General features: G+C 47.9%; 1 protein-coding gene and 5 long non-coding RNA genes across 17 annotated transcripts in view; 5 read left to right on the top strand and 1 right to left on the bottom strand.

Annotated features, from left to right (window-relative positions):
- Nucleotides 1-3,682, top strand: part of LOC111923202 (protein Mis18-alpha-like) — a 5,286-nt gene extending 1,604 nt beyond the window's left edge. Inside the window, exons 3-5 of the mRNA XM_023918884.2 lie at nt 1-121; nt 1,981-2,074; nt 2,786-3,682. The exon at nt 1-121 is cut by the window's left edge and continues 2 nt beyond it. Of these exons, the coding sequence (XP_023774652.1) occupies nt 1-121; nt 1,981-2,074; nt 2,786-2,866 (296 nt within the window). The 3' untranslated portion in view covers nt 2,867-3,682. The remainder of the gene's footprint in view (nt 122-1,980; nt 2,075-2,785) is intronic.
- Nucleotides 3,683-7,924: 4,242 nt separating this feature from the next.
- Nucleotides 7,925-20,426, top strand: LOC147653351 (uncharacterized). Of its 3 annotated transcripts, XR_015285995.1 has the most exons (11): nt 7,925-7,988; nt 10,463-10,559; nt 14,219-16,690; nt 16,772-16,813; nt 16,908-17,072; nt 17,160-17,238; nt 17,316-18,407; nt 18,489-18,530; nt 18,625-18,793; nt 18,881-18,959; nt 19,037-20,426. It is a non-coding gene; the product is annotated as an uncharacterized LOC147653351 (long non-coding RNA). The 3 variants fall into 3 exon arrangements; XR_015285996.1 differs by lacking the exon at nt 7,925-7,988 and having other exon boundaries at nt 10,375-10,514; XR_015285994.1 differs by lacking the exon at nt 7,925-7,988 and having other exon boundaries at nt 10,375-10,559.
- Nucleotides 20,427-39,561: 19,135 nt separating this feature from the next.
- LOC147653350 (uncharacterized) lies at nt 39,562-43,018 on the top strand. Of its 2 annotated transcripts, XR_015285986.1 has the most exons (3): nt 39,562-39,686; nt 41,495-41,591; nt 42,550-43,018. It is a non-coding gene; the product is annotated as an uncharacterized LOC147653350 (long non-coding RNA). The 2 variants fall into 2 exon arrangements; XR_015285985.1 differs by lacking the exon at nt 39,562-39,686 and having other exon boundaries at nt 41,101-41,591.
- A 1,990-nt stretch (nt 43,019-45,008) lies between these two features.
- Nucleotides 45,009-51,153, top strand: LOC147653349 (uncharacterized). The gene is made up of 2 exons (XR_015285984.1): nt 45,009-45,900; nt 50,680-51,153. It is a non-coding gene; the product is annotated as an uncharacterized LOC147653349 (long non-coding RNA).
- LOC147653348 (uncharacterized) lies at nt 50,002-57,713 on the bottom strand. 4 transcript variants are annotated; one of them, XR_015285983.1, is made up of 4 exons: nt 57,553-57,713; nt 55,014-55,175; nt 52,321-54,631; nt 50,002-50,881 (listed from the first exon to the last, which is right to left on the bottom strand). It is a non-coding gene; the product is annotated as an uncharacterized LOC147653348 (long non-coding RNA). The 4 variants fall into 4 exon arrangements; XR_015285980.1 differs by lacking the exon at nt 57,553-57,713 and having other exon boundaries at nt 50,796-50,881; nt 52,321-52,422; nt 54,556-54,709; nt 55,014-55,404; XR_015285981.1 differs by lacking the exon at nt 57,553-57,713 and having other exon boundaries at nt 50,796-50,881; nt 52,321-52,422; nt 54,556-54,631; nt 55,014-55,404.
- Nucleotides 56,496-64,671, top strand: LOC111945039 (uncharacterized). 6 transcript variants are annotated; one of them, XR_015285975.1, is made up of 11 exons: nt 56,496-56,934; nt 57,232-57,316; nt 58,060-59,194; nt 59,274-59,317; nt 59,412-59,477; nt 59,661-59,740; nt 59,827-60,931; nt 61,010-61,053; nt 61,143-61,187; nt 62,057-62,100; nt 63,016-64,671. It is a non-coding gene; the product is annotated as an uncharacterized LOC111945039 (long non-coding RNA). The 6 variants fall into 6 exon arrangements; XR_015285978.1 differs by having other exon boundaries at nt 56,496-57,316; nt 58,060-58,251; nt 59,137-59,194; XR_015285976.1 differs by having other exon boundaries at nt 56,496-57,316; nt 58,060-58,251; nt 58,461-59,194.
- Nucleotides 64,672-68,900: the final 4,229 nt, after the last annotated feature.

Below are 68,900 nucleotides of genomic sequence, written 5' to 3'. Positions count from 1 at the left end.
TGGTAGAAACATTGTTCTGCTCTGGCTGCTCGAGGACACTTGGCAGCATCTACAGGTGCACCCCAAGGCATCTCGACTACAAAAGAGATTTGTTTTGTTTCAGTATCGACTCTATTGAAAGGTAAATGCGGAATGTTTATGGGTCAGCCTGCCAGCTTCACTTCATGCACCAGGCATCGAACTCAGGCCACTCCTCAAAGTCTAGAGGTGTTTTTTTTCCGCTGTTCTGTCCCAGAGTGGTTTTCTGTATTGCTGCTGTTGTTATCATAGTGCTCACTTGTGAGGAAAATCACCTGTGTAAGGCAAATCCTAGGAAAAAAAAGCAAAGCAAAACAAAACAACCGGGTCTGCCTTTTGTATGAGAAATTGCATTCCAGCCACGAAAATATCACCGGGTCCAGGGCACAGGAGGATTCCTTCTCATTTGATTGGAAGAGCAGAGAAACCAAGTTCCAAGTAGGCCTGGAACTTGGAGTTAGCAGTTAGTTAGTTAGGAGTCAGCATTATCAGCAGGAAGTGTGGCCAGAGGGGCTCGGGCAGAACTTGGCGTGGCTCTGACCTGTACTGGCCACATCTGCTCTGTCCTTGCTAAGGTGGGTGAAGGCAAATCTGAGAACTGAGTCTGTGCTTGAGACTCTCACTCAGCTGTCTTAAAATCTGCCTAGAAAATGAAAGCATGCTTGGGTTTAGTTGGCTTATAGCACTTTAAAGTGGTCTTAAAGTATTCTTCAGTAACTATATCCTGAATTAAGGCCCCATGCCAGAGTTCTTTTATGCAAGCATTGTTCTAATAGACAGTGATTGTTCATCTGGACTAGTTTTACTGTCTCTTTTTTTAATGTCTTCTGGTTTTTTTTGAAGTTCCCATTCATTTTGCTGTATTGCTGTAAATGTGCACCCTTGCACTCTGTGCAACTTTTCTTTAAAAACACTTTTTTCTGTTTCTCTGTTTCTGCTGTATCGCTTCTGTATTTTTCTGTCTCTTCCCAGATGTCTTAGCCTCCTTTGGACTGAATTCTTTTGAGATCCTCCCTCGTGGGGAGCCCTGCTTATCTCAGTTCTTTTGATTTGAAGAAAATTCTCAAGCTCGTTAGAATCTTGTTTCTCGTGTTTATTAAAAGGTCATCACAAAACTTGACAGGTCTCTCCAGGCTGGCTGCACAAGGTTAATCTTTGCAATCTGGTACATTTATTTCTTCTGATGGTACAAACAAGGCCTTGTGGCACACTTTGTGTCTGATGCACAAAATGGCCCCGAAATACACAGTTCTTTTATCTTTATACCTATTTTTACCCAATTAACAACAGACACGTGTATTATTTTTCTTAATGCCCCAATGACCCATCACCTCTGTGCTGCACTGTGGCATTCTCTATCTAATCACTCACTACTACCCAAAAACCTCTATGAGAAGAACATGAAGAAGAAAGAAGAAGGGACAAGAGACAGCACCGTAAATCCTCCATCCTGTCTCCTGTTCTCTAAACTAACTTTTTCACCCAGTGATTTAAGAAAACTCTCTAATCTACACACTTACACCTTTAGCTTTTTCCATCTAACTTTAACATTTGTTCTCATATATCACCATGAAAACATGCTCATGAATTTCATATTATATGAAATTCAGTGTTTTTCTGGATCTTATAACTAAGTATCAGGAACAAGGGCACATGCTCTGTATTTCAGACTCCAACACTCTGGACAGTGGTTTTGGGGTATTTTCTTCATTCCACAGCTATGATACTTTGTTTTTTCCATGGTAGTAAAATTCTCTAAAGCACTAACCTGGTTGCAGCCTATAGCACTTTCTTGGAGAGTAATGCTGGTTCTCCCAGCCAGCACTGCAGTGTTCTTGGTGTCTGTGCAATTTTTCACTGTATCCTGTAGCCCCAGAATCCATGGCTGTCTCTCAGGGTTCTGGAGGAGTGCCATGTTTGGATTTTTGTGGGAAGTGCATGATCTGAACTGTGGCATCTCAGCTATATTTTAGGAAGCCCAGAGAAGCAAGCTGATCTTCACGAGGAACCGCTTTCTCTTGAAAGTCGAGCTGTCTTGCAAGAGGTGCTGCAAAAGGTGAGATTTAACCTTATATCATTCTTTGTTTAAATTACCTCTGTAAAACCTTAATATGCTTCAATAGTTTCTGCAGAACAGCTTATTTCACCCATAGCAATTCAGTGCATTGTAACATGTCCTGGACTGCTTCATGTCACTGGTATCTTGTGTTACACAAGATTTTCAGTAACTTTCCCTTCAATTTTCATGGTAATTAGCATTTTCTGTTTATCAAGCACAACATTAGGTTCCTATTTATGTCTCAGTAATTTGATATATTGTTTCTAGCTAGTTCTGATTCACTTCTCCGCATCTTCAGTTCACTTTTAGTCATGTTTCTTCTGCCTTTTATGGAAATGGACTAAATGCTTTTGCTGTAATTTTGTCTTGAAATACTACATCATAAATCAGGTTGATGTTTTGCTCTCCTAAAATCTTGAGACTGCAGGTAGGAAGAGTTGGGACAAAATAGGGTAAGGAAGCTGAAGGCTGTCCAGCAAACGCTGAGAGTGTGGCTTTGACGCTTACCAAGGCTGGCAAAAGTTATTGTGTGGACAGTGAATGTTAGAGCTGGGTAAGCTTTCAAAGGATGAAAGTAGCAGGGAAAGAATCATATGAAAAGAATTGGTGATGTGAGATCAGATTTGAGCCCTTTCTGACGTCCACACATGCTCTTTGTGTTGTCAAATTCTGTGTGTAACCAAGTGCCTTTCCCTGGTTCTTTTGCAGGTAGATATGATACTGAATGCTCTGGAGACAAGACTGACCACGATTGAGTCCCGTGTGGCTACTCTGCACAGGCAGGTCTGAGAGGAAATACATCTTGAACTATGGGAGAAAGGCAAACGTGAAACTTGGCCCTGTAATCCTCTGGGATCTGTGGGAACATTTCAAAGGCTGTGAGAGAGCTGAAAGCCGTGGGTGGCCTGTCCTGTGGGGGAGCAGTGCTGACTGAGGCTGTCTCCCAGCCAAGGAGATCCTCTTCTGTCCCTGAAGATGATACAACAGGGGTTTTCTTCTTAATAAAGTCTTCTGACCAGTCCTGTAGACTTGTGGTTTAATAGAAAGGTTTATTTAAATTTTTGTCTCTGAAACCAAAGCATTTATCTCCTGCCTTCCCTGCTATTCAGTATCTACTAAACTGGGTATGCATTTTCCTAAGCAAATCAAAAACCTCCCTGTGATTCCGTAATTTCCAAAAGAACAGCATGAAGTCACTTTTCTTTTTCTTGTCTCCATAGCTTTAGCTTGATTTGTGCTCAAAGACAGGAACGACTCAATAACCATATGTGGTGAATTGTTAGTTTGGTGGGGGGTTGTTGCAAGTTCAGGGCTAAAATATGTAAGAAAAGGCTTTTTTTGTGCTGGTGTTGAAGGTCAGTTGTTTTACAGCTCCAAAGGGAGGAAACTAAACCAGGCTGATGGCGACACTCCTTTAAGCAAGGCTTGCTATATATTTGAGCAATTAATTCAGCAGTTTTGTTGTGTTAATGCTGGTATTTCAGTTGTGTTTGGTTTTCTGGGCATTTGACTAATTCAGTGTTTCTCATACAGTATGAGTGTTGCACCTAGTGTTTTTCAATAAAAGCAAGCAGTTGTGGTATAAAGCAAGAATAATCTCCAAAAGTGATTCAGGTTTTGGTTTTGTTTTGTTTTTTTTCCTTTGTTACCCAACACTACTTGGCTTTACTACTGTGAGCTTTAAAAAGTTTTCTCCAAAAACTCTGAATTAATTTCCTCATTCTACCCCATTGGTAGGCACTGCTTCTCTTGGAAAAGCTTCTGCCCTCCACCTTCACTGCCCTGTTTTGAAGTAGTGCTCCAGTTCAGCCTGTTGTCATGGGTCTTACATCCTTTTCTGTACAGGTAACTGAAACATTTTGTTATTGACAGACCTGCCAGAGGAGCTTCCATTACTGCAGTGTCATTTGTGGGGCAGTTTCTGCTCTAACAAGTTTTTGAATGCTGCTTAAGAGCAATAGACCTCATTCTGGATGTCTGAAGGTGAGAGAAAAGATGGTTGCATCCTGGGAGCCTGATTTTGGAATGTTTTATGGAATTGGATGAATAGCTTTTTCTTCTAAGGTTTCTGTAGTCTGTCCATGGCAGGTCCAGCCTGTGCTTCAACTTGGAGCCCTTAGTCTGCAGGGAAATTAACCTTTGGGGAAGTTCTTACAGCTCTGCTTAATGATTTATGAATTATGCTGATTTTCTGGAAGTAGGCTGTCCGTTCCGACCCATTTTCTTCTCTCTCCCTGAAGACTGTACCTGCTGAAAGGCTGAGGTGAGACCAAGATATCTGACTGTGTCTTCCTGAGGCTGAAGCCTCAGTGTTTACAGTCAATGATGAAATAGTGGAAGATGCTAAAGACTGAAAACTTTGGGATTTTTGCCTTGAATCCCCAGATTCTCTCTGCAGCTGTGCCCTGTATATCTCTTAAAAGAGTTTCTGGGTTTAGAAAGGTTTTTACATTCTGCAATATTTACCTATAACTCAATTAAAAAGAATCCTACTATATCAACGTGGTGTTAATGACTTTGTTGGAGTTGGTTAATTAAAGCAAATCATTGATAAAGGGTTTGAGCATCCCTTGGTTGGAGCTGGCAGCTCTTATTTAATTTCTCCTCATTCCTTTTATTTCTTTCAATTGTTTCTTCAGCAATCACTGCAATTGGGATAGCCAATAAGGACAACAGCATTTCTGCCCAGCTCTACTGGCAAATCCAAGCCCAGTTCCTTGGAGAGATTGAGGGGATGGGGAGCTGAGCCTTGGGCTGGGTTTTCACAGTGGGAGTTTGGTGAAGAAGAGATCCCACCAAAAGTGGTTGAGGCCAGTTCTGCTGGCTTTGGGTGCTTGTACCCCCCCCAAAAATAATCCTGCTTAAAGGGGACTTGAAGAAGCAGTGGGATCTGCCAGGGGGCCTGTGCTGAGACTCCCAAAGCCTGGTCGGGGATGCTGGGAAGTGTCAGCTCTAGAGGAACAACACAGAGAGGCTGTGCTGGGACCCCTCAAATTCCATCCATCCCTGCTAGACCTTTGGGACACTACTGAGAGGCTCCACTGCCTGATGCAGAGAATTTTCCCTTTCTTTTCTGTCATGCTTAGCACTTGGCAGGTCATTATAACCCCGCAGGTTGAAAACTTCATCGGAGCAGCTGCAGTCACAGACGATCACACAGAAGCCAGTCTGGGAGAGGAAATGAGCTGTTCCATAGATTTATTTTTCCCAGTGCGTTTTGAATTTATACCAGAATCTCTCCACTCCCCTCAGATCCTGTATCCTTGAGTTCTGAGTTTTCTCATAAAGAATTTTCTGCCTACGCTGGAACAATGATGAAATCAAATGTAAAGAAAAAATCGAAATGTATAAAATGATGGACGTTAGTGCACACGGATACAGAGTTTCTGCTTTTGAGCTCCGCAGATATTTTTTTTCTTTCCTCTTTCCCGTCTCGTGTGAGCTGCCTTTGAGTCAGTTATGTTATGTTGAGCTCTTGTGGGCACAGAGCGGTACTGCCGCTGTGCCCCGACCGGGGCCCTGCCCCGCTCCTCTGGGTGACGGGGGGGGGGGGAGGCGGCAGCGGGAGCTACGGCAGTTCCGCGGCTGCCGAGCCTGGGGAGGGAGTGAGCGGGGTGGTGTCTGTAAATAGCAGGGAGGGGTGAAATAGCGTTAAGTGTGTCAAGTGACACGGCCGGGAGCTGGGACACGGCGCTAAAAGGAGCAGCGGCCGTGCAGGCCGGCGGCTAAGAATAGCAGCAGTGGCGGGCGGCAGATCAGTTTCAGCTTCACGGACGGACTGCGGGAAGAAGGACGGTGAGCAGCGGACCCGCAGCAGGAGAGGGGCGGGCACTTAGGTATTTTGCTAAGGTGTTTACCTCGGCCAGCACCTAATCGGGCAGTCCAAGTCCCCGCAGAAGAGGAACGCTGCGAGGGAAGAGGCGCTCAGAGCCCGCAGCGAGCTGTGCACGCCTTCCCCACCGCCGCTCCCTGCTCCGCGCTGCCATCGCAGCTTTGCGAGCTGGCACCACACCCGGGCGAGCTGGTGGCTACGCCCCTCCCCGCCCCCTGCCCCGAGTGCCGCTGGGGCGCTCCGATAGAGGCTCTGCGGGGGCCTTTTAGGCGGGACCAGGGCAATAGAGAGGGCTGGAGAAGGGGACGGGAGTCTGGCGAGCGGGGCCCAGGGCGACCGCGGACCCTGCGAGCACCCCTGGCTCCGCCCAACTGAGCACCTCGCGCTCCCATGGGCCGCAGCCTCAAAGCTTCCGCCAATCCCGGCCCGCCTTGCTCCGCTCTGGCCAATCACAGCCGCCCTTTGAATCCAGGCGCGGTCCCGCCAAGCTCAGCCCGCTCAGTCGCGGCCCGGTCCCGCTCCCCCGTTCTGCTGGGGTGCCGCTCCGGCCGCTGTTGCTTTGGGAGCCGGCGGAGCCGAGCTGCCGCAGCCCCGAGAGGTGCTGCTGGGTCCCGGGAAGGGTGGGCGGGGGCTCCCCGTTCAGGTCCCGGCCGTAACTTCTCCCAAAGAAACGGGGAGAAGCGGGGGAGCGGGCAGGATCGCGGGAGCGGGGCCTGAGGGGACAGCGGGGGGTCGCGGAGGCGAGCGCGGCGGGAACGGGCGGGCTGGGATTGGCGGGCCCGGCGCTGCCTCGGGCTGTGATTGGCTGGGCTGGCCGGCCGTGGGCTATAAATAGCGTGAGCTGGAGGGGTGCGGGCATTAGTTCGGCGGCGGACAGGCGGCGAGTGGCTGCGGGAGCTGCACGGGCGCGATCCAGGGAGCGCCGGTGCGCCAGGACGGGAGCCCTGCTCTCGCTGATCCGGGGAGCGCCAGTGAGCTCAGGCGCGATGCCCGCGTCTGCCGGGGCCAGCATCTGGGGGCCGGTGGTGTCCTGGGGCGGCGGGGCCGGTCGTGCCCAGTTCTTTCTGCCACGTCCTGGGCTTTTCGGGCGGCCGGAGGCGGGTGCGGGGTCTGGAGTGGCACAGGGGGGCGGGCTGCTGCTTCTGCGGGACAGAGAGGAGCTGTTTTGTAGTTTCTGGATTGAAGATAATGCTTAAAATATCGAGAATAAAGCTGGGGTTTTTTTTCGTTTTTATTATTTTAGTTTGATTTTATTTAAAATAATAACGATTTTCTTTATTACATTGTTTTCCTCGTTTTATTAAAATAAAATTATTATAATTACTTTAAACAATATATATTTTAATCTTTATATTTATTAATATTTTAACTACACATTATTAATAATGATTGTGTTATTTTTTAATTACTTTAGGGGCTTTTTTGCTGGATAGCTGATGTTAATTCAGTAGAGATTGTGGGGCTGGGGCTGAAACACCCGTTGTGGGGCCAGTGGAGACATAAAGCCCCAGGGTGTGGAATAAAGACCTTGGCACTGGAGTCACACCTAAACCAATGTGGGGCAATGGAAATACTGAGGCTGGAGCTGGATAAATGTCATGGGGGAAGGGGATGGAGCTGCAGCTCAGGGCCTGCAGAAGGTGCCTGGGGGATTAGCAGCCCCTGCCTGCTGGTACCAAGAAAAGGCTGAGAGTCTGGGGGCTGGGAGGGCTCCAGGGCCCGAGAACCAGCCCAAGGGCACCTTTTGGGATGGGGGAGCAGGGGCCCAATGGCTATTCCCAGCCCCTGGTAATGCCTGGGGGGGGGTGAGGGGGGGCCTTTGGGCAAGTGCTGGGCTGAGACCCAGGGGGAGGGGGAAGGTACCTGTTGGGCTAGAGGCCTCAAGTGTCCCCAAAGTTGGGCTCCCATTAGGGTGGGTAGGACAATATCTAGAGACATTGAAGTGATAATAATAACTGACTTGTGGCCTTATCAACAGCCCCGGATTTTAGTGAGAAGCAGGAGTAGCTTTCAGCCACCAGTAGTGGGAAGCAGAGGAGCAGGAACTGAGGAAGCAGAGCTGGAGCAGACAGAAACATGGTAGGGTTTAGGGTAAAACTGTTGTGGGGCTGGGATAAGGAATATGGAGCTGGGATGCGAACTGCATGGCTGGAGCTGAAATCAGTGTAAGGGCGGGGATAGGGCCTTGCAGAGCTGTTCCTCCAGTAAGGATGGTTAGGTTGGGGCTGGAATGTGGGTTCAAGAGCTAAGCTCAAACCACAGAGAGCTAGAGCTAAAAATGAGATCGTGCCTGGAGCACCAGAAAGCAGCATGATGTGGCACTGCTAGGAAGATGAGGGGCAGAAGCACAGCACAAGAGCTGGCAGTCAAATAAAGCTTGTGAGACTGAAGCTGAAGTCACTGGGGCTGGGATGGGGACTGCTGCAAACACTGTTCTAAGGGGATAGTGACTGTAGATATGGGAAGCAAGCATAGAATGGTACACAATGGGATGGGCTGCAAATACAGTAAAGATTGCTTTGGGGTTGGCATGGGGTTAGAGTGGCATTTCTCAGCCTAGAGGTGAAACCTCAGAGCTGGAACCAAGAAAAAACACCCTTTTATCTCAACCTGGAGCAGCTTCACGTAGCGAAGCAGGGGAAAACGAAGCAGATATGTGTATCTGGAAGAAGAGAGCTTGCAGTGAAATAAAGCTTGTGGGCCAAGAGCTGAAATCACTGGGGCAGGGAAGGGCACTCCAGAGCTGGAGCTGAAATCACTGTGGGACTGGGATAAGCACTGATAATGGGATTGTCACTGTAGGATCTGTGTGCTGGAATCACTGTAGGCCTGTCATATGGATGTTGGGGCTGCATCCAGTGACTAGAAATAGAACAAGATTGGTAGGGCCAAAAAAATGGGACTGCAACATGGGACCTGAAACTCTGGCAGTGCCGGGATTTTGCCTGCGTCTGTGATAGCCACTGTAGGGCTGGAGCTGAAATCACTGTGGGGCTGGGAGAGGGCCTGTGGGGTAGGCTTCTAGGCCCTAGGGTGGGAGCTGAAATGTTGCAGAGCTGGAGACAGGAGGAAGATCCTGCTCCTTGAAGCTGGAGAAGTTTCAGCCAGCAGCGCTGGAGAAACACGCATGTGGAGCTGGAAGAAGAGAGCTTGCAGTGAAATAAAGCTTGTGGGCCAAGAGCTGAAATCACTGGGGCTGGGAAGAGCTCTCCAGAGCTGGAGCTGAAATCAATGGGCAGGGCAAGGCATTCTAGGGCTGGTGCTGAAATCAGTGTGGGGCTGGGATAGGGCCTGTGGGGTGGGCTTCTAGGCCCTAGGGTGGGAGCTGAAATGTTGCCAAGCTGGAGACAGGAGGAAGATCCTGCTCCTTGAAGCTGGAGAAGTTTCAGCCAGCAGCACTGGAGAAACACGCATCTGGAGCTGGAAGAAGAGAGCTTGCAGTGAAATAAAGCTTGTGGGCCAATAGCTAAATTCACTGGGCCAGGGAAGGGGTCACTAGGTCTGGAGCTATAATCACTGGGGCTGGGATAGAGACTGATAGTGGAATTGACACGGCTGGGTGAGATAACCATCGTAGCATTCATATGCTGAAAACACTGTAGGTCAGTGATATTGATGTTGGGGCAGGGTCAGAGGGCTGAGGTCAAGTGCAAAAGGTCAGGGGTCAATGGTTAAATTGAAAAGTCAAGGATTCAAACTTCAAGGGTCACATATGAATGGTCAGTGTTCAAAGATCAAGGGTAAAGGGTCCAAGGTCCAATGTTATGGGTTAATTTTCCAAGGTTATGTGGTTCAAGGTCAATTATCAGGGAATCAAACTTCAGAGAGCTAAAGTCAGGAGTCAAAGGTCAAAATTCAGAGGTTAAGAGTAAAAGGTCAATGGGAGGTTGCCAGGGAGTTGCAGGGAAGAGGAGTATTTATAAACTTTATCCATATTTCCCTGTAATTGTGGGTGTTTGGATTTCATTTGTGCTCGTCAGGATAAGCCATAAACAAGCTCCTGAACTCTGCATCCATGTGTCAAGCACTTCCACAGAAAGGCAAGTCAGCAGTGATTCTAGAGAAAAAATTAGAGGTGATAGCTTATGATCCCTGGGGAATTACATTGGGAATTATGAAACTCAAACACATGGAATTGTGGAGGTGGAATTCCATTTTCATCCTTGGGCACCAGGAGAAGGAGAGGTGTCCTCAACCATAGCAAGGAAAGCCTGGTGCCCCGGTGTGTCAGGTGCAGACAATGAGCCGTCCAGGGAATGAGCAACAAGTTCCTTCTGCCCCTCCCCTCACCCGTAGGATGGCAACAGCACAAACTGAACTGTGAGGTTGATGAGCGCTCAGAGTAGCTCCAGGTGTGAGCAGTGAGGTTGATGAGCGCTCAGAGCAGCCCCAGGTGTGAGCAGTTATGGTAAAGAATGGGTGGGTCCTGCCGGGGCTATTTTAGGGGGAGGGTTTATCTCACTTTGCTTGGGCGCGGAGCAGTTGCAGAAGAGGGGTTTATGGTGGGCTTCCCTGGGGGTACCTCATGGAATGATACTGAGACCATCTCATAGGATCTGGGAGAACAGCTGGATGCGTTTGGACATGGAGCATTCCTTAAAGGAGGTGCCGAGGGAGAAACCTTTGTGTCTGGAAGCAGCATCGGAGCAAGTAAGCCAGTGCGAGTTCGCAGTGGGGCTTTTCTCCTTTTCCTTTTTGATTTCCTCTTGCCAGGGAGCGACAGAGCCGTGTGGAGGAGAGGCGGGCTCTGCCGAGCCGGCAGGCGGGAGCCGCGGCGCAGAGCTGTGTTTGTCCCGGCCGCTCTGTCCGCTCCGGGCGCGGGGCTCGGGCACCGCTGGGGCCCCTTCGGGCCGGTCCCGGTGCCGCTGGGCGGGCCGGGCTCTCCCGGGGCCGGAGCTGCCCCCGCCCGGCGGAGGAGCCGCTTTCCGGCCGGGAGCGCGGGGCCGCCCCCGGGTGCCGAGTGCCGCCGCTGCCGGGGCTCGCGTGGCTCCCCCGGTCCCCCCGCACCTGGAGCGGCGCCAGCCCGGGAGCGAGTCCCGGCGGGGGCGCTGGGGGACACTTGTGGCTTGTCAGCTTCAGAGTGCGCTGGCAAAAGCCGCTGGGAGGAGGGGAGGGGGAAAAGCCCGACCTGCCGGGCTTTTTGTCTCGGGGCTTTGTCGATATTGCTCTTTAGCCGAGCTGCGCCTTTAAATAACGATGTGGTGCCTTCTAGAAACTGTGTCCAATACCTTTTGTACCCTCACAGGAGGGCTTCGAGCTCAGGTTTTTCCATTGCCGAGTTAACTGCAGGTCCGAGCTGGCAGCGTCCCGTGCATCTGGGGTGTGTGAATCTGTTTGTGATGTTCATTACCCCTGGATGCAGAGCTGGGCTTTTCGGGCAGACTGTATTTCTCAAGCCTCGGGGTTTATTTAAGCCTTGCACGCGATTTTCTGGAGACGCGGGCCGAGTGAGAACTTTGTCTTGGTGCTGTACTGGGGAATGAAAAGCAGGGGGTCCCCGCAATATCCCCGTGGAAGCTGGAATGTCCGAGGGAATGGATGTGACAATTCTCGGGGCTGAACCTGGCTCCCAGCGCTCTGCAGCGTAGGATGCGAGAGAGCAGGGCCGGGGGACAGCAGGGTAGGGACAGCGAGGTGCTTCGTGCTCTGGGTTTGGTGTTGATGTTTCCAGAGCCAGAGCAGGTTGATTTGGTTCAGGTGCACTGGAACAGGATCCAAACCTTGGAAAGGTCTGAGACCAATTGGGAGGAAATGTTTTAAAATGAATGTGTTTCTTGATGGAAATCAGGTTTCAATTAGTTTTTTAATAGATTTTAAAGGAAATTTTTTTTGGAGGAAAAGTGAAAAAAAATGTTTATTTTAATAAGTAGGGCGTGGGAAGAAGAATGAATAACGTTAGATAGTTTATTTGTTGTGGAGTAAAGATGAGGAGATTTAGAAGGTTTTGTGGTTTTTTTCACGTGTGTTTGGGATGTGGCGTGGGTCTTTTTGAGCCGTGGGGTGTTTTGGTGGTAGCTTGGGTTTTGGGATTGGAGTCAAGTTGAACAGTTTTAGAAGAAGTTACTATGGTTTTGGCAATTATTTTGTATTCACTAATCAATGATGTCAGGAAAATTAATCCACAAACACCAGAGGTTTATGTCCAAAAAGGAGACAGAGGAGTCCTTTTACTTTATTCGAATAAAGGGAGAGGCCATGGGGCATTCCCCTGGGGTTTCTCGAATTTTTGGAGGGTGCAGCCTCCTTTTTATCCTAATTCCTGGCCGCTTGTCCCTTCTCTTTCCCCATAGGCTGAGGTACTTGAGAGGTACAGGCTTCCCGGAACGCCTGATACCTGGGATACCTTTTCCCCCCCCACGCATAATCCCTTCTTAATTCTTAACTTTTGTGGAATTCATGATACTCTTTCAGTGCCTCTTTGATCTTTTAGTGGAATCCATCCCATTGTTTCTGTTGTCTCTCACTGATAGCTGCATCTTATCAGCAGACCCACAGCTTGTTTATAAAGACAAACCCGTCATTCCTCTCTATGAGAAGTTATTTTTAAAAAAGTAAAAAATGGATTTTTTGTTGTCTCTGTTAAACAATAGAGTTGAGAGAGAATTTGGGGTAGAGTGTATTAGTATTGTATACAGATTGTACGTTAAAAGTTTTTTTTTTCTTTGCTAGTTTTGAAGTTACAGAATTTGTTTAAGCATAAAGCAGATGGTGGGGATATAATATAATGTAATTTTAGGACATCTTATTTTTTATTGTATATCTTTGGCTTAATGGTCAAATTATTTTTTACTTTTAGATATACTTTTATAGAGATACAGGTAAATATAAATAGTGGTAGTAATATTTAGTAAGCAGAGTTATTTATGTGGTTTTTATTCAATATTAGTTTTTTTGGTGGCACATAGTGTGTTGTTTCATTTTTTTGTGTTCACTACGTGAAATTTGGTTTTTGAATAAAGATGATTTTATGAATGGGTTGGTTTGTATTTTAGGTAGAATCAATTAAAATAGATTTTGATATGCATTATTTGGTTTTGTTTATTGTATGTAGGGGATCAGAGGGGGTAGGGTTTGTTTGGTTAGCTGAGTTTTGGGTGTTAATTAGGTGGCTTTTGTTAGATGCAGTTTTTAATTTTTGGAAGTTTTTTGAGTGGTCCTAAGGTGATTTTTACTAATTGATTGTATAATTTTATTTTGTTTGTAGTTGGCGTATAATAATGTATATGTTCTATTTATTTAACGTTGTGTTTTTTAGTTTAGGTGTTGATGATAAGTTTGGATTTCTTTCTGTTGTGGTGTTTCTTATTAGCTTCATTTCTGGGGACACAGGCATTTATATGGTGGCTTTTTATAGGTATATTTTTGGGGGTGGTGTTTTTTAACTTTTTGTAGTTTTGGTTGGTTTTTTGTTTTTAATTAGTTATTAATTTTTTATAGAGTCTTGGTAATTAAGTATTACTATAAATGTAGAGCTTTGGGGTTTTTTTACTAATGTTTAGGGTTAGTTGAATGGCTTTGAGTTCAGTGACTTGGTTTAATTTTTTTTTTTAATAGTTGGTGTGATATGTGGAGTTCAATAGCGTTGCTTTTTATTTATGTTTAACTTTGCTGATGTGATAAGAACTGTTAGTGAAAGAGCATAGCATCTGTTTTTGCTGGTGGTTGTACGGTGTGGGTTTTGTTTGTGTTACCTGTTTTGGGGTTTTTTTTGTTAGTGAGACTAAACTTTATTTTGGGGTTAATTTGTGATTATTTTAAAGATTTTAGTGCAATTTAGGTTTTTGATTTGGGGGTGCTGTGATGAGAGTACTTTATTTGTTTTATGTGGTATTGGGTTGGTGTGGATAGAGGGAATACTTGTTTTTAAAATTTATTTTAGTATTGTTAGTTGAAGTGTTAGGATGCATTGTGTTTCAGTGTTGAATCTTTTTGAGGTGGTTTGGATTTTTTCTAGGTTAAGATTTTTTTCCCTTGGCTGGTGGAGGTATTGTGACTTTATTGATCATATGGGTGAGAATTTGATGCTGTTTGTTTTTTGGTTATTTTATTTTTTTTTTAGGAATTAGATTTTTGTAGTAGACCTGGAAGAATTCACTTTATTTCAAAACATACTAGTTTAATCACATAAAGGTTCCCATATTAACTCGTCAGTCTTTTAGATTCTTTTTCTCATTTAGGTTTTCCAGAATTTACTGTTAATTTAGCAATCAAGCAGGGATGGCACTTCGTTCTTGAAAAGATGGCTATGGAAAAACCTGTGTCTAACAACACATACCTGACAGAGGGCAACGATTTTGCTGTTATTACAGGGCCAAATACGAGTGACAAAACAACTTTGGCATGGAACTGCTGGAGGAGAGGAGTTTCTGGTGGGCTCCCAGTGGCATCTGATGGAGTGACGGTGAGAGCATCTCATAGGGTCTGGGGGAGCACGTGGATGCACCTGGATGTGGAGCACTGAATAAAGGAGGTGGTGAGGGACAAAGCTTTCTGCCAGGAAGCAGCACCTGAACAGCTGAGCCAGTGTGGATTTGCAGGGGTGATCTTTCTCCTTTTCCCTTTTGATTTCATCTTGGCAGTCCTTCCTCAGTGCCCTCAATCTGTCACAAGAATTCCAAAAATAAAAAGGCTGAGTGAACAGTGAAAAGAAGGGGTATAGGTAAGGTGGAGTTCAGGTGTACCCCACCCCAAACCCTAAACAGCAGCCCTAATAGTGCTCCCGTTTCCTTGAGACAGCTGCAGGCAGGAACCCTAAAGCAGCAGAGTGCCAGAACCCCCGAGAGGTACAGGCAGTTCCCTGGTGCTAGGGCCAGCCAGGAAGAGATAGTGGGGGGACGATCCGCAGGGTTGGGGAAACAGGGGGTTTCCCGCCCCGCCCCACCCTGGGCTCTCTGTCCCTCCGCAGCCGGGGATTGCTCCCACCCCTCCTCGAGGCGGCGGTTGGTAAGGCTTCGTGCCTGGCCTCCGCAAAGAGTTCGGCTCTGTCAGCCTCTGCCCTGTCTCAGGGCCAAACTTAGGTAGGGTAGGGAGCAACTGTGGATTGCCTGGTCCGGGCTAAGGGACATCTCTTGGGGCCTATGGATAAGGAGCATCCCCGGTTGCAAGCGTAGGGTTGTAAGTTTGTAGGGTTCAGCGGGGCAGCTTGGCAGTGACACGGAGAGGCTGAGGGAGGGCTTCAGGGGTCAAGGGCTCGAGGGCTGGAGACAAACAGTGAAAAGAAAAGGGGTATAGGTTGGGATATAAGGTAGAGTACAAGACTATTCAAACCCCAAACAGTAGCCCTCACAGCGCTCCCGTTTCCTTGAGACAGCTGCAGGCAGGAACCCGAAAGCAGCAGAGTGCCAGAACCCCCGAGAGGTGCAGGCAGTTCCCTGGTGCTAGGGCCAGCCAGGAAGCGATAGTGAGTGCTCGGGCCTACTGCTGTCGTATAAGCTGGGGTTTCTATCCTTGGGGTACCCTGGGCTCCCTGGCCCTCACTGACTGGAGAGTCTTCCTCCCCTCCTTGAGGTGGTGGTCGTTTGGCTGTCAGCCAATACTGCTGTGAAGCAAGCCTCTGCCTCCCTGTGGGGTGAAGTGTGCAGCCCATGAACCTGGGCATTCTCTAGAGAAGGTAAGTGCTGGGTTTTCACAGATGTAGGACTAAGCTCCTGCATTGATATTTTGTCTTCTTGGTTGTAGCTGACCAGGAGTCGACATCCTGGCAATGGCAGGAACTTCCCAGATGGCGAGGAGGCCTTCCTTCACACCCCATGTGGATCCACCCCACCAAGCATCCGAGAGCTGAGTCGAAGGCTACGACCCGCAGAGGGGGGATGAAAGCGGGGTGCCGGGTCGGGACTTGTGACCTGGGATATTTGAGTCAGCTTTGGGGACGGGGAGGTCCAGGCTGTGGCCCCTTAGGCCACACGGTGGGAGAGCCTCACTTTTGTTCACAGTGCTGAGGTGTGCAGGACAGAGCAGCCTCTGGGCGCGTCGTGTCACTCGTCCATCGTGCCTTCTGTGTCTTTTGTGCCTCCTGTGTTGTATGTGCCTTCCCTTATCCCTTCTGGGGGCTTACCAGAAACCCCAGCAACACTTATAACATCTCCAATCTCTGGGCTCCTCGGCTTGGCAGCTCTCAGAGGCCTTGGAATCGCGTCTCTTTTGACAAGCATCCGATTGGATGTCTTTTAGACCTCTTGTTCCGAGCTGTGTCAACAGCCGTGCGCCGCGAGGATCCATTGTTGCGGCTTAGGACTTGAAGAAACGCAAAGATAGGTAGAGGATTGCGGCCATAAGATTCTTGGGCCTCCGTCTTGGCGGTTCCTGGAGTTTGTCATTCTGTCAGCATCTTCTTCCTCCCGGGTTCTGTGAGCTTCATCAGCTCACCTTCATTCTCACCTGGCTCATCTCGTTCCGCATTCTCTCAGTCCTTGCGGCCGTCCTTGTGGCCCAGAGTTTTGTCTCCCCATTGTGTCCCCTCGTCGGTTGTCTGGTGTGTCACGGGTGTCTGGGTGTAGTTGTCCTGGAGCTGCTCTGCCCTGCTGCCCAGCCTAGCCTGGCTGTAGGTGTAAAAGTCCAAGTCCAAGGCAATTTGTCACTGAAATTTGTGATGTAATTTGAAATTTGTAATGTCAGGTGTAGTTAGAGTCTAGAACATATCCCTAGAGCAACGCAAGATGTCTGGAGCTGTGAAGTTACCCTGCAGCACTTTGACTTTTGTCTCAGCTCTCTTTCAGATGCGGACGGATGAAATCGGTGGCAGAGCGCCCCATCCAGGGTAAGGGGGTTCCCCTGAGAAGGTAAGTCGGTGTTTGTCTTTGCAGGGCAACTGGAACCGGTCCCTGTGTTGTTACAGGTCTCCTCTTTGTCTTTATTTTTAGGAAATAGAGCCAGCTAGCAGCAGTCAAGGTGAAGCGGGCAAGGTGAGCGTTGACCGGTGGAGGGAGGCTGTTGTTATCGCTGGGCTCTCAGTTTCTGGTGCAACGCCAAGCGTCCCTTCTTGTTTGCGTGCTTTAGGCGGTCCAGTCGCGTTTCGTCGAGACCCCGTCGCCGGCCGGCACGGCACGCCTGCTTCGCTGCTCCCGTGAGCCCTGCGGAAGCGTTACAGGGACCGCGTGACGGAGCCTTTTCCACGTAAAGGGGCCGTGTGGGTGGCCTTCAGGAAGGGGCCGAGGGCTTCCCGTGAGTTGGGGATGTCGGGAGGAGGAGCGAGCGAGGGCCTGTTCAAGTCTCAGCAACGCCACATCACTTTTTCTTCTCTTAACTCAGGCGCGCCCTGCGACGATGCTGCCTGGTCCCGGCGTGGCCGTATCGTGCGGCCTCAGGACACAGCCGTTCCCTGGAGACCGTGAGTAGCGGAATTGTTGGGTTTTGGCCGACGCCCTGCAAAGATCAGCTGCTGATTTTCTGTTTTATTTTTTGTAGCTTGACGGAGAGACGACAGCCTGGCGATGGCAGGAACTTCCCTGATAGCCAGGCGGCCTTCCTTGGCGCTCCGTGTGGATCCTCCCCAGCGGGCATCCGAGAGCTGAGTCAAAGGCTACGACCCGCAGAGGGGATGAAAGCGGGGTGCTGGGTCGGGACTTGTGACCTGGGATATTTGAGTCAGCTTTGGGGATGGGGAGGTCCAGGCTGTGGCCCCTTAGGCCGCACGGTGGGAGAGCCTCACTTTTGTTCACCGTGCTGAGGTGTGCAGGACAGAGCAGCCTCTGGGCGCGTCGTGTCACTCGTCCATCGTGCCTTCTGTGTCTTTTGTGCCTCCTGTGTTGTATGTGCCTTCCCTTATCCCTTCTGGGGGCTTACCAGAAACCCCAGCAACACTTATCTCCAATCTCTGGGCTCCTCGGCTTGGCAGCTCTCAGAGGCCTTGGAATCGCGTCTCTTTTGACAAGCATCCGATTGGATGTCTTTTAGACCTCTTGTTCCGAGCTGTGTCAACAGCCGTGCGCCGCGAGGATCCATTGTTGCGGCTTAGGACTTGAAGAAACGCAAAGATAGGTAGAGGATTGCGGCCATAAGATTCTTGGGCCTCCGTCTTGGCGGTTCCTGGAGTTTGTCATTCCGTCAGCATCTTCTTCCTCCCGGGTTCTGTGAGCTTCATCAGCTCGCCTTCATTCTCACCCGGCTCATCTCCTTCCGCATTCTCTCAGTCCTTGCGGCCGTCCTTGTGGCCCAGAGTTTTGTCTCCCCATTGTGTCCCCTCGTCGGTTGTCTGGTGTGTCACGGGTGTCTGGGTGTAGTTGTCCCGGAGCTGCTCTGCCCTGCTGCCCAGCCTGGCTGTAGGTGTAAAAGTCCAAGTCCAAGGCAATTTGTCACTGAAATTTGTGATGTAATTTGAAATTTGTAATGTCAGGTGTAGTTAGAGTCTAGAACATATCCCTAGAGCAACGCAAGATGTCTGGAGCTGTGAAGTTACCCTGCAGCACTTTGACTTTTGTCTCAGCTCTCTTTCAGATGCGGACGGATGAAATCGGTGGCAGAGCGCCCCATCCAGGGTAAGGGGGTTCCCCCGAGAAGGTAAGTCGGTGTTTGTCTTTGCAGGGCAACTGGAACCGGTCCCTGTGTTGTTACAGGTCTCCTCTTTGTCTTTATTTTTAGGAAATAGAGCCAGCTAGCAGCAGTCAAGGTGAAGCGGGCAAGGTGAGCGTTGACCGGTGGAGGGAGGCTGTTGTTATCGCTGGGCTCTCAGTTTCTGGTGCAATGCCAAGCGTCCCTTCTTGTTTGCGTGCTTTAGGCGGTACAGTCGCGTTTCGTCGAGACCCCGTCGCCAGCCGGCCGGCACGGCACGCCTGCTTCGCCGCTCCCGTGAGCCCTGCGGAAGCGTTACAGGGACCGCGTGACGGAGCCTTTTCCACGTAAAGGGGCCGTGTGGGTGGCCTTCAGGAAGGGGCCCAGGGCTTCCCGTGAGTTGGGGATGTCGGGAGGAGGAGCGAGCGAGGGCCTGTTCAAGTCTCAGCAACGCCACATCACTTTTTCTTCTCTTAACTCAGGCGCGCCCTGCGACGACGCTGCCTGGTCCCGGCGTGGCCGTATCGTGCGGCCTCAGGACACGGCCGTTCGCAGGAGACCGTGAGTAGCGGAATTGTTGGGTTTTGGCCGACGCCCTGCAAAGATCAGCTGCTGATTTTCTGTTTTATTTTTGGTAGCTGACGGAGAGACGACAGCCTGGCGATGGCAGGAACTTCCTGGATGGCCAGGCGGCCTTCCTTGGCGCTCCGTGTGGATCCTCCCCAGCGGGCATCCGAGAGCTGAGTCAAAGGCTACGACCCGCAGAGGGGATGAAAACGGGGTGCCGGGTCGGGACTTGTGACCTGGGATATTTGAGTCAGCTTTGGGGACGGGGAGGTCCAGGCTGTGGCCCCTTAGGCCGCACGGTGGGAGAGCCTCACTTTTGTTCACAGTGCTGAGGTGTGCAGGACAGAGCAGCCTCTGGGCGCGTCGTGTCACTCGTCCATCGTGCCTTCTGTGTCTTTTGTGCCTCCTGTGTTGTATGTGCCTTCCCTTATCCATTCTGGGGGCTTACCAGAAACCCCAGCAACACTTAAAACATCTCCAATCTCTGGGCTCCTCGGCTTGGCAGCTCTCAGAGGCCTTGGAATCGCGTCTCTTTTGACAAGCATCCGATTGGATGTCTTTTAGACCTCTTGTTCCGAGCTGTGTCAACAGCCGTGCGCCGCGAGGATCCATTGTTGCGGCTTAGGACTTGAAGAAACGCAAAGATAGGTAGAGGATTGCGGCCATAAGATTCTTGGGCCTCCGTCTTGGCGGTTCCTGGAGTTTGTCATTCCGTCAGCATCTTCTTCCTCCCGGGTTCTGTGAGCTTCATCAGCTCGCCTTCATTCTCACCCGGCTCATCTCGTTCCGCATTCTCTCAGTCCTTGCGGCCGTCCTTGTGGCCCAGAGTTTTGTCTCCCCATTGTGTCCCCTCGTCGGTTGTCTGGTGTGTCACGGGTGTCTGGGTGTAGTTGTCCCGGAGCTGCTCTGCCCTGCTGCCCAGCCCGGCTGTAGGTGTAAAAGGCCAAATCCCTTTTACAAGCTTTTTACAAGCCTTTTACAAGGCTCCTGTAATTTGAAATTTGTGACATAGGTTTTACTTTGGAATCTAGATGCTTTTCTGAGATCGACACTAGATGTCTGTTTGTGAAGTTATCCTGCAGCGCTTTGAGTTTTGTCTTAGCTTTCTAAGCATTTTATTATTTGCTGCCCAATATGGTATTCAGAAGAGTAAGGAAAACCTATGCTGATTATGTTGTATTGGTGCTTACTGTGTTCTGGGATAAAGGACTTTGTTATGGTGTTACTTAAGTTCATGTCTCTCAGGGTGGTGGCCTTTATGTTGTTCTAGTCTCTGAGCTTTTTTTGAGGTTTTAATGCCTTTTTGTCCCTAAGTTTATTTTCTTATCCAAAAATAACTCCAATACTGTCCCTACTACATAACTTTCACAGTAAAAGGGCACAGATTAAAATAGCTGTTAAGCTAAGCTCAGTAATAATGGTGGATAAAAACTTTATAAAAGCACTGAAATTTGTACCAAATAGCTTTAGTTTATTGTTTCTTTGGCCTACCCTACATCCCAATCCCAGTAACATGTTTTAAAAGTATATTAGTAATTATACCCTGTTTATTAGAAGAGGAACAAAAAACCCCACTACACTCTTTTTACTAATAATTCATACCACATCATAAAAGTAAAACAAAACACAAAAAGCTATATAAAACCTAACACAACCAAATCTGCTTAAAAAAACCTCAAGAACTTACTAAACTGAAAACCATTCAATGAGCCCTCAGCATTACTAAAAACAACCTAACCAAATTGCTACTTTCTAATTCATAAATAATAATCAATGCTCTATAAAAATAAAGACCTCATTAACAATAAAAATTAAACTACTAAAATATAAGAAATCACTACAAAAACAAACTACCTTTAAAAATCCATCATATAAATATTCATATCCCCAAAAATACAACTAATAAAAACCACCAAATAAACAGGTACATGCAACTACAAAAAATAAAAAAATCAAAAATAAACTGTAATTAACCATACAGGAACAATTTGGTTTTAACTCAATAATCTCATAATACCTTGAATCATCAAAATAAAAATACTATCTCCAAATAAACACAAAACCAAACAATAAATTTAACCATAAATAATGCTTTTCAAATTATCCATGTTTAAAACATACTACAATCGAACAAATGAACCCCCTCTAAGAAACAATAATCCAAATAGAAATATAAGAAACCTAACAAATTAGCTACATTACTGTACCTGAAACACACCAAAATAAACACTACATACTCACAATAATAAAAAAAATCACTAAATAAATAAAAATGTACCCTATACCTCACACTGCTACTCAAAACATCATACTTAACCTTAAAACTCATTTCAAAAACAACCTTATTAACACCTAAACTAAAAACCATAATATTCAGTAAATATACCATATCCCCTACCATGCACCAAGTACAAAAAAAACCACCAAACCAAAAAACTATTAAAAACCATCTTAAAAGCATTAAATAAAAAAGTCTTTCAAATATTAAAAAACATCTAGCAAAAGCCACCTAATTCATTAACACCCCAAACTCCACCAAGCAAACTAACCCTACCCAATCTAAGCCCCTGATGTATCATTAACAAAACCAAAGTCCCAGTAACAAATAAAAAAATGTATTTAAAAAAGCAATTAAAATCAATTCCAGGTTAAATAGAAAAAACTCCATAAAATTGTCTTAACTCAAAAACCAAATGACACATCATAAATAATACGAAAAAATAACACAATATATACCTCAAAAAATATGTACCTCAAAAAAAGTCTAAGCGTTAAATAAAAAATACATATAAGCCTCACTTTTTACTCAATGTCTCTACTCTTATCTGTCTATATATATAACTAATTTCCAAAAGAAACAAAACACCCCACACAAGTTATTTTCAAAAACAACACTCATTCCCCCACATCTTTCTCCAAACGATATTATCTACAACAAAACAAAAGTCTCCCTTTCTTTGAATTAATTTTTAACAAACTAAAAGAAAAAAATTCTCCAAACTATATATATATTTTCTTTCTTTTAACTGTATTCAAATGTACTCTAAACTAAAAATGCAAACACCAAAAACTCACACATCCAGCCCTCGGGGGTCTGGGCCTCAACACTTTGCAACACCAAAAAAACTGATATATAACTAAACAAACAAAACTACACTTCCCAACAAGAACTTTCTAAATTGACCATCTCTTCAAACAACTAATTTTATTATTTATTAGTCATTTGTTTATAATAATAAATACTTTACTCATTAAATAAACATTTTTTTCAATTTTCCTCCAAAGAAATCTTTTCCCAAACCAATTAAACAAAATAAAAAAACCACTTAAATTTTCTTTATTAAAAACCCCCTTCAAAACTTTTCTCCCAAATTTACCATAAACCAGGAAAAATATCTATTGTGCATTATACATATATCAATGTAGTATATAAATATAAATTTGATAAAAATAGACATAAAAAAATGTTTGATTACCATTTCAGGTAAAGGGGCTGTTTGGTGTTTATTTGGTTAGAGGTAGAGCTTTTAAATAAATAAATAATATAGAAATTAAAATGTACAAATCTATAATAAATACATTAAGAGATCCATATAAAAAAGCAATATAAGTAATATAAACATAGACATGTAGATTAATATTCAATATGAATAAGATATGTATAGATGTTATATATGCTTATATATTATGTATGCTTTTTCACCCCCTACTGCAAGGTGACGGATGACAGCAACACCCTTCCATGTTCACCAAAATCATATTGCCAATATTTCCAATAAATAGTACATACATCACGGCAGCCATGTAAATCCACCACACCGCATCAGCACATGCACACTGCTGTACCATCCACTAACCAACCCACACAGCCCTCCAAATAAACCATGCCACCCAGGCCCACCAAAACATGTGTGGCACAGCATCCGGAAACCACACAAATGTACAGCACCGCGTTTGGCCAGAAATGCATGAGCACAACCATTTTTAACCACAAATAAATGCACATCACCATATTCAACCCAAAATGCATCTGCAGACCACCATATCGAACCAGAAATACACATGAACCACCATAGTTACCTAAAAATAAATGCACAACACCAAATGTGAACCAGAAAAACACAACCACCACCATTCCACTGCTGCTGGAATGGAGTGGCCCTCTCAGGAGGATCCTGGTTGCTTCAGGGCTTTGCGTCCACAAAGGAAAGGCATGCAGAAGGCAACACTATCACCCCAGCCCTGTAGTCCAGACCTAGAAAGGCTTCCAATAAAGCAAGGTGCTGCTGTCCTCGGCAGTTGGAGTTGTTCTCTGCCTTCTTTGGGGGTGAGGAGCAAAGGCTGAGGGGGACGGGATGGAGACTGGGGGGCTCCCATGTCCCTTGGGGCGCACCGAGGTCCCCACCAGAGGGAGGGACACACTGCGCTGGAGGAGCAAGGTGAGCGGGGAACGGGGAGGGCTCGTGCTGGGTACCCTTGCCCAGAGGGGACCCCGAGCTGCCAGGAAATTCCCTGGGAGGGCTGGGTGCAGAATCCAAAAACCTGTGGGTTTGTTCTGGTTTTTACGGTAGGTATTGGCACGGAACAGGAATTGACCTCTCTAAATTCCCTTGGAAAGGAACCCCCTCTCTGTGCACTCCGTCGTTAGGGTTTTGTTATGTCAGGAACAGCTGAGGATTAAGAAAGTGGGTTTTGTCTTTTCACCTCTTACTTCCCTGTAAAATGGGAGTGTATAAAACACATGTGTGCATCCCTGAGGTATTAAAATGCAGTGAGAGAAATTTTTGTGCCTAAGTTTCATAGAGACGAGCGTGTTCTGAACTCAGGGTTGAGTAGGGATTTATATTTTTGTCATTCTGACATGTTAGCTGAATGAATTTGGAGAGTTTCCAAGAGAAAGAAATGCAAATTTCAAAAAGCAGAATATTAGAAAGAGAAATAAATGTATACATAAATAAATATAGGGAAGCTAGATAGCTCTATATATATAGAGAGAGAGAGAGATAAAAAGAAATAAATACAAGTGATCCAAATTGAGACAAGTAGATTAATAATCAGTATGAAAACTATATGGATAGATGCTAATATAATATATTTTAATATCTGGTATGTATTATATCTATGTGTATAAATAAAGAAGTTCAATATGATAGAAATAGATATTAAAAAGAGTTAAATGAAGGGACTTTTGGTTTTTTATTTGGTTCGAGGCTTAGAGGCAGGGCATTTAAATGAATAATATAGAAATGAAAATATACACATCTATAATAAAGAAATGAATATAGGGTGATATATGTATATATATATATATATAGCGAGACCCATAAAAAAGAAATAAATACAAGTAATTCAAGTCTAGACAAGTAATAATCAGTATGAAAACTATATGGATAGATGCTAATATAATATATTTTAATATCTGGTATGTATTATATCTATGTGTATAGATAAAGAAGATCAATATGATAGAAATAAATTTTACAAATATTTAAATGTAGGGGGTTTTTGTTTTTTATTTAAAGGCTTGGCATTTAAATGAATAATATGAAAACATACACATCTATAATGAAGAAATAAATATAGGGAGATAGAGATATATATATATATACACAGCCTTAAAAAAGAAATAAATACAAGTAATCCAAATCGAGACAAGTAGATTAATATTCAGTATGAAACCTATATGGATAGAGGTTCATATAATAAATTTTAATATCTATTATGCAACATATCTGTGTGTATAAATATTGAAGATCAATATGATATAAATAGATACTAAAAATATTTAAATCAAATGGATTTTTGTTTTTTATTTGGTTACTGGCAGGGCATTTACCTGAATAATATAGAAATGAAAATATACACATCTATAATAAAGAAATAAATACAGGGAGATAGATAGATAAAGAGAGAAGAGAGAGATAGAGAGATAAAGAGATATAGCCATAAAAAAGAAATAAATAGAAATTATCTATATCTAGACAAGCTGGTTAATATTCAATATGAAAAATATATGGATAGATGGTAATGTATTTTAATATCTGTTGTGCATTATATCTCTGTGTGTATAAATAAAGAAAATCAATATTATAGAAATAGATATAATTATTTCAATCAAGGGAATTACTGATTTTTATTTGGTTACAGGCACGGCATTTAAATGAATAATATAGAAATGAAAATATACACATCTATAATAAAGAAATAAATATAGGGAGATAGATATATATTTATATATGTAGCCATAAAAAAGTTATCTATACAAGTAATCCGAATCTACACAAGTAGATTAATATTCAGTATGAAAACTATATGGGTAGATGTTAATATAATAAATTTTAATATCTATTATGCAATATATCTGTATGCATAAATAAAGAAGATCAATATGATAAAAATAGATATTAAAAATTTTTAAATGAAGGGGATTATTGTTTTTTATTTGGTTACAGGCCTGGCATTTAAATCAATAATATAGAAATGAAAATATACACATCTATAATAAAGAAATAAATATAGGGTTATATATATATATATATATATGGAGACCCATAAAAAAGAAATAAATACAAGTAATCTAAATCTAGAAAAGTAGATTAATATTCAGTATGAAAACTATATGGATAGATGCTAATATAATATATTTTAATATCTGGTATGTATTATATCTATGTGTATAAATAAAGAAGTTCAATATGCTAGAAATAAATATTACAAAGAGTTAAATGAAGGGACTTTTGGTTTTTTATTTGGTTAGAGGCTTAGAGGCAGGGCATTTAAGTGAATAATATAGAAATGAAAATATACACATCTATAATAAAGAAATGAATATAGGGAGATAGATAGATAGATAGATAGATAGATAGATAGATAGATAGATAGATAGAGCCATAAAAAAGAAATAAATACCAGTAATCCAAATCTGGACAAGTAAATTAATAATCAGTATGAAAGCTATACAGATAGATGGTAATGTACTTTAATATCTGTTATGCATTATATCTGTGTGTATAAATATAGAAGATCAATATTATAGAAATAGGTATTAAAAACATTTAAAACAAGGGTTTAATTGTTTTTTATTTGGTTAGAGGCTGAGATGCAGGGCTTTTAAATGATTAATATAGAAATGAAAATATACACATCTATAATAAAGTTATAAATATAGGGAGCTATATATATTGAAATAAAAACAAATAAATACAAGTAATCTAAAACTAGACAAGTAGATTAATATTCAATATGAAAAATATATGGATAGACGTGAATATATTTTTATATTGATTATGCATTATATCTATGTGTATAGATATAGATCAATATGATAGAAATAAATATTAAATACAATTAAATGAAGGGGTATTTTGTTTTTTATTTGGTTAGAGGCAGGGCTTGCTAAGTTTCGATGGGGGAGTTTTTTGGGGAGTTCCTTGGAGAGGAGTTTTTGGAAGGGGGTTGCACACGTGGTTTCTTGCCTCGCTTCTCTGCACGTGCAGGGGCGCCCCCCGCCCACCCCGGGCTGAGCTCTGCGTCAGTGCTGCTGCCTTGTGGGCACAGAGCGGTACTGCAGCTGTGCTCCTAGCCAGGTGGGGCCTGGCGGGGCCGAGCCCAGCCGAAGTGTGCGGGCCCGAGCCGAGCCGAAGCGGGCCGGAAAGAGCCGAACCGAGCCGAGCCGCGTCGGGACCCCCCCTGCAGGAGCCGGCCGGGAGGACCTTGGCAGAGGCGTTGACTCCAATGCCTGCCGCTGCAGGCGGGGCCGCCACCCAGCTACAGAGCCACTGAGCCCCGCTGCCATCATCCTCGCCCCGGGAAAGGCGGCGGAAAATTGGGCGGAGTGCTCGGAGTCGGGCGGCGTCGGCAGGTTTTTCGTTCAGGCAAGTAAGTTAGACAGACGTGCTGAGAGCAGCGGGCGCCTTAATTGTGCCATAACAAAGATGGCCACTCAGCCGGAAGTGGCTTTAGCCACAACAAAGATGGTGGCGAGGAAGAGCAGAAGTGATGTCATGACACGCACAAGATGGCTGCCTGGTCGTGGCTGGCTTGACCTTCCAAGGATGGCGGCCAAAAAGGCGGGAAAATGGAAGGACCCCCGGGCAGTGGGTGCATGCTTTCGACTGCCTGACAAACACCCCGGCGCCGACGCCACTCCGGTGCAATTTTCCGTGGCTTTTCCGGCCGTGCGGACACGGGCTGTGCGCTCGGCGGCGCCCGGGCCAGGCGCGAGCCGGTCGGGCGCCGACAAGCAGCGGTAAAGACGCATCTCTCTGCCGGGGTCCTTGCCGTGGCCGTGTTCTGGGGCTTACAGCACTCGCGATGACCCGTACGTTGCTGCCGCTCCTCTCGCTCCGTTCTCTCCCCCACGGCCCGGGGAAATGGCGGAAACCCCAATGGCATCGGGACCGATCGGTCGCTCCCCGGCCCTGGGACCGAAGCAGCCCGAGGAGGTGGCTGCTCTGTGTGCCGGAACAGTGAGAGCGGCGGGTGGGGCGGGGGCAGGTTATCAACTGAGTATATACCTGTAAGTATAAAGATGATCAAAATAGATATTAAAAAATATTGAAGATAAAGGGGCTGCTTGGTTTTTATTTAGTTAGAGGCAGGGCTTTTAAATAAATAAGAAAAATACAAATAAATAAAATATTTAAAGAATGAATATATAAAGGTATAGAGAAATATATATATATAGACATATATATGTAGGCGTAAAAATAAGTAATAGAAATATATACATATATATTGATTTATAATCTATAATATGATTTCTGTACATAGAGATGGTAATATGATATATTTTAGGATATGTTATGTGTTATGTATATCAACAAGGTATATAAATATGATAAAAATTATATATTAAAATATTTTTAAATACCGTTTAATATAAAGGGACTGTTTGGTTTTTATTAGGTTAGCTTTGGGGCTTTTAAATAAATACTACAAAAATAAAAACATAGAAATGTATATTAAATATATAAAGATATAGACATATGTGCAACCAGAAAAGTAAAGATATATAAGTAATGCCAATATATACAAACAGATTTATATTTAATATATATTATATATATTTATTTAATATATGTATTATATATATAATAAATATATATCATTAAAATGTATATAATATATTTAATATATAATAACATATGTATACATGTGAAAATAATATATTTTGATACTTTATATATTGCTTGTCATATATAAATGGATATAGTATATAAATTTAAACATGTGTGGTGGAAATAGATGTTAATTTGGTTTTTTTTCATTTTCATTGTTTTGGTATGTTTCTCGGAGGCAATCCTCCCCTTGCAGCTGCTGACAGCACTGAAAACCTGTGTGCTTCGTGGTGTCTATTGCCTAGCTGTCTACGATTCCCTTGTGTTTGGTGCATTAAGTCACACCGAGCTGTGTGGGATGGCAGGTGAGCACATTGCCCAACCCTTTTAGCTTTTCTGGCTCACACACAACTTCCTTTCCTTTTGGATATGGAAAACAGGGAAGAGAGGGTAGTGTGACATTAGCACTAATTTCTAGCAGATTTTTAACTGCCCCTGATGCTCGTTCATCTTTGCAGTGTGGGTTTTCATGCTGACAAATCCTCTGCTTTGCCTTCTGCTCACAGTCAGCTGGGCCCTTTATTGAACAGATTTATCTGCTACAAGGCTATGCAGAAGGATGGAAAGGAGGAACACGGGGGGAAAAAAATAGATTCAAGGCCGTGCATTGATCATCTGATGTACTCTAGAGACAAACGTGGCTATCAGAGGTAACATGGAGCAGCCCTTCTGGCCTTTTCAGTTGTATTCAGAGAGATGTTTGCCTGCTGTGAATATCTGGGTGCTTGGAGTTCACTCTGATTTCAACAAGCCCATCAATAATAAAACATTGTATTGATAGAACAAGATCTACTTCTGTGAAGTTGTGGCTCCACAGAAAAGCGGCATAAAGAAGGTAGCTGGTTTATTTCTATGATATGTAGCTTTTTTAGGATGTTTTGTTCTTTATATGGTGTTAATTCCAAATACAAGCCTGTGAACTTTGTGTTCCCCTTTAGGGGCTGGTTCTGGGGTAACGAGGAAACACAAGGCCTAAACACCTCTGGCTTGTCTGTCCAAGGATCTGCCTCAATTGTGGCTCCCATCCTTCTGAAGAACTCTTCAGCACAGTGAGTTACCTTCTATAACTATTTATTGTTGTACTGTTGTTGTGAGACCTCATTGCTGGGTGAGAGGACCAGGGGAAATTAAAGGCTGTATGCCACTGTTACTTCATCACTGAATTCTTGTACTCTGTTAAAATCAAAACAAAAGGGATTTTACACTGTCAGAAACACTTAACTGTAAGTTAAGGTAAAGGTCACAGTGCTAAAACGTAAGAGCAGATAGCATTGAGCTCCTTTCTATTCCCTCTCCGGCAGCTTTTGTGACTCCTGCCTCCAAGGTATCATCAGCTATCCCCTGGATCTTGCAGTAGAAGAGATGCTGAACCATCAGCTGTTCCATATTCTACACCATGTGTCTTTTTACCATGCTCCTCTGAGAAGCATCTCTCCCTTCTCTGTTTCTTTGCAGACAAGAAGGGAGAAATTGGGATTGCCTTTGTTATTTTGCCTGTTAATAAAAAGGCCGCTTGTGGCTGTGTGCAGTGGCAACTGCATCACAGAATCTTAGAGGTGATTATTCACAAGTTAAGGAAATAATTCCTTTTTTTGTAACTGCTGCACTGAATTTCATAGGCGTGTCTGTGTCTTGATGCCTAAGATATTTAGAGCAGGTTTTATTCTTACAGGGGTTTTGCACACTAAAGTGTGTGCCCAGGTTTTGTTTCCAAAAGTGAGGTACAGTGCTGGGTGTTTAATTTGGTATGTTACTTGTTCTGTTGTGTAAATAACTGCAGTGCCCACCCTGTGCCTGTGTATTGCAGGGGCAGGTGAGCGCTGGTTATAAAGGTGGTGATAATTAGGAATAAGCTGTTTAAGCTTGGATAAATGTTTAGAAATCATTGCTTAGATATTGCTGTGTAAAATGCTCGCTTGCGGTGAGAGACTTCTCCAGGGTCAAGCTGTTCAGGTATAAGCAATTTATTATAAGGGTAAAGAGAGGGGAGACCTGTGTCCACCACCAGCCTCGGCACCCACATGGTCCAGGGGAGGGGGGAGAGCAGGGGAGGAGAGGTTGGAAAAGGGGAGGGAGGGAGTAAGAGCAACAGAGGGAGAGCGGGGGAAACCAGGGAGGCTTAGGAGAGGGGGGAGACAAGAGAGGGGTAAGAGGGGAAAAACCAAGAGGGAAAGAGTGGAAGAGGTAAGAGAGGGGGAGAGGGGAGCTGAGAGAGGAGTAAAGGGGTAAGAGAGAAGAGCCAAGAGGTACGAGAGAGGTTAAGAGGTACGAGAGAGGTTAAGAGAGAGAGGTTTAAGAGTGAAAAGCTAAGAGAGCAAAGTTCTTGTCACAATCCAATGTATCTTTTTCTACAGTGAATATTCTAATTCCCAGTATCCAATCACTATGAGATACACCCACTAAAGACTTTACATACAGTGTTGCATTTGAGGCTCTACGAGCTTTACAAGTTCTTTCCTTGCTTCTTGGCCTTTGGGCTTTCTGTCAGCAGAAGGGCATTGTTTTATCAGCAGGGATTTTCCTTTAGCTGGCTAGGCTATTGTTCTCTGGTCATATAGTAACCAGTACTCTGTATCTTATGACTCAAAGCAGGCTTTCATTTCTACTTCGATTCTAGCCTTCTTTTTTCAGAATGTTCTGCCAAACAATCACATTCATAAGGTTTCCCTGTTTCACCCTCCCCAACAGGCAGCGAGTTGTGCTGCGCTCTGATAATTCCATACTCAACCCGTTCCTCATTTCTTAAAGGTTCACTTCAGCCTTGAATCAGCAGGTCCCTAGGTCCTGCTTCCACAGGATCATCTGGGCCCAGCACCAGAGAAAAGGACTCGTGCCACTCCCGGTCTTCGTTGGACATGATCTCCACCTTAAACATGATGTGGGCCACACCTGACAACAGTTCAGAGACACGGGGGTTACTGTGCGAGTCAGAGCCTCAGCCATCACGTCACCAGCTCGGCTCCCTTCGGCTCTGCTGGCAGCAAGGGCAGAGTTTGCAGGGAGGGGAAGAAGCAAAGACGTGACTGAGAACATTCAGTCAGCATCTCAGTCCCCCCTGCCCCGAGAGGAGGCAGCTCCCTGTGAGCTCCCAAGGCCCCCTCCCATCCCTTCTCCTCCCTGACCTTCTTCCCTCCCTCCTGCACCACGAAGAGGGGGCTGGTGCCGTCGGAGACGGTGAGGGTGAAGCGGTCCCTGAGCGCGCTGCCGCCGCGGTGCCTGCAGCTGCCGCGCTTCTGGTAGATGTGATGTCATCCATGGTGAAGGTGGTGGCCTGCAGAGGACGCTGCCCGCAGCCGCTGCGCTCCATCAGCCCGTGCCGGGGCGGCTGCACCGCCCCGAACATCAGGGACTCCACCTGTGCCCAGACATGGAGGGGCAAAGCTGGGGACACGACCTCAGGACACTGCCCTTCCAGCTCAGGAGGCCCGGACAGGGATTCTGGCCGGGCAGCTCCCCTGCGTTGGTGTTCCCAACACAAGGGTTAGCACAGAACATTCCTGGTTCCCCCTGAGCCCCGCCCTGTCCTTGTCCCTCTCCCAAGGGATTTTGTTTTGTAGGTGTCTCCCTATAAAACAAGGCACATCCCACCGAATTCCTGCTTCAGCTGGTCTGAGACAGCTCCCACCCACCCCTGTGCCTGCTCCACGAACACAAGAGCAGCCCCCAGTCCTGCCGCCATTCCGGGCAGTGTGTCCCTTGCCACTTCTGTCAGGGCAAAAACCTTTGGGGCAGGATTTTGGCTCAGGCAGCCAGATCTCTTGCTGCAGGGGAAACAGCAGTGAGATAGAGCCAGTGTTAGACAGCTCAGCCTCTGGCCAGACCCAGGAAGAAGAGGAAGTGCCATTTCCATCCATGCTGAGCATAAATTCAGCGTTAAGTCTTTAAACACAAGCCCAGATGTGCAGCACAAGAGGGGAGCAAGGAGGCTGGGGGTGGTCCTGCCTTACCTCTGTGTCAGCATCTGTCGCTTTGAGCTCAAACTCCGTGATGGTTTTTCTCACCCCTTCCTGAACTGTCATCCCAAAGATTTGCACAATGGGCAAGGAGTCATCCACGGGGTTTATGGTGATGTCAAATGTCTGGCTCACCTGGGACAGGCAGAAAAGCTTCCCTTGCCGAATTCAGCCTTCCAAGAGTGTGACTTCACCGCAAGAGCACAGCGATCCCCAGTTTGGGTCTCTTCATTTCAGCCTTGTCTGAGCTGCTAAGCCCAGATCACTTCTTTATCCCTCTCCACTCATTAATTCTCCCTCTTTCTGTGATATTTATGGACATCCACTTTCCCTCCCTCTCTCACTCAGTTTTTCCCCTCTCCCTCTATGTGCAGCTAGACTTCTTCTCTTTCAGAAAGCAGGAAAAAGGCATTTCTCCAGGGGCTAGCTGTCGTCACTACGCTGTCAGTGCACTGGATCAAAGCTGAGCTCCAGGAACAGTTGGCAAGCAGCTGAAAACCAGGCACTCAGCTCTTGGTGAGCCCACAGGGCAGGTGGCTCCCTGTTCCCTGCACAGGCCTTCCTCCCTCCCTGACCTGAGCGATGTGGGAAATCCCACAGCAGGAGAACGAGGAACAGCCACATCTGCCCACTCAGGCAAAAGTCAGGCTGGGACTGACCTCGTTTGTCCCATCAGACACAGAAAAGGTGAAGGCATCCGTGTGCTTTTCCTCCTCACTGGTGTGGATGTACTGGATGCTGCCAGAGGCCAAGTCTGCCTGGCTGAAGGAACTAATTCTTGTCCCTGGAAAATGAACAACAGGGAGGAAATGTGCAGCAGAAAGAGCAAGGCAGGGATAAACTACAGGAAGCAGGACATATTTAGGCATGAGGACTCAGTTTTGGCTGGTTCTGATCCAAGTCAGGCTGCCCCGTGAACCGTCAGCTGAGCCAGGAATTTAGCTGGCACAGAGCCTCCTAAAATTTCCTTCTCAAAAAGAAGTCCAGGCTTCTTTTCATCTCCTCCTGTTGGGAGTAGGCCTCCTGGGGCAGAGAAGCTGGGAGAAAAACTGTCCATGTAACACTTGGATTGTCGCTGCTGGGCAGGACTAAGCCAACCGTGGCATCACTGGGGATGAACCGAAGGCCTCCTGGCCTCACAGCAGTTTTCCAAAATGCCTCCCAAGGATCTCTTCTCTCTGCCCTTCCTTATACCCCTGCATTTAGTACCCAGTCCCATTTTCAGCACTGATTTATAGTGACATCTTTACAGCCCATTAGGTGTGACACAGCCACAGAAAGGTACCTGACAAGCATTTTAAAAAACACTTGAGCATGTTTAAATCTCTTTGCTGCGTTCAGCAGTTTTTACTGCTGCTATCAACCAACATCCTGACAAGAAGTTTGCCACCAATATATCACACTAAATGGCTGCTGACAAGTGCTGGCCACACTACAGAAGACACCAGGATCTGATTTAAATAAATGAGCCACAATGGAACGATCAGCTAATATTTCCTCAGAGCTCATCAGCTGGAAAGGTTTGGGTTCTCTTTTGAACACTTCAGTACTCTCTCCTTAGGTTTAGGTCATTTAAATCATTACAGATACTTCTCAGTCTGTGACTCTGTAGCCTTATTGGTCCCTCACAGACATGGAAAAAGCAGAGAAATCAGAATCATCATCAGATTTTAAATAACAGGAGGACTAAAGCCCTTAATTCAAGTCTCCAAAGTACAAGATTCGCTGGTTAGTTTGCAATTTAGACAAAGATACTGCAAGTTTTTAATTTACTCTCACAGCAGGGAGTAGTTTGCTTATTATAACTCATTCACTATTCCTGCCCTTTCAACATGTTTTTGTGAGAATATGAGGCAAACCACACACCCAAACTGAGCTGTACAGGGACCGTCTGCATCTTGAAAACACAGAGCAGATATTTCCACTTTCATCTCATGTTAACGAGAAATCTAAAGCTAAGAAGAAATACAACCTTAGATGAATATAATAAAATCAGAAGAGCGTATTTTATGACACCACAGATCAAGATTAATTCATCAGGGAGAGGCAGCACACTCACACAGTCAGCAGAATAAAAGCAGGGTGGAGCTGCTCCCACTCCAAGGCAAGAGCCTGCAAGGCCCATCCTTTGGGGACTTGTCTTTTGTGTGAAGGCACATTGTCTAGCAGAGGAAGAGGTTGGTACCTGGTGGAGCAGGGCCAAGATTCCATTTTCCCCAGGCAGCTCCCCCTGCATGCTGTAGCGCTGGCCAGGACTGGGAGAGGAGGGGGAGTGTGTTCAGCACTGCTGCTGGAACGGAGTGGCCCTCTCAGGAGGATCCTGGTTGCTTCAGGGCCTTGCTTTTCCACTGGTTTGTGTCCACAAAGGAAAGGCATGCAGAAGGCAGCATCATCACCCCAGCCCTGCAGTCAGGAGTCCATCAGCTTTCCCCACAGTGAACGTGGTTAAGGTCTCCTTAACCAAAGGAAAACTCAGCACCACTACAGATGTACAGAACAGCAATTTATCCACTCCGACACACTTTGCCCATTATGTGTCCAGAAGACTCCAAGTACTGACTTTACATGTCCACAAGCATAGCCAAAGCCATACATTCAGAGCAACACCAAGTTCTCACGGTGTACCAAGAGAAACAAAGATTTAATAACATTATTTCTTAGACAACTGCTGGGGATGAAGTCAAATGTAAAGAAAAAATGGAAATGTAAAGAATCATGAATGTTAGTGCACACGGATACAGAGTTTCTGCTTTTGAGCTTCGCAGATGTTTTTTTCTTTCCTCTTTCCCTTCTTGTGTGAGCTGCCTTTGAGTCAGTTATGTTATGTTGAGGTCTTGTGGGCAGAGAGCGGTACTGCCACTGTGCCCCGACCGGGGCCCTGCCCCGCTCCGCTGGGTGACGGGGGGGAGGCGGCAGCGGGAGCTACGGCAGTTCCGCGGCTGCCGAGCCTGGGGAGGGAGTGAGCGGGGCGGTGTCTGTAAATAGCAGGGAGGGGTGAAATAGCGTTAAGTGTGTAAAGTGACACGGCTGGGAGCAGGGACACTGCGCTAAAAGGAGCGGCGGCCGTGCAGGCCGGCGGCTAAGAATAGCAGCAGCGGTAGGCGGCAGATCAGTTTCAGCTTCACGGACGGACTGCGGGAAGAAGGACGGTGAGCAGCGGACCCGCAGCAGGAGAGGGGCGGGCACTTAGGTATTTTGCTAAGGTGTTTACCTCGGCCAGCACCTAATCGGGCAGTCCAAGTCCCCGCAGAAGAGGAACGCTGCGAGGGAAGAGGCGCTCAGAGCCCGCAGCGAGCTGTGCACGCCCTCCCCACCGCCGCTCCCTGCTCCGCGCTGCCATCGCAGCTTTGCGAGCTGGCACCACACCCGGGCGAGCTGGTGGCTACGCCCCTCCCCGCCCCCTGCCCCGAGTGCCGCTGGGGCGCTCCGATAGAGGCTCTGCGGGGGCCTTTTAGGCGGGACCAGGGCAATAGAGAGGGCCGGAGAAGGGGACGGGAGTCTGGCGAGCGGGGCCCAGGGCGACCGCGGACCCTGCGAGCACCCCTGGCTCCGCCCAACTGAGCACCTCGCGCTCCCATGGGCCGCAGCCTCAAAGCTTCCGCCAATCCCGGTGGATTGGTTCTAGGTCAGGGTTCTAGGTTATGGTTCTAGGTCAGGGTTCTAGGTCAGGGTTCTAGGTCAGGGTTCTAGGTTATGGTTCTAGGTCAGGGTTCTAGGTTATGGTTCTAGGTCAGGGTTCTAGGTCAGGGTTCTAGGTCAGGGTTCTAGGTCAGGGTTCTAGGTGGCCAATCACAGCCGCCCTTTGAATCCAGGCGCGGTCCCGCCAAGCTCAGCCCGCTCAGTTGTGGCCCGTTCCCGCTCCCCCATTTTGCTGGGGTGCCGCTCCGGCCGCTGTCGCTTTGGGAGCCGGCGGAGCCGAGCTGCCGCAGCCCCGAGAGGTGCTGCTGGGTCCCGGGAAGGGTGGGCGGGGGCTCCCCGTTCAGGTCCCGGCTGTAACTTCGCCCAAAGAAACGGGGAGAAGGGGGGGAGCGGGCGGGATCGCGGGAGCGGGGCCTGAGGGGACAGCGGGGGGTCGCGGAGGCGAGCGCGGCGGGAACGGGCGGGCTGGGATTGGCGGGCCCGGCGCTGCCTCGGGCTGTGATTGGCTGGGCTGGCCGGCCGTGGGCTATAAATAGCGTGAGCTGGAGGGGTGCGGGCTTTAGTTCGGAGGCGAGCGGTGGAGGGGCGGCGGCGGGCAGCGGCGGAGAGGCGGCGGCGAGGCGGCGGCGAGCGGTGGCGTGAGCGATCCAGGGAGCGCCGGTGCGCCAGGACGGGAGCCCTGCGCTCACTGAACTGGGGAGCGCCGTTGAGGTCGGGCGCCATGCCCGCGTCTGCTGGGGCCAGCATCTGGGGGCTGGCGGTGTCCTAGGGCGGCGGGGCCGGTCGTGGCCAATTCTTTCTGCCACGTCCTGGGCTTTTCGGGCGGCCGGAGGCGGGTGCGGGGTCTGGAGTGGCACAGGGAGACGAGCTGCTGCTTCTGCGGGACAGAGAGGAGCTGTTTTGTAGTTTCTGGATTGAAGATAATGTTTAAAATATCGAGAATAAAGCTGGGTTTTTTCCGTTTTTATTATTTTAGTTTGATTTTATTTAAAATAATAATGATTTTCTTTATTACGTTGCTTTGTTTTGCTCGTTTTATTAAAATAATAAAATTATTATTAATTATAATTACTTTTAACAAGATATATTGTTATCCTTATATGTATTAGTTTAACTAAGTATTAATAAATAATGATTAAATATTATCTACTATTATTAAATACTATTTGTTAATCATTAATTAAATATTAATTATTTATTAGTTTGTTATTTACTAATTATCTAATACTATTAAATATTAATTAAATATTTATTAATAATTACTTAATAAAATATTTATTATTTATTCGTTAGCGAATATTTATTAATTTTATTTATTTATTATTAATTAAATCTTAAATAAATATAAATTATTAATTAATAAAATATTGATTATTTATGAGTTCATTATTATTTATGATTTAATTATTAATTAAATATTATTAATTAATTAATTATTAAAATTAATTACTTTAGGGGCTTTTTTGCTGGATAGCTGATGTTAATTCAGTAGAGATTGTGGGGCTGGGGCTGAAACACCCATTGTGGGACCAGTGGAGACATAAAGCCCCAGGGTGTGGAATAAAGACCTTGGCACTGGAATCATGCATAAACCAATGTGGGGCAATGGAAATACTGAGGCTGGAGCTGGATAAATGTCATGGGGGAAGGGGATGGAGCTGCAGCTCAGGGCCTGCAGGAGGTGCCTGGGGGATTAGCAGCCCCTGTCTGCTGGTACCAAGGAGAGTCTGAGGGTCTGGGGGCTGGGAGGGCCCAAGGGCACCTTTTGGGATGGGGGAGCAGGGGCCCAATGGCTATTCCCAGCCCCTGGTTCTGCCTGGGGGGGGCCTTTGGGCAAGTGCTGGGCTGAGACCCAGGGGGAAGGGGAAGGTACCTGTTGGGCTTGAGGCCTCAAGTGGCCCCAAAGTTGGGCTCCCATTAGGGTGGGTAGGACAGTATCTAGAGACATTGGAGTGATAATAATAACTGATTTGTGGCCTTATCAACAGCCCCGGGCTGCAGTGAGAAGCAGGAGCAGCTTTCAGCCACCAGTAGTGGGAAGCTGAGGAGCTGGAACTGAGGAAGCAGAGCTGGAGCAGACAGAAACATGGTAGGGTTTAGAATAAAACTGTTGTGGGGCTGGGATAAGGAATATGGAGCTGGGATGCAAACTGCGTGGCTGGAGCTGAAGTCAGAGTATGGGCTGGGATAGGGCCTTGCAGAGCTGTTCCTCCAGTAAGGATGGTCAGGTTTGGGCTGGAATGTGGGTTCAAGAGCTAAACTCAAACCACAGAGAGCTAGAGCTAAAACAGAGATCCTGCCTGGAGAGCCAGAAAGCAGCATGATGTGGCACTGCTGGGAAGATGAGGAGGCAGAAGCGCAGCACAAGAGCTGGCAGTCAAATAAAGCTTGTGGGACTGAAACTGAAATCACTGGGGCTGGTATGGGGACTGCTGCAAACACTGTTCTGAGGGGATACTGACTGTACATGTGGGAAGCAAGCATAGAATGGTACACAATGGGGCAGGCTGTAAATACAGTAAAGATTGCTTTGGGGTTGGGATGGGGTGGGAGTGGCATTTCTCAGCCTGGAGGTGAAACCTCAGAGCTGGAACCAAGAAAAAAGACCCTTTATCTCAAACTGGAGCAGCTTCACCTACCAAAGAGGGGGAAAAAGAAGCGGATGTGGAGCTGGAAGAAGAGAGCTTGCAGTGAAATAAAGCTTGTGGGCCAAGAGCTGAAATCACTGGGGATGGGAAGGGCTCTCCAGGGCTAGAGCTGAATTCACTGTGGGGCTGGGATAGGGACTGATAATGCGATTGCCACTGTAGGATCTGTGTGCTGGAATCTCTCTAGGCCTGTGATATGGATGTTGGGGCTGGGTCCTGTGATTGGAAATAGAACAAGATGGGTAGGGCCAAAAAAATGGGACTGTAACATGGGAGCTGAAATGCGTTAGGGTTAGGGATTTTGCCTGCGTCTTTGATAGCCACTGTAGGGCTGCTGCTGAATTCACTGTGGGGCTGGGATAGGGACTGATAATGCAATTGCCACTGTAGGATCTGTGTGCTGGAATCACTGTAGGCCTGTGATATGGATGTTGGGGCTGGGTCCTGTGACTGGAAATAGAACAAGATGGGTAGAGGCAAAATAATGGGACCGTAACATGGGAGCTGAAACGCTGGCAGTGCTGGGATTTTGTCTGCGTCTTTGATAGCCACTGTAGGGCTGCTGCTGAATTCACTGTGGGGCTGGGACATTGACTCTGGGGTGGGCTTATAGGCCCTAGGGTGGGTGCAGGGTCTGGAGTGGCACAGGGAGACGAGCTGTTGTTTCTGCAGGACAGAGAGGAGCTGTTTTGTAGTTTCTGGATTGAAGATAATGTTTAAAATATCGGGAATAAAGCTGGGTTTTTTTCATTTTTATTATTTTGGTTTGATTTTGTTTAAAATAATAACGATTTTCTTTATTACATTGCTTTGTGTTGCTCATTTTATTAAAATAATAAAATTATTATTAATTATAATTACTTTTAACAAGATATATTGTTATCTTTATATGTATTAGTTTAACTAAGTATTAATAAATAATGATTAAATATTATCTACTATTATTAAATACTATTTGTTAATCATTATTTAATTAAATATTTATTATTTATTAGATTTTTATTATTAACTAATTATAATTTAATACTATTAAATACTAATTAAATATTACTTATCATTAATTATTTAATTAAATATTTATTATTTATTCATTAGCGAATATTTATTAATTTTATTTATTTATTATTAATTAAATATTAATTAAATATTATTTATTAATTATTAAGTAAATATTGATTAATTATTTATTAGCTCGTTATTATTTATTATTTAATTATTAATTAAAACTCTAGGTGATTTCCAGGAGCAAAAAAAAGGCGATAGTCAAGGTGCTTGTGAACTGGTGTTAAAAGACAAATTCTTCATTGTCAATCCAGCTACCATCCTTGTTCAGTTAAACTCTGCAACAGATCTCCCACAAAGGTAATTTTCTGCTTCTCTGGCTTAAATCTATTCATCTTTTAGAGAGTAATTAGCACCGCTTGGTGTTCTTTTAAGCCCAACTAATTGCACCTTGTTTTAGGAGAGAAAGTTAATGCCTCTCCATGTAGGTTAGTGCAGCAATTTATGATGAGCGCTGGGACCAGGCAGAGGTGTGGACCAGGGGCACCATTGCTGCCGCTGCTGCTGCTGCTGCCGCCACCAGAAGCCTGGTGCTTGCTCCATTGCAAAGGTTTCCCAGTTTTAATTTGAGCTGTTTTCTGGATGCTGTGGCTAGCAGCAGTGAGCCCACATTGCCAGCGGCTGCCTCTGCTACTCAGCAATGGTCAGAGGGGTGCAGGACAGACTTGATTGCGCCTGGAAGTGTGTGGCAGCAGAAGGATGCCAACGGCACACCATGGTCACATGGTTATAGAGTCATAGGGGATGGTGACAGGGCCACCACCTGCCACACAGTCAGAGGGGCTCAGCCAGGACCAGCTCTAGTGCCACCAGGGAGGCAGAAGGGGCTGGATGTGGCTGTGAGGCAGTGGTGTGACCCTTACAGGGAAGTCCTCCTCTGGGATAGTCACTTTGTAGTGATATCTGTAGGTCAAGACTCCTGCTACAGTAGCATTTACCAAATTGTTCTATGCTCAGTTGTGTCCTGCTGTTGCTGCTTCTGAAGGATCATGGAATCACAGAATGGTTTGAGTTGGAAGTGACTTTAAAGCTCATCTCATTCCACCCTTGCCATGAGCAGGGACACTTTCACTAGACCAGGTTGCTTCGCCCTGGCCTTGAACACTTCCAGGGATGGAGCACTTCCACGATGGCTGTTTGACTTCCTTTCCCTGCAATGGCAAATGCCTTTGCTGGGGTTCCTCTGCTGAAATCACACCCTGACCAAATGCAACACCAACAAAAATCTGGACTTGTGCCAGACTGCCATCATCAGAGCTCAGCCAGCAAACAGTGCTCAGCAAAAGGCAACTAGACATTGTGTTTGGAGGCCTCATTTATGGAGCTGCTGATGAGGCATCAGTGACTTTGATAATGTCAAGGACTAGAAAGCAAATGCTTCCACGATAAATCTTGTCTACTTTAAAAGTAGGTTATACTTTGAAAGGGCTTTAGTTCTTAGGAATTTAATATTTCTATGTCAATTGTAAGACAAGTAATCGGATGGGGAGAAGGTTGTTACCGGAACCTGAGATCAAAGGCAGGATTTGAAATGATGTGCAGGTGGGTGTCTTTGTTCACTGCAAATGTGACTCTGGAGGTTTTGCAGGCACCACTTGTGTTTGAAATCATGGAAGAAGCACAGAATATTCTGAGCTGGAAGGGATCTGCATGGATCAACTCCTGGCCCTGCACAGAACACCAAAATCCACCCTGCGCCTGAGAGCGTTGTCCAGATGCTTCTTGAGCTCTAGCAGCCTTGGGGCCATGACCATTCCCTGGGGACCCTGTTCAAGTGCTCAACCACCTGCTGTGGGAATACCCTTTACCTAATATCCAGGCTAAACCTCTCTGCACGCATGGCAGAGAAGACCACTGTCCCAGCACCTGCCATGCCCAGGGTACTCATCCACAGACTGGTGTGTCCATGGAGGGAGGGGCTCCGGACCTGGGCTTAATCCTCCCTGGGAGGAATGCTTTCCCTTCCATGAGAGCGGGTTGTTTTAATCGCACTAAGCAGTTTATATTGAGGTTATCGAAAACTCTTTCTGCCCATGCTGGGAGATACTTGGGTTGTTTCTAGAAAAAACTCTGCCTCCTCCTGCCCTCACTCACCCCTTCCTCTCTAGGGAAGGAGTTTCCCACATCCCATATGCAACATTTCCCTGATCTGTCCCTTTCCAAATTGCAAGCTGCACAACTGTGAGCTGGCATCAAGACTCTGAGGTAAGCACAAACTGCCTGAATCCGAGCCCTCCCTGTGGGGCCGCAACCCCAGAGCCCCTGGACATGGAGCATAGCTGCAACACCATGGCTGTGGATTTCCCTGAAAGGATGAAGCAGCACGGTGGAAGTCCCGGGGCACTGTCTGAGGAATTGCCCTCCCTGTGCTGTGCTCTCACCTGGGGACAGCAAGAATTGTACAGGCCTGTCCCAGAGCTCTATGCCCAGCCTGCCTGAGCAGTGAGCAAAATGGGATCAGTTTAATTATAATTTGATATTCCAGCCTTAGACTTTCTGTAAACCAGTGGCTGCTGGACAGGTGAGCTGGACTCCTGTGCCTAATGTAGATTGATAGCAGATCAGCTTTTCTGTCTCAATTTGCTTATGACCTAGAGAATTAGCAGAGAGGATCTGTTATCCTGCCAGTGCACTAATGGCTTTGGCAAGAGAAGAGCTCCCGAGGGAAGCAGCGGTATTTGCTAACCTTTCCGCAATTTGCTTTACATAATAACACACTCCTCCAAACGTCCACAGCGTGACTGGCCATTCCCCTTCGCCTGCACGTGCCTTGATACTTCACTTTTTAAATTTCACAACTAGTGCACAGTAAGAAAAGGTGCTGAATGCCTCATGTCATTCATCTTCCCTCTCCCTTCAGAGGCTATTCTTAGCCATGCCATCGGTTTAGCAATTCAGAGGGAAGTACTTTTCCTTTTCAAGGTCTCTAAAGATTTCCTATTTCTCTATGTCCAGCTAGAAAAGAAAAACAATCTGAATCTGCCTGCCAATCTGCCCTTCAGCTCACAGGTTTTCTCCAAAATGTGTTGCAAGGCTGGGAGCATAGCAGAAACCCTCTCTGGGGGCACTTCTAAAGGCAGTAGGACAACTGAGCACACAGTGTGCTGAGGATCAGGCAGGACACTCCAATGACACACCATCCTAATGAGCGTCTGAAAATGAGTTTTTCAGGAACAGGCAATGGGAGTGGAAGCAGGAGCCCAAAAGGGGGAATGAAATTGCTAGTGGTGAACCAGAGAAAATGCAAGTTAATTCTCCTTCTCCACATACCATTGTGGAGTGGGAATTGCAGCCTGTCTACTGAGAAGCAGAGATCAGCACATCTCCTTTGCTTGGAAATGGCTTTGCCTAATATCCCAGTGCCCACGGACTGAGCTCAGTGCCCTGTGAGGAGGCACATGCTGCAGGAGGTAGCTGCTTGGACCCTGTGGCTGTGGGATCTTCTGCCCCAAGCACTGTCAGACTCATTCGTGGAAGGGGCACAGCTGATAGGCCTTTCTCAGAGCTGGTCCATGGCAAGCATTTCTCCAGGGATGCAGCAGTCACAGCTGTGCCTCACCCAGGTAGGACAAAACAATGGAAAACTGATCAACTAACTAAATTAATTAACTAATTAAAATTAACTGAGTACACATGCACCAGCCCAGTCTCCTTCTCTTCCCACTCGCAAGCAACTCTCCCCCACATGCAGTACTCAGGGGTGGGAGCTATACAACTGGGGATGATAAATGCAGTTAGTCCAAGCTGCCACCATCACTTCATGTGACAGGTATGTTCAGACACTGTTCTCAGCCCTATAGTCTCCCTGCACACCCACCACCCACCATGCCCTCCCCAGGAATCACATAATTCCTCACCCTGACAGCCCAGTCCAAGTGCCAGCAGCTGCAGCTATTGTTGTTACATGCTGCCATTTATGAGTGTTTTTATTTCAGATTATTACGATTTTTTATTTTATTTTATTTAGATTATTTTATTCAGATAATTATATTAATTATTCAGATTATTATTATTATTCAGATTCTTGACGTTAAAAGCCCATAATTAAGATAATTAAAACAAAGACATTTGCCTTGTAATCAGCATATATTTCAATAAGAGGTTTTAATTTACAGGTGAAAGTTCTGAGATTATTATTTAAATAATGTTATCTATATTGACAACATGCTATATAGATCTGATTGTTTAGGGTGTTTATGATACTCCTTTATTTTTAAATCCTTTTTCAATTTGATGAACACACATCAAACCTCCAGGACATGAGAGAGAGTAGCTCCTCAGGGAAGCCAGGCAGACCTGTGTTAGTGGTTGCTGGGATTGCCATGGGGAGGCACTATACAGAGCCACAGCTTGGTCGAGGCACATGGAATCATGCAGTACAGAACTGGAAGGTATCCACAAGAATCACTGAGTTTAACTCCTGGCCCTGCACAGGACAATTCCCAAAATCCCACCATCTGCTTGAGAGCATTTTCCAAATGCTTCTTTGACTTCGGGTCGGCTCGGGTAGGGTCGGCTCGGGTCGGCGCGGCTCGGGTCGCCTCGGGTAGACAGCCGAGTAGCCCCGGCTCGGGTAGACAGCCGAGTAGCCCCAGCTCGGGTAGAGAGCCGAGTAGCCCCGGCTCGGGTAGACAGCCGAGTAGGCCCGGCTCGGGTAGACAGCCGAGTAGCCCCGGCTCGGGTAGACAGCCGAGTAGCCCCGGCTCGGGTAGACAGCCGAGTAGCCCCGGCTCGGGTAGACAGCCGAGTAGCCCCGGCTCGGGTAGACAGCCGAGTAGCCCCGGCTCGGGTAGAGACCCGAGTAGGCACGGCTCGGGTAGACAGCCGAGTAGCCCCGGCTCGGGTAGAGACCCGAGTAGGCACGGCTCGGGTAGACAGCCGAGTAGCCCCGGCTCGGGTAGAGACCCGAGTAGCCCCGGCTCGGGTAGAGACCCGAGTAGGCACGGCTCGGGTAGAGACCCGAGTAGGCACGGCTCGGGTAGAGTCGGGTCGGCTCTGGTCTGCTCGGCCCCGCCCGGCCCCGCACGGGCCCGCGTTCCCGCTCTGCCCCCGGTACAGTCCCGCACGGCTCGGTACAGCCCATCACGGCTCGGTACAGCCCATCACGGCAGGGTACAGCCCATCACGGTACGGCCCCGCTCGGGGCGGTGCCCGGAGCCGCGCGGCGGGGCCGGGACAGAACTGGAGAAGGGAGCGGGACCGGGCAGAGGCCGAGAGAGGTGCGGGGTCCGGGGGAGCCGAGCGGAGCGGGGACAGCCGGGGACGGGGGGATACTGGTGGGGAGGGGGGCCCGAGCTGGGATCTGGGGGAACTGAGGTCTGGGTTACTGGTTGTGGTGGGGTCTAAGTTACTGGTGGAGTCCGGAGAAACAGGGCTTCGTGGTTACTGCTGGGGCTTGGGGGAACTGGGGTCAGGGTTTCCTTGTCGGGTTTGGAGGGACTGAGATCTGCGTTCCTAATGGGGTGTGGGGTTACTGCCTCTGCTCAGGTATGGGCTTAAAGTTGGGGTTACTGGGGTGTGGGGTCAGTGCAAGGGTGGGGGAATGGGGCATAGGGTGGGTGGCCCAGCTGGGCTGCTGGGTGGGATGCAGTGCGACAGGGTGGGGTGGACGTGCCTGGGCTGGGGGTCCCTGGGTGTGGTGAGGGTGGGTCAGCTGCACTTTCGTTGATGCGGGTTGTCATCCCTTGACGGTGGCCTTGGGCTGTGGGTCCCAAGTTGCCTGGTCTCCCAGGCAGTGTCTGACCTGGGATGGGAGCCTGGGGGCTGCTGCCCCATCCCACATCCGTCCCCACAGCCCCTGCTCCAGCAGTGTCCCCATGGACAGCCTTGCTTATGGAGTGGCCGCTCTGTGTTTTCTTCAGAAAAAGGAAAAAAAGTTCCCTTTCTTTACTGCTGAGCTCATTCTTAAACATTTATATTAGGGGGGTTTGCGGGGAGGGGAAATAATTGTGTAATGTCTTAGGAGCAGGGGAGCATTCCAAAAGCATGACTGCGGGGCCTTTTCCAGCACTAGCACTCTGGCAGCCAAGTCTCTCAGTGGCCGCCAACCTCCCTAAACCCAGCCCCAGCCTTCCCACCCCTCCGGGAGAACGGGACTGTGATCCCTGGCTTGCATCTGCGTGGAGTGGGCTGCGAGCAGGGGCTTGGCTGAGCCCCCTCAAGCTAATATCCCTGGGAAAGTGTTCCAGTTGGGAAACTGGACACTAGAGGCAGTGGTGTGGCTGGCTGCGTATCATGGGGACTAGTTGCGTTTTGCTTCTATTTTGCCAAGTGCTTTTGGTGTCCAAACAGTTTCAGTTTATGTCCAGCTCCTCCTCCTCAGCTCAGGTAGACACTGCATGAGATTTTATGGACTTCTGCTTGAATCCAGGTTCCTGACAGCTACAGCTTCTCCAGGAAAATATGTAAGTGAAAATAAGCCAAGTCACTATCTTGCTACAGGTTATCAGGAACCTTTAACCAGGGTTACCTTCCGACTTGCTGTTTGCACTGGAGAGGCGCACCGACATGAAAAGTAAGGATTTGTATTAGCAAATAGTGATCGGCGCTGGGGCAGGCAGGCGTTGCACAAGTACAGGCATCTGCTGATATTGTGGCATGTTGTTGGGAGCTTTCAACAAGACATTTGTGCTACCGTGAGGCTGGGAAGGCTGTCACTACTGCAGGAGGTAAAATAAGAACATGGTATGATGTCCTTTGGAAAAGGAGGTAAGGGCAGGCAGCTTTTCCCACACTGCTCAAACACTTGTGGTTTGACCTTTGTTTAGGTTTTCAAATTCTTCTGTTCCAAGTCCCTTTCTCTGTTTTGCTTGTGGATGTTTTCTGGGGGATTTAGCAATGAAAACAAGCCACCCCGGACACTTTGCTCCAGGTCTAGGTCTGGGAAGTTGCCCTTTTCCACTGGAGTGTGTGTTAAGCCCAGCCTGCCTGGTTGTGCACAAATATCTCCAAAACTATGGGAAAGGTCTAAACTTGTGCACTGCGTTGAGCTCCTACTTTGACAATCACTTGTCATTTGGATATAGCAGGTCTGGAGGTCTGAGGAAGGTTTCAGGCAGCTCTCAGTGGTAAATACAGACATTTTCCTTGGTCTTTGCTTCTGGCAGCAGAGGGATGGCAGGTGAGCCAGGAGCAGTGGGCAGCGGTGGTGTGGGTGGGCGTGGGTCAACCCTGGGTGTCGGCGAGGGCTGCTGGCCAGGGCTGAGGGCTGCTCTGTGCTGCACAAACTGCACAGCTCGGCCAGCCTGGGGGCTGGATGAGCATGAAATTACAGGTGCTGCTTTGCCAAAGCCAGCGCCACTTGGATGGTCCTGCTGCAATCCCAAGCTCTGCCCTGCCCTTTGTATTTCCCCTCAGCACAGCCGTTTGCTTCCAGCCCTTTTTGGAAATGTTTTCTGCCATTCAGCCTTAATGATTCCATGACTCTGTAGTAAGAGTCCCTCCGGTGCTTGCAACAGTGGCTGAGACACTTGTCCTGTACAACCTTGGCCATGGCTTAGGTATGTCAGCAAATGAAATTCCCCTCAGTGGATATCCCTGTGGGGTTTAATTTGGAAGTTTCCTTACTTTATCATTGTACCAGTGAGTCCAAACTGCTAAAACTATTTCTGTAGTGGAACTGCCCCACAGCACTGGGGGTATCCCTGTGGGCAGTGTCCCTGCCAAGGGGCTGCTCCCAGCACAGCTCTTTGCCCCCCCAGCCCTGCCCAGAGTCAGAGCTGTGCCTCTGGCCAGGGCTGTGATCCCTGGTGTGACTGGTCTGACTGGGGTGGGGCCGTCAGCAGTGCTTGGGAATTTCTGCTTTGGAGCAAAACCCCTCTGTTACCTCTAGGAAGCTGAGTCTGGCCAAGGAGGTTCATTGAAAGATTCCTGCCCCTGGTTGGAGTCCTTCAAAGCACTGACATCTTTGTCTGCTATTCCTGAGTCCCCATAGCACAGACACTGGATGATGGACACATCCTGCTGCTGGAGGAATCACTGAGTTCAACTCCTGGCCCTGCACAGGACAATTCCCAAAATCCCACCATCTGCTTGAGAGCATTTTCCAAATGCTTCTTTGACTTCTGTCAGGCTTCAGGCTGTGACCACTTCCCTGGGGAGCCAGTTCCAGAGTCCGTGATACTCTACAGCGTGAGTTTGGGTGGCCTCAGACCTCTCCAAAACACTCAAAAGAGAGATTCTGGCTCTGGGAAATTATTTCTCACTCTACTGTGTCAGAGGCTGTTGAAAATAGCTGCTGTCAGTATCCAGGAGTTCCTGTGTGTCAGCAGTGGGGTGAGAGATTGTAAGGGGCTGGCTGTTCACCTTGCCAAAGGAGCTGGAGTATCTCTGATGTTCTCTGATTTGCTCTCCATCCCTGGTTCCTGGGGCAGCCTCACAGGCAGCTATCCTTCCTCTGTTCCAACAGGGGCAGGGTACTCCTGGCTGCTTGTGCCTCCATTCCATCTGTGCCTCCATCCTGCCCATGCCCTCATCCTGCCCATGTCTCCATACCGCCAAACATGGTCTTACAGAACAGGCAGCAGCAACAGCAGACCTTGCTCCTCCTCTACACCTAGAGATTGCCTTTTCCACCCAGCAATATCTTTTGGAAGGTTTTTCACAGTGACATTGTCCCTGTGAATGTTGGTGTCAGCCCAGTAGCAGGCACGCAGTTCCACTTACCAGGACAGTGCCTGCAGCCAGACTTCTGCCAAGGAGAGGGATGGGGAGGGTGGTGTCACCGATGTCCCTGTGCTGGCTGCTGGGTAACAAGTATCTGCTCTGTTCACCTGACAGTGCTCCAGAATACAATGCACCTTCCCTCAGCTGCAGCTGGCAGCCCTTCATTTCTCAGGCTTAAAAATAGTCACAGGCATTATAAACAGCCCTGCATGGAACACAACAGAAAACTTGTTTTTCATCCTCTCCATGTTCCTTGTGGGAACAAATGCTCTTATCTCCCTTCTGTGCTTGGTTGACTTCTCTGTGCAGGACAGAGACGTGGAATATACAGCACATCCAGCACCATGCCTTGTATAGAGGAAATTATCTGTTTGTTTATTTCTCCTTCTATGATGTTCCAAGTTCTTCAGCGGAACCGGGATGAAGCAGCAGCCACTGGAGAATCATTTGGAGACTGGTGCCCACCAGCCTCTGAGCTTTCAAAAAAAATCTGCTCACAGACTTTGGCTCTTTCTCAAGAGCGCCTTCCAAATCCAAGGGCTGTATTGCATACTCACATTAATGAACACTTGCACGTTAACAGTTACGAAGTTTTTACCTTCTGCTAAAAAGGTATGAATTATGCATCAGGGAAATACGTGAGTTAGCGGTGTGTAAAGAGCTTGGAGCGGCCCACGGATCCAGTGTGTGGAGGCGCCACAAGCCCTGGGGTTTTCCTATCTCTGCCAGCCCCATTCTGGCTGTCGGCAAGTCAGCGCACGGGCTCCCGTCCCAGTTTGGTGCATGCCCAAAGGCTGGCCTGGGAAGTCTGTGAGCATGTCTGGCTCTGCTCTCCCTGGGAAAGACACAGCTGCTGCTGCTGGCCCTGCCCTTGATATGCCACCAGCTTCACCACATTGGATTTTCCCCACAGAGTGAAAATAATGAAAACCAGAGCCACGTCATTTTGTGGTAATAAGGCATTTTCTGCAATCCTTCACAGCCTGCCCTTCACTGCCACAGGGACAAGCTCTCAGTGGTGCCTTTAAGCCTGGCAGTAGGTTTGGTTTTTGGGAACCGCCACGTATGTTTGCTTCCCGGGGTGGGGAGGGCCCATTGGAGGTTTTCTCCCAAATTTACCCTAAACCATGACAGGGGACCTGACTACGTCGGGCTGGGTGTTCATCGCAATTGTGTGCTGCAGCTATGGCAACATTGCCTTCCCAACCTCGTTCCCTAAATTAGCTGCTATTTAGGCTTTGTTTATAGCTCTGATTAAGAAACGGAGTGTTGCATGTAAAGGTTCTTATTTATTATTTGGCAGATGGGGATCTCTTAAATTCCAGTTGGAAATGAGTTGTGGGAAGATCAGGCTCTTTGCAGAAAATTCCTTCTAAAACAATGGAACAGGACCAGGGACATGGAACTCACGCACCTATGGCACTGCCCTGGGAATGAAGGACAGCAAATAACAAAATTAACTTCATAGAATCATAAAATGGTTTGGATTGGAAGGGCCCTTAAAGCTCATTATCTCAGCCCTGCCGTGGGCAGGGACTCCTTTCCCAGGCCAGGTTGCTCAGCACCATACAGGATTCTGTGCCACAGCTCCCAGGTCCTGTTGTGCCACTCATGCCCTTGATGGTCTCCTGCTTTATGTATGCAGCAAATCTTGTAAGATTTCCTGTCTTTTTTCTCTTCCTTCTCTCCATGCACAGTCCACGAACAGCCGCCTCTCTGCCTGCTGCTCTGTATGGAATTTTTACAGGTGTAATGTACATTTTGACAAGGATTGTGAAGGCCCAAGGGCAACAGAGATATTAATTGCACACTGAATATTCCACTCATTACTAGGACAAAGCTTCCCATTAAATAATTCACAAGTGGAAGACATGCTGAGGAAACTACCTCTCCAGAATAGTGTCCAGGCTCCCATGAGCTGAAGGAGAGAGTTGCAAACAAGCAACAGGCAAACAGTTTGACATAGTTTTATTTTCTCCCAGTACCACTATGATCTGTAAGCCATAACAGGCAGATCTTTCCAAAGAAGCTGTAAGAACTCGTTAATATTCATGCTTTTAAATAACAAGGCAGCAACGGCTCAGCAGCGATTATACCCAGTAAGTTTTGATGCACTCAGCTCACATCCCTAGAGGCTCCAGCTCTATCAGCTGGGCTGCTAGGTGAAGGACAAGATGCTCTGCTCCTCTTGTCTTGCTCTGGCTTGTCTCCCACCAATCTAGCCGCTGCTGTTTTCCATCAGTCTGCATCTCTCAGCTAGTGGCTGTGCTCTAGGTAAAACCCCACTGCTGTGTTTACCCATGCAAGTCAATCCTCAAAATCTGGCACCAGGCAGCATTCAACATGAACCTGCAGTTAATTACACCTTCTTGCTAAAATAATTGAGTAGCCTACATTCTGATTGCAGTAATTGCATCCTAATGAACTTACGTGTCAGCTTGTTTCACACAACTTTGGCATTCCATAATATATATAAATATATAAAAATATATATAAATACCAAGCTAAGTTCATAGTTCAATCTCGAGGCACCAGGAGTCCAGAACCAACCTCCTGAATGGAGAAGGCTGGACTTGATGTTCTTGGAGGTCTTTTCCAAATTTAATGATTCTATGATTCTATTCTATAGTCACTCCAGGAGCTCAGCTGGGGGACGGCTCTGATCCAGACCTTGTCAGGAACAGAGTTGGGCTTCGCTGGACAAACAGTGGGATGTGGCTCCAGTGCCAGACCAGTGCTGGGCACCTCCTGCTCTCAGCCCCAGCTGCTGGAAAACACTGCTGATGTTCTGCCAGTCCATGGAAGGAGATCCTGAAGAGTCAGAGAAGAAACTACAAAACGATAAATTAACGTTGCTAACAGAAAAGTGTAATCCTATTGACTTCAGTGAGACTTAAAAGCAAACAGTTATGTTAACTATTAATTGCTATAACTAAGAAGATCAGATCAGAAGCCCAACCTGTGCTTTATGAAGAAAATTAAAGCTTCTACAAAAGTTACTAAAATGATGACATGCTCCCATTATGGCTCTTTACAGATCATTACTTATTGTCAATGTTGTTCATGTTTGCTACCAAAATACAAATGATAGCTTTCTACAAAACTGTGCATGTTAGTTAACCTCATTAAATCCTAAAGGATTAATCAGCTGTTCCTCAAAGTTATGTGGCTTGGAAAGTGATTTTCTAATATGCAAACTTCAAAGGAATTTTGAAATCCTGCAGCGTAAGCGAGACAGACAAATGTTAATCCACTGGAGTGCTGCTTAATGGCCTGTTTAATTTTTGTATTGCTTGGTCTCTGTAAGCAGCTGCACATGAAGGCTGCTTGCAATTCAGGTTCCTCTTGAACCACCCCACTCATGGAACATGGATTCCTCTTCCACATGGATGACAGTGCTTGCAGGTATGGCCATGTTCCCGTGTCCTTTCCCCAACCTACAGCTATGCACGGACACAAACCCACCTGGGGAGGGACTCCCCAAGGTCACTGGTGGGTGATCACAGACTCCACAAATGGTTTGGAAGGGACCTAAAAACTCATCTCATTCTAAACCCCCTGCCACGGGCAAGAACCTCTTACCACTATCCCAGGTTCAACCACGGGATTATCCACGTACAACCTGGACTTGGACACTTCCAGAGATGGGGCAGCCACAGCTTCTCTGGGCCGCCTGTGCCAGGGCCTCAGCACCCTCACAGGGAAGAACTACTTCCTAATACCTAACCTAATTGTTTCCTGTTTTAGTTAGTGTTAGGGAGTGCAGGGAGTTTGTGCCTGCCCAGTGTATCATGCAGAATTGGGAACCCACTATCACACAGGCTTGGTGGGGACTACTCTGACTCAAATAAATAATGCTATTAACTGTGAAGTAGTGAAGGAATAAAACACACTGCATTTTGAGAGCACAAAGAACTGAAACCCACAAATTAATTAAGGTTCACAGCCCTCCTGTACAATACAGAGATAACTGCTCAGTTCACAGTTCATGTGGGATAAGAGCGAAAGGGATGTGGCACAGTGATAGCAGCTCTGTAATATAATAGAAGAAGCACAAGTGTCACTTCAGCCCCAAGAAGCTTCTCCTGCTTCCCCTGCATCTCCTGGGGCTCACAGGGGACTGGAGGAGCTGGGCTTGTGTACTCCAGTGCCGAGTAGAGTCTGGACAGAGATCCCTGGCTCTAGTCCCATCCCACTGCCTCTCCCCATTACGCCCTGCAGCATCAGCCACGTTTTGCCAGGACACTCAGATGAAGCTTGGGATCCTCACCCGTAAGTGTTGGAAGATGTTGCTGTAATGGAGACTGCCAGCAGTCAAGTCAGCAATCCAGGCTGAATAATGTACTCATCGCTGTGTTATCAGCTGGGAAACCTGTTAGTAGTAAAAATACATGAGAAGAAGAAAGGGCACATGCATGTTTAAAGGGACGAAAGCTTTCTCAAGGATGACACTTAGGCAGGCCCAGCATGAGTCTGGGTGTCAGACATATCAAAAGGCTGCTGTACGGAAGTATTTTGGTATGTCTGATATGCAGGGAGCACAGCTTTGCCTCAGGGATCTTATTTCATTCACCTGAAAATGAAAAGCATCACACCATACCCTGGAGACCAGTGAAAGATCCTGACATTGGACTCAAGGATCTCAAAAGTCTTTTCTAACCTAAATGATTCTCTCTTCTACCAAGTAAAGCAGCAGGATGAGAGGAAATGGCCTCAAGTTGCACCAGGGGAGGTTTACATGAGATACTAGGGAAAATTTCTTCACCAAAAGGGCTGTCCATCATTGGAACAGGCTGCCCAGGGCACTGGTGGAGTAACTATCCTCGGAGGGATTGAAAAAACGGGTGCACGTGGCACTCGAGGACAAGGATTAGCGGTGGCCTTGGCAATCCCGGGTTAATGGTTGGACTTGATGGTCTTAAAGGTTTTTTCTGACCTAAAAGATGTCATGATTTTGTTTCCTGACTTTTATGTTAATAACAGATAGTGTCCAAACCCACAGGAGCCATCTAGAAACAGGATACGTGCTTTTTTCCTTCTTTTGTGAAAGTGGTTTTGAGGGCTGACAGTGAAAGATGAAGCACTGTGTACTCCCTCCCGTCATCCTTCAGTGAGGTTGAGCCCAGCAGTGGGACTTGAGAAGTGATATCTATAAAACAGATGCATCAGCAAAGAAAGAAAAGTCCCTGCTTTGTGAGAGGGAAATTAACTTTGATGTCTTAATTATAAGTCAGAGGAAAGGCTGGTGCTGGAATGGTGAGCTTTGAAGATTATCATATTGTCATTATTCATTAATGATTACAAAAGAAGCTACCCCTAAATGATCATGGTGGAGTATAATAGTAAACCTATGAAGCCTCTAGTAGATACCATTTACTCCCAAACTGTCCCTTACTAATAACTTATTAACAAAACCCAGCAATATTAATCAGGTTTTGGCTACAGTGACACGTGTTGCCATATAAAAACTGCCAGGAGAAAAAAGAATCTAAAAAAACTCTTCCCTTGTGTTTAGAGCAATACTTTAATAACTGAATTATAACAGGACAAGAGTTCCAGAATTGTGAACGTCATAACGTAGCGGGAGGATTTTTATCTGGCTGTTACGGGAGGGAAAAAATAACAAAATAACGTAGAGAAAGGTGTCTCACCAGGGTTCTCAGAGGAGAAGTGACATCGGTACATAAGATCTGGTTCTCAGACTGCCTCTGCAATGTGCTGAAAACCATGGTGAAAGGGGGGACCCCGATCCAGAGCCGGACACGGTGCAGTAGAAAGACAACAACTTATTTCTCAGTGAACGCTCAGCTGTGGCACCTCTCGGCAGGAGTGTCGCGGAAGGCACAGAAAATAAGGAGACTTTTGCGCCTCAAGAGTGAGCAGCTCTGGGTGAGTTGCCAGGTACAGCCTGAACCGAAGGTAACTCTGAACCACAGGCATGTACTTTTCCCAAAGATCTGCCTCTATTGTAGCCACATCTGGGTGACCTCAGCCTTGAGGTAAACTGTTTTTCTGTCAGAGTGTGTTATTCTACTTCTTGAACTAAAATGTAAATTAACTTAAATGCTTTTAAAGGCTATCAAAGCATAGTGAGATAGTTCTGAGTGGAATTCTTCACAAGTACAGGTGACTGCTCAAACAGCTTTTAAGCAAAGATTTTGGGAATTCAAAAGGCTTTAAAGCAGCTCTGAACCATGGTCACCCGCTCGAAACCGGGTGAGACGCTGACGCCGGGTTTGCCGTGCAGCGCAACACGTACGAATTCTCCTTGAGCGGAATATGACTGTGAACTATTTAATACTCTGAAGTAGCCTGAGTAGATATTGCCCCACGTTCTTCCCCAGAGGTTGGTTTACGTTGAGCTGTGTGCACTCGGCCTAACCACTGAGTACAGTGACAAATCCAGTCCTTTAATTCCAGATGAATTAGCCCCACTGAAATTATTTCCTTGCCTTCAACTCCTCTCTATTTTTCTATATGTTCATGTGACCTGATAATGTCTTACCTGTATGTGATTTCTCCTTCCGTAGACCTTGTATCCGTACTTCCCGTATCAGACTTAGCCACGTGGCCTCGGAATGCTACGTAACGGATGGATGTACCGGGTGTAAATGTTTATATATTGTACAGCACCTTTATACAGACTTCTGAGGTTCTGACTAGAGAGAGACATGTAAATTGCTCATTATTTTTTATATAGATACTAAAAACAAATTGCAGTTCATGGCCTGTTGGTTCTGCACTATCTAAACCACATTCTTGGTTGGCTTCCAGGGGTACAATCCACATTTTTACTCACAATCATGCTGCTCCTCTGGAAATTAAATGCAATTTATTATTGGAAGTCTTCGATCCCCCGTTCAAAAAACAAATGTTCAGCAAAAATGGTATAAAAATCATTAAGTCCTGTCAGCGGTAACAACTTTTTATTTGTATAGAAAATAGCTGTAAACAATTTAGTACCAGCTGTAGCTCTTGTATGGCTTTAGCGTCTGATGTCCCACACCAGTTCCTACCGGTTTCAGTGCTAGCCGCCAGGATTCGGTCCCATTAATCCAGTTTTTCTGGGCATGCCATAGGATGACATCTCTGATGAGGCCAGTGCATTCTGGGTTTTGTAGAATTCTACAAGAAGGAAAACTTCTGATACATACACTGAGAATATATTTTAAAATTTGAATGATTTTCTTTCTACCCACGTTGGTTTAAGGCTAAGGTTAGAGTTAGGGTTAAGATTAGGGTTCAGGGTTAAGGTTAGAGGGTTAGGAAAATTACGAATGGAGCAGGATTCCTCCCAGACCCAAGCCACCCCCAGCTACAACTCGGGTTGCCCTTGGAGTGCCAAACGTCTCTGACAAACCGACATCAGGAACCTGCAGAGGTGAGTTTTCTTTCCCACGGAAAAGGGGTGCCATTGACGTCCAGCGGCCGGGCGGCCGCGAGCGCGTTTCTGCGTCCCAAAATTACAAACGGAGCAGGATTCCTCCCGGACCCGAGCTGCCTCCATCCAGAACTCAGGCTGCCCTTGGACTGCCAAACGCCTCTGACAAACTGACAGTCGGGGAGGGAGGGCGAGAGGAGGGTTTTTTTACATTTTAAAAGGGCTGCCATTTGAGTCCAGGGGCCCAGTGGCTGGGAGCGGGCTTCTGCCTCCTAGAATTATGAACGGCGCAGGGTTCCTTCTGGACTCTAGCCCTCCCCACCTCGAACTCGGGCTGCCCTCGATGTTATAAACACTTCTGACAAATCAACATCACCAAAATTGTGTCGTGAGTTTTCTAGTGCAGGATTTTCCTCAGACCAAACCTCCAGCGTGTATTCATGAGTCTAACCTCAGCAACTTCACCGGACCTGGAAAATCACCTTTGGATCAGCAGCATGGGACCCAACCCACGGCACCACAACCGGCCCCTTACCAAAGCCTACCTCTGCAGTCCTAAAACTCTACATTTTCACAGGGCGTCCCCTCTGACTGACCTTAAAATATGTTGAAGTATCCTAAAATAGCTCTGAAATAGCTAAAGAATTAGCTATTCTTAAAGAATAGCCTGAAGAACTATTAAAGTTAAACCCGCGGTCCCCCCTTCCCCCGCCGACACCGTGGTTCCCGGCTCCGCCACCCCGCCCGCGCTCGGCATCGCGGTTCCCGCAGCTCAGCTCCCCTACACCCCCTCCGCGCCGTCCGCGCCGCCTTGGTGCCCCGCGGGCTCCGCTTTCCCGGCGCCCGTGGGGCCGCCGGCCCCGCCGCCGCCCAGCGACACTATTCTGTGCGGTGCGGGCCGACCCGAAATTCGCGCTGCCGTCCACCACTCCCCCATGCTGCCCTACGGCGCTGACGTCATCCACGCATGCGCAGTCACCGCTTCTATCGCCGATGCTCCTGCCGCTACCCACGGCTGCCCCGTGCCCGCCCGCAGCCCCAGCTTTTCTACCGCCCTTCGTACCGGCCTCTCAAGCCACGGAGGGGGAGAAAAGGGGACGGGACACCGGCTCTACAACTGCTGACACCCGCGTCGCCTCTGCCACCGCCCAGCCCAGCCACCGTCCAGTCCCCGCCCTGCGTCTTCACGTCCCCGCGTGCCCCACCGAAGCCTCCCAACGCCGGCACACGGCCCCCGCCTGTCTCCGCCCCGCTGCTAAACACCGGCACAGATCTCGTCAGTATCCGCTACGCCAACAACTCTCCCCGACAACGCGAAACAGCGACAGTTTTCAACTTTCCTCTTCTACCTCACCACTTCCTCTTCAGAGCCCCAAAAAAGGGATGGGTTATCAGGAAAAAAGGGGTTTAAGCTGAGGGAAAAAGCTTCCTTTTCCACAATTGCCTGTGTTCAAATTGAAGAGGAATCCACTTCCCCTGCAATTTTAATAGTCTCAACTGGAGGTAAACTGTGCTTTTTCTGTGCTGTTAGAGGTATCAACTGACAGAGACTGCCCATTTTCTATTTTTTCCCACTTTAAGTGGAACGGGAAAGCATGGATGATGCTTCCTTATGGATCTGAATTAAGGGCAAAATGCCCCCTTTTCCATCACCAGAGAGATTTCAAGTGAGGAAAACCACTCTTTTCCCCAATATCTGAGGGGTTTAAATTAAAGGGGAGAAGCCATTTATTTACCACTGTATTTGTTTAAATGGAGTTAGGTGTCCCATTTGCTCATTTTAAGCGTTGCCTTTTCCAGCATTTCAAGGGTTTAAAGCTGCATTTCAGGGCACTTCTACCCACACCCCGGCACCAAATATCTGCGACGGGAGCGAGGCCAGCAGGTATGTAATGGTAATGCCACCTGGGAGACCATTCTTTTTCTTATTTTCATTTAGAATGTAGACAGCCCTGATTAAAGGTCCCTATGAGACACCATTCAAATCAATACTATTCTTCTCCACCCTAATTAATCACAGGTGGAGTGCTACTTAGTAATCACTGAAAAATAATTATGGAAGTCCATAAATTATCCAACTTAGCTGGCAACACTGCTGAAACACAAAGTTTTTCTTCTTACCTTTTTTTTGTTCCTTTGCTCCATTGTCCTGAGTAATTGTAGCAGAAAAGAAAACATTGTTTTTTCGCAAAGAGTTTTCTTCTACGCAGAGCTCCTTACCTCAAATTTAACTCAGAGGAGCCAAACAGCTACGGTCCCTCTGAGGGCCTTTATACCCGCTGGGATTTGGCGCCTCCCCTTTCCCAGGCATCGTGGGAAAAAGAGGTGGGCCCAATTAGGGGTATATTAACCCCAGGCTGTGCTAAGGGGCATTATTCCTTCCAGGGGAATCAGCAGGGGTAAAGAGCTCCTCTCTCATTTCAGTGGAGAGGCTCTTTCAATTTGCTTCAGCCTGCTAAGAGCAGGCATCTTTTTGGGCATTTGAAGCAGCAGAAGTTTTGAAAACACCGCGAAGAAAACAATATTGAATACAGGGAGTATTTAAGTTCATGGTTTTGTGTTGGGGGTTCAGGGGCAATAAGATGCTTTTATAATGACTCTTCTTCTTGGCTTTTTTTTTTTTTTTAGGAGAATTTCCCGAAGTTCTAGGTCATATCAAGTGCGATACTTCAGATTCTCTCAGCAGATTCATCGTAACACAAAAGGGAACCGCCCCCGCAGCAGCTTTCCTTAGCAGCGGATCGTCCCCTCGCACAGATTCACTTCAGAGAGATAAGACGAGGGCTGTGGTCACAGAGGGGATAAAAACAGGGCGGTGGGGTAGGATTCTCACCGGTTAGGGGTTTTGAGTCAGCTATGCGGGGGGGAAGGTTTGAGACATGGCCTCTGGGGCCACAGTGCGGGAAAGGCTCACTTTAGCTAACAATGCTGAGGCGGGCAGGGCTGAGCAGTCCCAGGGTGTGTTGTCACTTGTCTCTTGTGCTTTCTGTATCTTCTGTACATCTCGTGTAACATATCTCTTGTCTTAGCCCTCCCAGGAGCTTATGAGAAACCCCAGGTCCTTCCGTTCATCTCCCATCTTTGCGTTCCTCGGCCCGACTCCGGCGAAGCTTCTATGCGGGAGTTCGGACAGGCGTCAGAATCGTATCTGTCTTTAGAAGCACGCGATCGGATGTTTCCTTAGGTCTCGTTCTCAGCTGTGTCAACAGCTATATGCAGCAGTGTTTCTTTCCAGCGGATAAGGACTTGTGCCGATTCAAAGGCAGGCAGAGGCTTCCAGCCACAGGATTCTCGGGCATCCGTCTCTGCGGTTCTTGGAAAATAGTTGTTCCATTAGCATCTTTTTCCTCCAGGGCCATCCGAGCCCGGCAGGCTCGCCTGGGGTCCCTCCTCGGTCATCTCGTTCAGCATTCTCTCGGTCCTCGTGAGGACTTTCTTGTCTCAGAGAGTTTTCTCTCCCTGTCACGTCCCCTCGTCTCATGTGTCACGGGTGTCTGGGGGTATTTGGTCCGGAGCTGCTCTGCCCTGCCGCCCAGCCTGGTTGTAGGTGTTTAAGGACAAGTCCCGGGCACTTGTAATTGGAGATTTGTAATACGGGCTGTAGTTGGAGTCTAGGTAGTATTCTTATGTTGGCAGCAGGTGTCTGGAACTCTGAAGTTACCCTGCAGCACTTTGACTTTTTTCCTAACTTTCTTTCACATGCAGGCGGATTGACCTCATGGCAGAGCGCTGCATCCCAGATGATGGGGGTCCCCCTGAGAAGGTCGGTCACGGTTTTACTTTTGCAGCGGGGCTGGAACCGGTCACTGTGTTACAGCTCTTCTCTTTGTATTTATTTCTAGGAAGTAAAGCCGGAAAGCAGCGGGGAAGGCGAAGCAGGTGGAAGGTGAGCCTCGGTTGGTGGAGAGAAGCAGTTGTTCTTGCTGGGGTGTCAGTTTCTGGTGCAACTCCAAGCGTCCCTGCTTGTTGGTGTGTTTTAGGCTGCCTCGTGATGCTGTGCTGAGGCCCCCTCACTGACCTGCCAAGAGACCCGGTTTGCTTCTCTGGTGAGCCCCAGCAAATATTACTGAGTCCGTGACGAAGCCTCGACGTCGTCCACGTGTCGGTGCGGTCCTGGTACCCTTTAGGCGTGGCCGAGGAGTCACGGCGAGTCGGGGGCGTTGGAAGGAGCGGCGAGGGCGCGCTCAACTTTCAGTGACGCTACATCGCCTCCTCTCCGTTTATCCTAGGCGTACCCTGCGACGACGGCATCCGCCTCGGAGCGTGGCCGAAATGTGTGGCCGGAGGACCCGGGAGTTCCTAAGAGACGGTGAGTAGGAGTTGGGTTTTTTTGCAGTGAAATTGGTGAATATGCCACTAAGATTGTGCACTTATATTTGGTTTTCTTTATCATAGGTGATGATACTTGTCTGAGACAACAGCCTGGTGAGAGAAGAACTTCACAGACAGCGAGGTGGCTTTGTTTGGCTCCCGAGCGGCCTCTTGCTGTGACTCACATCTTCAGCCCTCTGAGAGATAAGTGGAGCCCGCAGAGGGGATCAAAGCAGGGCGGCGGTCGGGACTGAGATCGGTTTGGGTTTTTGAGTGAGCTTTGGGGATGGGGAGGTTCTGGAAATGACCCCATAGGCCCCAGTGAGGGAAAGCCTCACTTTGGTTCGCAATGCTGAGGCGGGCAGGGCAGAGCAGTCTCAGGGTGTGTTGTCACTTGTCTCGCGTGCCTTCTGTGTCTTCTGTGCCTTCTGTGCATCTCGTGTAATGTGTCTCTTGCCTTAGCCCTCCCAGGGGCTTATGAGAAACCCTGGGGTCCTTCCGTTCATCTCCCATCTTTGCGTTCCTCGGCCCGACGCCGGCGAAGCTTCGATTCGGGAGGTCGGACACATGTCAGAATCGCATCTGTCTTCAGAAGCACGTGATCTTTTTAGGTCTCGTTCTCAGCTGTGTCAACAGCTATATGCAGCAATGTCTCTTTACAGTGGATAAGGACTTGTGCCGATTCAAAGGCAGGCAGAGGCTTCCAGCCACAGGATTCTCGGGCATCCGTCTCTGCGGTTCTTGGAAAATAGTTGTTCCGTTAGCGTCTTTTTCCTCCAGGGTCATCCGAGCCCGGCAGGCTCGCCTCGGGTCCCTCCTCGGTCATCTCGTTCAGCATTCTCTCGGTCCTCGTGAGGACTTTCTTGTCTCAGGGAGTTTTCACTCAGGGAGACACTCCCTCGTCTCACGTGTCACGGGTGTCTGGGGGTATTCGGTCCGGAGCTGCTCTGCCCTGCTGCCCAGCCCGGTTGTAGGCGTTTAAGGACAAGTCCCGGGCACTTGTAATTGGAGACTTGTCGTACGGGCTGTAGTTGGAGTCTAGGTGGTATTCTTATGTTGGCAGAAGGTGTTTGGAGCTGTGAAGTTACCCTGCAGCACTTTGACTTTTTTCCTAACTTTCTTTCAGATGCAGACGGTTTGACGTCGTGGCAGAGCAGCTATTCCAGATGATGGGGGTCCCCCTGAGAAGGTCAGTCACGGTTTTTCTTTGCAGCGGGGCTGGAACCGGTCACTGTGTTACAGCTCTGCTCTTTGTCTTTATTTCTAGGAAGTAAAGCCGGATAGCAGCAGAGAAGGTGAAGCATTGCGAAGGTGAGCCTTGGTTGGTGGAGAGAAGCAGTTGTTCTTGCTGGGGTCTCAGTTTCTGCTATAACTTTTATCCCTTGTTTTTTTTATTTTAGGTGGTCTACTTGCAAGGTATCCCAGCCAAGGATACTGGAGGACAGGTGGGTGCAAGCTCTGTGTGTTTTGGTGTTTAAGTCCCTGGTTTGCTGCTAGTCTTTAGTTCTCTAAGATAGAATGAAAGAACCACATCACAGATCCCACCTTGCGGATCCTGACACACATCGGTGTCACGGACAGGATTCTGAGAGACAGAAGGGGTTGCAGGTTTATCGTGCAGTCATTATCAGAAGAAAGACGTTTCGCCTCAGCCGCCCCTAGCCTGCCACGCCGGTGAGCAGTGTCTAGAAAGCAAGGGAGGTGACTCGAATTTTTTAAAAATAGCACATGCCTCAGGGCAAAGCACCCCACACTCATTTGAGGGCTCTGTCTTCAGAACTTTACAGGGGATCTTTGAGTATGAGAAGTGGGACTGAGAGGTTTTTCTGTTTAAAGTCCCTGGTTTGCTGCTAATCTTTAGTTCTCTAAGATAGAATGAGAGAATCACATCACAAATCCCACCTTGTAGATCCTGACACGAATCGGTGTCACGGACAGGATTCTGAGAGACAGAAGGGGTTGCAGGTTTATCGTGCAGTCATTATCAGGGGAAAGACGTTTCGCCTCAGCCGCCCCTAGCCTGCCACGCCGGTGAGCAGTGTCTAGAAAGCAAGGGAGGTGACTCGAATTTGTTAAAAACAGCACATGCCTCAGGGCAAAGCACCCCACGCTCGTTTGAGGGCTCTGTCTTCAGAACTTTACAGGGGATCTTTGGGTACGAGAGGTGGGACTGAGTGGTTTTTCTTCTGTTTCAGTCCCTGGTTGGCTGACAAGCTTTTGTAGTCCCAGATGGAATAAAGGAACCACATCGGGAATTCCACCTTGTGCATTGTGACAGTAACTCAGAGTGCTTTTTTCTTCTCTGTCTTTGCAGGATTCGGCGTTGCCCTGAGCACGGCAAGGAGCAGAGATGAGCAGGTGAGTTGGCATTTTGAAGTTAAGTTAGAGGACAGGGCTCTAGTGGGATAGGCCCCTCTGAAGGCAAAGGAGAGGGTTTCTTTGCAAGCTCCCCAGAGCTTTTGCCGGGCAGGGCAGTTCCAATCCATGTTGTCGTTCTCTCGTGTTTCAAGTCATCAGCCATCTCAGCCTCTCGACGTCGTCGTGGATTTTTTCGTCCGAGGAACCGGCCTTCGCATCCGCAGCTATCGCCACGTTCACCCGGCAGACATCGCCTGTGACTGCCTTGTACCGTGCCTGCCTCTGTAAAACTAACTGCATTGTGCCTGCCTCTGTAAAACTAACTGCATTGTGCCTGCCTCTGTAACTTAACTTAACTGCATTGTGCCTGCCTCTGTAACTTAAGTTACCTTAACTGCATTGTGCCTGCCTCTGTAAGTTAAGTTACCTTAACTGCATTGTGCCTGCCTCTGTAAGTTAAGTTACCTTAACTGCATTGTGCCTGCCTCTGTAAGTTAAGTTACCTTAACTGCATTGTGCCTGCCTCTGTAACTTAACTTAACTGCATTGTGCCTGCCTCTGTAACTTAACTTAACTTTAACTGCATTGTGCCTGCCTCTGTAACTTAACTTAACTTTAACTGCATTGTGCCTGCCTCTGTAACTTAACTTAACTTTAACTGCATTGTGCCTGCCTCTGTAACTTAACTTAACTTTAACTGCATTGTGCCTGCCTCTGTAACTTAACTTAACTTTAACTGCATTGGTTTGGAGCTGCCCTGCCCTGGCACATAGTTAGAGTTAGGTGGAACAATTATAAAAGGTTACAGGTCCTTTTTTCTATCAGGTTTTTGTGTAGAAAATATGTGGGCCTAGAGGGTGGCTGAGTCATAGCTACCATAGAATTCCTCACTGACCACCTTGTGTTGTCTTGCAGGTCTCTGATGCCTATTTTCTGAGGATCTACCGTTTTATGTTGAGAAGCAGCAGTGAGAAGATATCTCAGGGCATTTTGTTCAGCAGAGTGATTCAAATAAGGGTTGCGGTCACTGTGCGAGTTAGTCTCCTGCTGCGTGTCAGAGTGTGTCTGTCTGTGAGAGTTGGTGGGTCAGGGTCTGCTTGTGTGCATGTGTGTCGAGTGGTTCTAACCTTGTATGTATGGCTTTTGCTTTTCAGGAATTACTATTCACTTTTAAATTTAGAATAAAAAATCCCCAGCTGGGGGGTTTTTTTTTTTTTCCCTCCCAGCTGGGGTTTTTTTTCCTCGGTCCCGGCCGGTCTGCGAGGCGACAGTCATCGCCAAAGTTTGGGCACGGACCGGCCCCGGACCGAGGTTTTCGTCAGGCAGGCTGAATTGGAGGCCCCCCGGGAACCGAGTTCCCGTGGGGTAGGAGGGGGGTGTGTGTTTGTGTCGAGTGGATCTAACCTCGTATGTATGGCTTTTGCTTTTCAGGACTTGCAATTAACTTTTAAATTTAGAATAAAAAATCCCCAGCTGGGGGGGTTTTTTTTTTTTCCCTCCCAGCTGGGGTTTTTTTTCCTCGGTCCCGGCCGGTCTGCGAGGCGACAGTCATCGCCAAAGTTTGGGCACGGACCGGCCCCGGACCGAGGTTTTCGTCAGGCAGGCTGAATTGGAGGCCCCCCGGGAACCGAGTTCCCGTGGGGTAGGAGGGGGGTGTGTGTTTGTGTCGAGTGGTTCTAACCTCGTATGTATGGCTTTTGCTTTTCAGGACTTGCAATTCACTTTTAAATTTAGAATAAAAAATCCCCAGCTGGGGGGGTTTTTTTTTTTTCCCTCCCAGCTGGGGTTTTTTTTCCTCGGTCCCGGCCGGTCTGCGAGGCGACAGTCATCGCCAAAGTTTGGGCACGGACCGGCCCCGGACCGAGGTTTTCGTCAGGCAGGCTGAATTGGAGGCCCCCCGGGAACCGAGTTCCCGTGGGGTAGGAGGGGGGTGTGTGTTTGTGTCGAGTGGTTCTAACCTCGTATGTATGGCTTTTGCTTTTCAGGACTTGCAATTCACTTTTAAATTTAGAATAAAAAATCCCCAGCTGGGGGGGTTTTTTTTTTTTCCCTCCCAGCTGGGGTTTTTTTTCCTCGGTCCCGGCCGGTCTGCGAGGCGACAGTCATCGCCAAAGTTTGGGCACGGACCGGCCCCGGACCGAGGTTTTCGTCAGGCAGGCTGGTTTTCAGGCTCCCGGGAACCACGTTCCCGAGGACCACCGACAGCAGGCTTATAACGGGGTGGTGGAGAGGAGAGTGAAGGTGAGTATGTGTGCGAGCTGAAGCCGGCTTCTGTGGCGAATGAGTATTGTGTTTTCTGTGTGCTCCTTGTGGTTTGGCATAGCAGTAATAATGAAACAGCATGTATTGACCTTTTCAGAACTGTAGAAATAGTTATATTCTGTTAATACATATTTGGCTTGTATTGTTCTGTATTTGCATTTGCTGCTGTGTTTTGCTGTATTACTCTGTATGTGAATTAGGAATTTTTCAGTGTGTACATGGATTGTATTGTAATGTATTTGTCTCCAGTTTCTCTGTGTTTTGCTGTAGTGTAAATAAATTCAGTAAATAAAGGTGAATAAACTTTCATCCCCCTCCCCCCTCCCCCCCCCGGCTCTTGTGTTTTTGGTGTGGTGTAGTCATTATTTTCGTTCTATTTCTTGCTTTTCAATCTCTTTCTAACTTTCTCTAAGTCTCTGTCACTGTTGCTCACTCTATTTTTCTGTTTTTTTTCTCTCCAACTCTGTTTCCTTTCCCTCTAGCTCCGAGTTAGACAGAAAGCAACTGGACTTGCTTCCTTTCCACCGTAACTCCGAGTTACGGTGAACAGGAATTGTCTCAGTTTCCTTTCTCTCTGCCTCTGAGTTAGACAGAAAAGAAACAGAGTCGGTTTCTCTCCACTCTCCCTCGGTTTCTTTTCTCTCCAACTCTGTTTCCTTCCTCTCTAGCTCCGAGTTAGACAGAAAGAAACTGGAATCTATTCCTTTCCACCGTAACTCCGAGTTACAGTGAACAGGAATTGTCTCTGTTTCCTTTCTCTCTGCCTCTGAGTTAGATGGAAAGGAAGTAGAGTTGGTTTCTCTCCACTGTCCCTCTCTTTCTTTTCACTTTGACTCTGTTTCCCTTTTCTCTCGGACTTGGACTTGGACTTGGACTTAGTTTCTTTTTGCTCCCCCTCTCTTTCCCTTTTCTCTGTGACTCTGACTTGGACTTAGTTTCTTTTTGCTCCCCCTCTCTTTCCCTTTTCTCTGTGACTCTGACTTGGACTTAGTTTCTTTTTGCTCCCCCTCTCTTTCCCTTTTCTCTGTGACTCTGACTTGGACTTAGTTTCTTTTTGCTCCCCCTCTCTTTCCCTTTTCTCTGTGACTCTGACTTTGTTTCTCTTCACTCTCTCTATTTTCTTTCCCTCAAACTTTAAGTCTTTTCTCTCCTCTCTAACTTCTTGTTTTGCTTTCTAGCTTCAAAGTTAAACTTAGAAAAAGCAGCAGTAGAACCTTTTGTGCTCCCGGGGAGTAAAAAAACAATTTAAATAAAAATTATAAAATACATACCACTTACTCCCCAGGAGCACAAAACCTTCTACTGCTGCACCAGACTTATAGTTTTTATTCTTTTTCTTTATAGTATATATACTATATAGGGGGCTCCACCCCCTCCCACCTACACTATACATAGTCCCCACCCCTATCCCACCCTCACTCACTCCTGGCACACCACTGACCCTCCCCTAGCACTCACCCAAGCCCTTCACCCACCCCTCCTGCACACCCCCCATCCCCAAGCACTCACCCTCACTATGCACACCCCATCCCCTAGAACTCACCCCCCTATGCACCCACCCAGCCCCAAGCACCCACTCCCCCTATGCACCCCCCCATCCCCTAGCCCCCACCCCCCCTATTCACCCCCCATCCCCAAGCACCCACCCCCCTATGCACCCACCCATCCCCTAGCCCCCACCCCTACTGCACACCCCCCCCTCCCCTAGCACTCACACAAGCCCTTCACCCACCCCTCCTGCACACCCCCCATCCCAAAGCACCCACCCTAACTACACACCCCCCAGCCCCAAGCACCCACCCTCACTATACACCCCCCATCCCCTAGCGACCACCCAGCCCCAAGCACCCACCCCCCTATACACTCACAATCCACTAGCACCCACCCCCAATACACACAACCCCATCGCCTAGCCCCCACCCCTCCTGCACTCCCCCCATCCCCTAGCCCCCACCCCTCAAGCACACCCCAGCCCCAAACACAGCCCCCCACCCCAGCACCCCCACTCCCAACACAGCAGCAACAACGGAAACCCCGCCAATCAACACAACACCCACCAAAACACCACCCCTCAACCCCAGCACAGCCCCCGAGCTGCCCATCACACCACACCACCCCCCGACACCACTCCGCCCCTCAGGACCGCCCCAGAACCGTCGATCACGCCACCCCACCCCCAGCACCGCCCCCCGGAGCCGCCCCCACGCCGTCCATCACGGACGCCCGCCCCGCGGCCCCGCCCCCGGCACCACCCCCGCGCCGTCCGTCACCCGACCCCGCCCCTCGGGATCGCCCCGCGCGTGTCCGTCACCAAGCCCCGCCTGCCGGCACCGCCCCCGCGCCGTCCATCACGCGGCCCCGCCCCTCGAGACCGCCTCGCAGCTGCCGGTCACGCCGCCCCGCCCCGATGACGTCAGACGGCCGCCATTTTATGAAAATATCAACATAATGATTTTTAATAAAATACATACAAAAACACGATAAAACGACACGGTAACACAAGCACCACACCCCGCACACACCCCGCCGACCCCGCCACGGCAAAAAATCGGTCCCGAAGCAGCAGAAAAAGTCGCGATCACGGTCGCCCCCCCCAAGCCCCGCGCCGCCGCGGGAGCGCCCCGAGCCGACCCGGAACGACCCTCCGGCGCGCGCCAGCGCGCCGGAGGGTCGTTCCGGGTCGGCTCGGGGCGCTCCCGCGGCCGGGCGGCGCCGGTAAAACTCCCGGCACGGGCGCCGCCATCTTGACCGGAAGTGCGTCACCGGCACCACGGCAACCGCCCGGAATGCCCTCCTCCCCGCCCCGCCCACCGGTACCGCCCCCGAGCCGTCCGTCACGCCGCCCCGCCCCCCGGCACCGCCCCCGAGCCGCCCGTCAACACGCTCCGCCCCGATGACATCACACGGCCGCCATTTTGTAAAAAAATATAAACAATCACATTTTAAAATAAAATAAACCCAGAAACACGACAAAACGACAAACTAACACAAGCACGACACCCCGCACGCACGCCGCCGACCCCGCCACGCCAAAAAACCCGTCCCGAAGCGCCGGAAACAATCCCGATCACCGTCGCCCCCCTAAGCGCCCCCCCGCCGCGGGACCGCCCCGCGCGGACACGGAACGACCCTCCGGCGCGCGCCAGCGCGCCGGAGGGTCGTTCCGGGTCGGCGCGGGGCGCTCCCGCGGCCGCGCGGCTCCGGTAAACCCCCCGGCACGGGCGCCGCCATCTTGACCGGAAGCGCGTCACCGGCACCCCGGCAACCGCCCGGAAGCCCCCACGGCGCACGCGCGGCGCCATTTTGTCCCGGAAAAAATCAAATCGAGAATCCCAAATCCCGGCGCCGAGAAGCGCGAGAAAAACGGCACCGAATGCCGCGCGACAGCGCGGCATTCGGTGCCGTTTTTCTCGCGCTTCTCGGCGCCGCATTTCAAAGCCACACACAAGCACAACACTATAATTATGCATAACCACATGGGCGCGGCCATTTTGAACCGGAAATATAGGGCGCGGCCATGTTTTAACCGGAAATACAGTGCGCGGCCATATTTTTGCCGGAAATACAGGGCGCGGCCATTTTAAACCGGAAATACATGGACGCGGCCATGTTTTTGCCGGAAATGCATGGGCGCCGCCATGTTTTTGCCGGAAATACAGGGCGCGGCCATTTTAAAGCGGAAATACATGGGCGCCGCCATATTTTTGCCGGAAATACAGTGCGCAGCCATTTTAAACCGGAAACTGATGGGCGCAGCCATGTTTTTGCCGGAAATACTTAGCAGCCGCCATATTTAATCTGAAATTCAAAGCTACAGCTCCAGACTCGAGTTCCAGGTTGCAGTTCCAGGCTCAAGTTCCACGTTATGGTTCTAGTTCAGGGTTCTAGGTTACGGTTCTAGATCACGGTTCTAGGTTAGGGTTCTAGGTAACGGTTCTAGATCAGGTTCTAGATCACGTTCTAGATCACGTTCTAGATCACGTTCTAGATCACGTTCTAGATCAGGTTCTAGATCGGGTTCTAGATCGGGTTCTAGATTCCAGTTTCACTTTCACTTTCGGTTTCGGTTTCACTTTCGGTTTCACTTTCACTTTCACTTTCGGTTTCACTTTCGGTTTCGGTTTCACTTTCGGTTTCAGTTTCACTTTCGGTTTCGGTTTCACTTTCGGTTTCGGTTTCACTTTCGGTTTCGGTTTCACTTTCGGTTTCACTTTCACTTTCGGTTTCAGTTTGGGTTAGGGTTAGGGTTAGGGTTAGGGTTAGGGTTAGGGTTAGGGTTAGGGTTAGGGTTAGGGTTAGGGTTAGGGTTAGGGTTAGGGTTAGGGTTAGGGTTAGGGTTAGGGTTAGGGTTAGGGTTAGGGTTAGGGTTAGGGTTAGGGTTAGGGTTAGGGTTAGGGTTAGGGTTAGGGTTAGGGTTAGGGTTAGGGTTAGGGTTAGGGTTAGGGTTAGGGTTAGGGTTAGGGTTAGGGTTAGGGTTAGGGTTAGGGTTAGGGTTAGGGTTAGGGTTAGGGTTAGGGTTAGGGTTAGGGTTAGGGTTA

The sequence above is a fragment of the Cyanistes caeruleus genome, chromosome 4, assembly GCF_971803275.1.
Source record: "Cyanistes caeruleus chromosome 4, bCyaCae1.hap1.1, whole genome shotgun sequence".
NCBI classification, from domain to species: domain Eukaryota; kingdom Metazoa; phylum Chordata; class Aves; order Passeriformes; family Paridae; genus Cyanistes; species Cyanistes caeruleus.
This window is presented reverse-complemented; position numbering and strand designations above follow the sequence as displayed.